Source organism: Lates calcarifer, linkage group LG7_1 (genome assembly GCF_001640805.2).
Source record: "Lates calcarifer isolate ASB-BC8 linkage group LG7_1, TLL_Latcal_v3, whole genome shotgun sequence".
In the NCBI taxonomy this organism is placed as follows: domain Eukaryota; kingdom Metazoa; phylum Chordata; class Actinopteri; family Centropomidae; genus Lates; species Lates calcarifer.
Window position 1 is genome coordinate 5,300,189 of NC_066839.1, and position 72,089 is coordinate 5,372,277.

The 72,089-nt window shown below is 41.9% G+C and overlaps 2 protein-coding genes across 2 annotated transcripts; both read right to left on the reverse strand.

The window, feature by feature from the left end:
- Positions 1–517: 517 nt before the first annotated feature.
- On the reverse strand, positions 518–13,093 carry tfap2b (transcription factor AP-2 beta). Its single transcript, XM_018685094.2, has 7 exons — positions 13,004–13,093; positions 10,343–10,801; positions 8,870–8,924; positions 7,612–7,831; positions 7,218–7,336; positions 5,969–6,110; positions 518–1,484 (listed from the first exon to the last, which is right to left on the reverse strand). Exons 1-7 carry the CDS (start codon positions 13,049–13,051, stop codon positions 1,193–1,195), a joined length of 1,335 nt encoding a protein of 444 aa, XP_018540610.1. The 5' UTR covers positions 13,052–13,093; the 3' UTR covers positions 518–1,192.
- Positions 13,094–21,863: 8,770 nt separating this feature from the next.
- On the reverse strand, positions 21,864–37,968 carry tfap2d (transcription factor AP-2 delta (activating enhancer binding protein 2 delta)). The gene is made up of 8 exons (XM_018685098.1): positions 37,758–37,968; positions 36,532–37,050; positions 33,308–33,368; positions 27,710–27,875; positions 26,287–26,405; positions 26,018–26,159; positions 24,712–24,825; positions 21,864–23,343 (listed from the first exon to the last, which is right to left on the reverse strand). Exons 1-8 carry the CDS (start codon positions 37,794–37,796, stop codon positions 23,130–23,132), a joined length of 1,374 nt encoding a protein of 457 aa, XP_018540614.1. The 5' UTR covers positions 37,797–37,968; the 3' UTR covers positions 21,864–23,129.
- Positions 37,969–72,089: the final 34,121 nt, after the last annotated feature.

A 72,089-nucleotide genomic window follows, 5' to 3' on the forward strand; every position in this document is an offset into this window, starting at 1 on the left:
GACCGGCAAAGAGGCCCGTGAATGCAACACGTACCATTGAATATCACAGTGAATGACAAGATCAGTGTTGGGATCAAACTAATTCTAATTTATCATTCAGAAAGTTGCATTTTCAACTATTTCACTCACAGCTTATCATTAATATTTCATGAAATAAGTAAAGGTAAATGCCCTCACATCATCTAATGAATGAATACTTTTTGAATAGATTAACCAGAAAGTGAGTTGGACCCCCCCCCCCCCCCCCTCCTCCTCCCCAAACTCTTCCAACTCTAGCTCGGACTCCATCCCTGGAGAAAAGGCGCAGGCTGCACACCTCGCATAATAAAACACATGGTTTATTATCAGTGTGATAGAAATGAAATCACTGGACAATTAGAAGCATGTCTACCCATCATCAGCACCATGACAACAGCTCTATAAGAACAGAAAAACACTGGATGAGTCCTGCCCCCCACCCGACCCCCAACAACCCATCCCTCCCGACCCCTTCCCCCACCCCACCCCAGCCGCCCCGTCCCAGCCCGCCGGCTCACAAAGGTCGAATCACAGATAAATAGGCCTACGCCAAAATAGCTGGTGCACCTATTTACACAACCATCCATTTTAAATTAATATAAATAAATATTTACACACATAAATTAACACCTTCCCTCCTCGTGCTCGTGTTAAATAACCAGACAAACCTGTTTCACAGATTCACAGAATACTCGTCACCCGAAATTTTCATACCCACAATGCTTTTTTTTTCCTGTGTGAAGACAAACACAAGCGCACGCACGCACGCACGTTCATTCACACACAAACAAACACACACACACATTGTTGTTTGCTGGCTGCTCACAGCGTCTCAGTCTCACAGGATGCAGGCAGGGGGAGCGAAATGGATGTAACACAGTAACCACCATGTCCTCGGGGGGAATGAAAAGAACGTAACACAGATGAAAAATCCCTCTGTGCTCTCTGACACTGGCCCACGGGTGTGTCTTCCTCTGCCTTTTTTTCTTCCTCTTCCTCCTCCTCCTCCTCCTCAGCCCTGTGTGTGGCAGGTCAGTCGCAGTGGTGTAAAGCTAGAAGTTAACGGTGTAACGCCTCTCTCTGTGTGAGTGTGTGGCCGCCTCCTGCTTCCCGGCTCTTTCTCCCTCTCTCTTTCCGTCGTCACTCCCCTCCCAACACACCTCCCCGCCCTGCTTCATTTCCGCTGCTTCTCCTCTTTGTCGCCGGCCTTGTTGCCGGCGTCCCCGTGCCGGTTGTTGGAAGGGTTGTTGAGAAACATCTTGTCGAGTCCTTTGAGAGCCTCGGTGAGGTAGTTCTGGAGGGCGGTGAGCGCGGCGCAGATGGCGGGCGACCCAAAGCCGTGCGTGATGAAGGAGAAGTGGGAGAGGCAGCTCTGGATGCCGGGCTCCAGGATGGGCGAGGGCCTCGAGTTGCCCAGGGGAGTCCTGTCCTGGGCCAGCAGGTCTGTGAACTCCTTACACAGCTGTCTGCAGGTGGGGAGAGAGAAGACACAAAGACGACGTCAGGAGGGAACTCTGAGTGAATGGCTGATTCAGTGTCATTAAATTTAATGACCACAGCCTTTATTCTGTGTTTCTTGGGAATGTTAATATTGGCAAGGCTGTCACTAAATGTAGACAACATATTAAAATCTCTCAGCTAAAACCAACAGTTCTCTTGGGGCCTCAAAACATCAGCTGCACATAATCTGGTTTGAGTTTCAGCAACAGTATATGAAATAAGATCTTTACCTCATCTTCTGTCAGGGGCCTATCAGTAATTTTTTGCCCCAAGCTAATACTGAAATACAGCCAGGGGACCTGCTAATGCAACACTGTGGGGAATTTAATCGACAGAGCTCATCGAGGAGATACTTCTAAGTTTAAAATCGCAGCAGACATCGGCTTTGTCAGCAAACCAGTACACAGTATAAAGTGTAAATGTACCCAAACCAGCCACTGCCTACATCTGTTACAGTGCCTCTGCAACTGTGTGTGTGTATGTGTGTGTGTAGGGGGGTGATAGTGAGGATATTTTGCAGCATGAGTTGCAGATGTTCTTGCACTGCTGACAGAAACTACTCTGAATTACAGAGAGAGTCTTATAGAGGAGGGAAACAGCAGCAGGGAGCTCTCTGGTGCTTTAACTGCATTAAGTGCAGAAAAAGAAGCACATTAACTTTAAGCTGTATTTTAGTGTGTCTCTTTTTTGGTTGTCAGTGATGTGGTTGCAGTAAATTATGTGGTGATATCTTCCAGTTAAAACCCCAGTAACACACAAATCACATCTCTACTGACCAAAGTCAGCAAAGGCCTGATTATCTGATGGCTCTAAAGATGATCTTGGCAGATTTTCCTGAGGTGTGAGGTGTGTTCAGAGGGATTTTACCCTCCCCGATCGATAAATATGAAACATGTTCTTAGAGGAAAGCTAAGCACGTACTCTGTGGATTGTCACGTGGAATGGAGCGTTAGCCAATCAGGAAGCACAAGAGACATCGTTGTTCGCCATGTTTGTTCACTCTAAAGTTGTGTTTGACGGTGTCAGATTTCGTGTTTTGCAAGTCCAGACTCTGGTTGTTGGTGGTGAATCTGTTAGTGTGTGGTGTGCTGTGACAGTCTATCCTCTGCACACAGTATAGAAAATCTGTTTTGATTTTAGTGTGTGCGAGGCTTCGATCCGTCCACTGCTCTCTGAGTGTAGCGCAGCACATGTAGAAATAATTGCAGTAATTTAGAGGATCAGGGGTGGTGCCACAAAGCTAAAGCAGCAATTCCTCCAGAATAGTATTTAAAAAAAAAAAAAAGAAAAAAAAAAAAAGACTTTAAATCAGCATTCAGACCATCAGTGAAACCCAGACTGATGAAATCCTTGCAGGTAGTTCAGCAGCTGCAGAAGGAAGCATGACCCCACCCACCTATTCACAGAGGAGGGAGGCGCTGGGAGCTTTGAGCTACAGCTCGCTGCATCAGTTCTGTGTTAATTAAGAGAAGATTTAAGCTGCTAAATGAGGACTCTCTGGTAAAATCTTGTAAAATCTTCCTCTGTCACGCGGTGAAAACTGCCTCTGCTCTAAACTGAGTGTCACATCAGTAGATTTCCAGGGTCACAGGAGTGGTTCCCTCCGTCTCCCTGCACTTATTTTATCCTACGCTTCGAGTGTTTATACAAGAATCTTGCACTATCATTACACAATAGGAGTTTAAGTCGAATGCATTAAATTTAGATGCAAAGAAATTCTAATTTCCCCTGATATTCCCGCATGACATAATGTATCCCAAAGGCAAAACACTCTCCCTCTTTTGTATCCCCTTTAAGTGATGCTCCTAAGGCCTTTTTTTGTGATGTAGCGTAGCAGTTTGTTTTGTTGTTGAACCCACTTTCCCTCAGCCTGCTTCTATCTACTTTTGTTTCATTTTGTGATTCCCTGTGTTTCCCAGAATGCCTTTGGAAAACAGAGAGAGAGAGAGAGCGCGAGCAGGAGTTGATGTAATCAGCTGCTACAGTAGGAGTTGTATACATGGAGCTGGATGCACCGTGAGAATTTTCCAATTGAGAGTATCGAGTATTTTGTTCCTTAGAAACGTGCCTTCTGATTGAACCCAGACAACAACTGCCTGTAAAGAATTTTATACCTTTTTTTGTTTGTTTTTTTAATTGTGAAAATTGCTGCAAAATTTACTTTAATTTACTTTCTTTCACTTTAACAGCTGATGTTTTTGTTATTATCTAAGGCATGTTTTTTCCTGCATGGCTATCAGACTGTTGTTTAAGCTTGATGAGTTCTCCATCAAACACCAAAATACACAAAGACGCTAATGCTAATAGCGCATTTTTCATTGCTGCACAAAACCCCTAGCTCGTGCTCGCTGTACAGTTCGAGGCCTTCACCATCAGGAACTAATTTTTAATTGTTAACGCGTGTGATTTGTGAGGAGAGGTCATTAAATGCTTCTTCATTCTTCACTACACGGCTTCACAGAGAAGAGCATCAGTGAGAGGAAATCACCTCTTCACCTTGTTCTCCTTGTTAAATTTCGGCAAATCATCCTCTGGTTTTAGGCCCACATTTTATATTCAAGAGACCCATCTCTCTCTCTTTCCCCCTCTCTCTCTCGGATTCATACTTGCACGCCCCATGCACACACTCACACACACACACATCCTAAGCGGCCTAAGGGCAGAGCTCCAGCAAATGAGTGACAGGCTGTGCAGGCCGAGCCCAGCTGGGGTTAGGGGAGTAGAGAGGAGAAGCCGCCACCCGGGGCTACACTCAAGGCTCTCGCTGTTGTTTTCTGGCGACTTGAAACACTTCACTGCTAAATAATGAATTTCTAACAGGCAGCACCGACACCCCCGTATTGGAACAGGTTTGAATCTGAGCATCAAACATCCACCACCAAACACACACATACAGCCTTACATACTGAGTATACCACACCAACACACACACAGAGTCAGACAGGCAGGCCAGCAGACAGCACTATTTATGCAAGCTAAAAATACAAGCTTCCTAAAGGGAGCTTCGTTAGGTGGTTTAGAGCTCTGCTCACAACAAAAACTCACATTCAGGGGAGTGAACGGACACAGATTAGGACCCTGTGTTAATTAGCAGAAGCCCTTCTTTTTGTTAATTGCAAAAAATGGCCAAAACCCTAAAGTGATTCTTCAATTTAATCCACATTTTTAAATCCACATCACTGCTGCTGCCCTGGTTTATCCCGCTCACTCGCTAAAGGTAATCACAAGGATCCCGGGATTCAATTCCACAGCTTTAACGGCCATAAAAAATGGATTAATATAAGTAACTTTTACGAGGAGAACCAGTAAAAATGGATCGCCTCTGAGACCAGAAGCAGAGGTCAGACACACTTGCAACCTCGGAGCTTGTTATTTTATAATGTCTGTGAGCTGTACAGGCAACATAAAAGTCTCCAGCGGCAAATAAGGTTCGTCTATACCTGAGCTAAAGGTTATCCTGCTTAGTTGTGTAGTTTGCATACAAAGTGATGGGATCACACTGCATCTGACACCTTGTTTTTATATATATGTGTGTGTGTTAAGAGTAAGTTTATGTCACAATCAGAAGGTGAAAATCAATGCTTTGCTTTGCTCTCGGCTTTAAAGCGGATTCCTGCTCGTTTCCTAAACGCTTCTGCTGAATTTAACTGCCCTAATTTTTCACCGTGGCAATTTTTCAATCAGCCGTTTTCATCACAGGTTAGATCCATACTGAGTTCAATGCCTTTCATTAGCAAAACCTCGCTCTTCCCTTTTCCAAATGTCACTATATACCATGCTCACCATGTGTGAGCACTGGTACTGTGTGTGATATAGAGTTAAAGCTGCAGAGTATATGTGAGGAGGCTTACACCCTCAGGGGAAAAGGAGGAAGGGGAGGTTTAAAGAGGGGGGGTCATAGAGGCCTCAGGAAAATGGGAGAGAGTTTAATTTCACGATAATTTCATTCAGCAGAAATATTCCTATTCAGAGAGGATGGGTGCCCTATTTTTCACCCCTGTATGTACAGTAAAGCAACTGAAAGCTTTATAAATGCTGGTAAAGTTTGAGCCCAAATACATGTTTATTTTAGATCTTTATTGCACTGAATTATGGGAAATTCTGCCGCATGAGACTATTCTAAGGTGGGAATATCTTAAGATTTATTTGATTTTTTTGTTGGACATTTGAACCCATTTCTGTCACTCTTCTATCTTGATGTGTTGACAGAGGCCTCTGACCTTTGTCCTCTTTATTTCCCACTATTCCTTCCTCTATTTGAATGCACCTAAATGTATTATTTTCAAACGAGTCAACAATATAATCACGTGCTTTAATCCCTTCACCAGTGGAATCTCCCTATATGCTTCACTGCAGACATGTGTGTTACATATTCCGTGACAGAAAAAAAAAACGCCCCATAAAAGACTATGAGGGAACAGAATCTAATCAAACGGTCCATCAAACTCACTTTGTCGCCAGCAGCATGTTTTTCCGCGTGTGCAGCTCGTTGGGGTCCGCGTGCTGCCGGTTGAGGTACTCGCTCACGGCTTTGGTGGGAAACTCCGTCTCGCAGATGTAACCGAAATCCCGGGCCAGGTGGACCGCCTCACCTGGAGGGGAGGGGAGGGGGGGACGGGGGGTAATAATAATCAATGTAAATATAATGTAATCAAACAGTGAGCTACAGGTAATGTAAGTATTTTATAGAGATTTATGCGAATTTCTATTTTAACTTTCACTTTTATCATGGGTCTGTGCTGCAGAAATTCTTAGATCCAACAAATTATTTATTTATTCATAATTATTAGTATTTATTCATGCTAATTTCCTGGTTGTCCTGTGCAGGATATATTTATTACAGACGACATATTATCTTTTTACGCACCAATTGCCTCTAGTAGTCCTCTCCTGACACAAAAACGATCGAAAATGTTCAAATAAAATCCAGCTTTTATTGTGAAAATTAACGATATAAGATAATTAGTTGGTTTGCATGATTATTAAAAAAGAGGGAGCTACTCTGTTTTGCGTTTTGAAGGAAAGAATGAACAGTAAAGTGTGAGGAACAGCCAATGAGGCAGGAAAAAACAGTAAATCCTGGATTTAGTCAAAAATATTTCAACTATATTTCCATGTTAGCTGGTTGCAGGACAGTGTTGCTTTAATTCAAACGAACAAGTGGTAAAATCAATCATGAACATCACACAGAAATGAGCTTCATGTGCAAAGTAATTTGTTGTAGCTAAAATGTTGGTGTCCAAACTGTCGCTTTTAATTACCTAAATTAATTTAACAGACCAAACCGCGCACTCAACATGCTCAACGCTGAATATTTATTTCCCTGGCGCTGCTGTCATCCAGGTTTTACAGCTACAGTGAGCCTGTAAGGTCATGACCTTTGCAGCCCCAGGTTTTGGCCGTGCGTAATTCTCGGTAATGTTGGAGCTGAAGCTCGTTTCTAAAAATTATTTTTATTTTTAGTGGCGCATTTTGACTCTGGGCGCCAGTTGCTTTTTCTTCTTCTTGCTTGCGCTGAATGTTATTATTGAGTTCACTGTGTTTGAGGCCGCTCACACTGGGCTTTGAGTTAGTTTTGGGCAGTGAGTAGAGAGGGATGATGTGTTTGCTTTACTTACAGACAATAAATAAAAGATATTAGAGGTTTCTGTGTCAGAGGAGAGGTGTATTTCCGCAGTTTCAAAGTAAAAATCAATCACCTTCTACGAGAGATGTTAATAATGTGACATTGGCAGCTTTGCGTCTTCCAGCAGGTAAATTCAGTCCAATCTTCTCCAGCTTTTCCCTCAGACATTTCCCACCGTTTTTGGACTTTGCTCTGCAGAAACAAAGGAAACAGTCGTGTAAAAACGCGTGATCAGACCACTGGATGTTCACCTTAACTGTGCACTGAAATATCAACAGACATTGACAATAATAACGTATCAGCTTGTGCTCCACTTTGTCTCCAGAGATTTTAATGTTAAGTAGAATCTTTGTGGAGGCTTTAATTAACAGATTCTACTGCTCACTGAATGAACCACAGGCTTCCTGAGACTTTTCTTTCCGCCATGACTCTGCGTCAAAAACCCTGCTCTGAGGCTTCAGTCGTACCTTCTCAACACGCCCCCCAACAAGGAGGCGTTGAGGCACTCGGGCGGGGACAGTCTCCTCTGCACCTCCCCTACGGTCACTTTGTACTTGGAGGTGGAGCTGAGCAGCGACAGGCGGCCCGGTACCGAGCAGAACACCTCGTTTATGTTGACGGTGACTCCACCGATCAGCCCGTCCTTGCCGAGCATCAGAGAGCCCACGTTTTTGGGCGGCATGGGAACTGAAAGAGGGAGGTTAGAGGCACGATGAGTGGACGTGTTACATAACTTTATTTTTTTAATAAAGGGAAAACATCCTGATATGACTCAAGTCTTAAATCTTTAAATCCGTCTCCTCTGTTAAACTTCAAGACCACGCGCTCTCAGAGAGCGTCCCTGGCCTAATGAGGCGCCCACGCGCCGGGCATTTGCTGTTATTTAATGTCGCGCGACATTCTCATTACAATATTATCGATTGTTGATTGGCTCGCGCTCCCAAATCGCATTAACCACCTCCCCGTCTTTTCTCCACGGCCGGTTTAACTCCCACCAGCAGCACTGGATGCTCCTTCATCCAGCGTGTTAATGCTCGCGCTAATGGCGTACTAAAAAAAAAAAAAAAAGAAGAAGAAGAATCAAGCAGCCAGCCAGCCTCGTGTATGCATGCGTAGGGGCCAGTGCGAGGGGGTTTTGATGGCTCCACGGGGGATAATACCGCAGATTAGCTCTAAACGAGCTCACGAGATCTCCGTGAGCGGTGCCATTTATTACATCAGCGGCTTAAATGCCCCGCGGGGAGCTCAGTCACTCAACATCCCGTAACTAAATCACCGCACATCATCAGAGCGGCAGCATGGCAGCCTGTCAGCGACACACTGCCTGCGAGTCAATATACCGGGATCGTTAACCCGCGACCTCACGCTCCTCCTCAACCCTGCATGGACCCAAAAACACAGCGTGGAGATGAGATACCTGCTCCAGCTGTGGCACAGATTTACTGTTGTTTTACTTATCATCATATTTCACAGCACACATTAAAACAAATAATATAACGGTAAACAGAGATAAGAAATATATATCTTCCCTTTAATAACATATGTCAACAATCTCAAAAAAATTTACGCATATTTTTCCCCCAGTTATTGTATTATTTGTCAATATATTTGATATTTGTGTTAAATCTTGTCATTTTTATCATATTGCTGCAGTGGAAGAACAATTGCTCACACAGAAATGCGTAAGTGTGTGTAAAAAGTGTGTGTGTGTGTGTGTGTGTGTACCTTTCTTAATTACTGATTGATCCAGGATGTTCGTCCCGTTGGTGTCTTCAATAGTCTGTCAAAACCGAGATAAATACAAATCATTATAGACCGCTTTATACACCGTCATCCATGTCCTGATACTGTATAATAAGCCAGTTAACGAGCACGTGGAGCTAATTTTTAGTGTTTGAGTTGAATTTAATCAACATTAAAAATCCTGCAGGACTCAGTTCAGATTCAAAAAGCAGAGAAAACAGGGAGTTGTTTGTCTCCACGCTGCAGTAAAATCTAGTTTATAATCCACTGGTTTAGTCATCATGACTTAGCTCGAAAAAAGCTATTCAGAAAAAAACTCATTCATCATCCTGCGAGATAAATTCCCTTTTAACTAGACCCGATGTCATCACTTGCTTCAAACCCGCATGAAAAGAAAAGAATAGAGAAAAAAATGAATAATTTGTTAAAACAAATTTATGTGGAGGTTAATAAATGCACGACACAAATACGGAAAGCCAAGAAATGAGAATCTGTTGTGGAGGTTAAATGGCAAACAACTCGTGATGGTTGTGCCCTGAGGGGGGGAAAACGAGGGGAAGATGAAATCCTACACAGCTCCACTATAAAGTCTATTTCACAAAGTCGTTGGTAGCTTGCTTTGTGTATTTGGCACCTTAACAGCTCACAAATAAAAATCTATATCAGCCTGTAAAACAAAAACGACAGCCTTCAAATCCTATAAATGCAGTGGCAACAACAGAGGGAGCATGGCTAATAATATTACTACGAATAATAATAATTTTGCACAAGTTTAAACAGGTTTCAAAACAAAAAAATGCAGTTTTTCCATTTATCAAAATTAATAAAGTATAGCAGCATCTTCTCCACACTTCCCTCCTTTAAATATTATATTAAGAATCATGTCCATCTTCAGCATCCCTCTCATCAGACATGTCTCAGGTCTCCTCCTGTAACACAGTTTGTTTCGCTGTGGGCCATTTGCGTTTCCAGGCTACAGCTGCTGTGCAGAGTCCAGCCCTGAGGGAGCTGCTCTGAGTTCACTGACCTTAACTCTGAAGGCACGGGAAACATGCGGAGACAATGAAGGAGACAGCTGTCTACAATTACCAGACCGCTGCTTCCACTGGAACACTGTTTATTTCTATTCATTTATTATTTTTCATTTTAAAAAGCAGCATCCAGACTGAGAAAAGGCTGCTGGACGGTACGTGTGTGGATTTTAGATCAAATTCAATCAGTATAAATGGTGATAATTGCATTTGAATAGATTTAATATCTGCTGTTAAGATAATATTCAGTAATGGTAGAAATGCAGTGGATTAATCGTTGTTTTGTCCGCTGCTCCCTGACTTTAAATCGCTCTGCAGATTTATTTCTCGTGTCAGAAATCCTTAAAATTACTTTAAAAAACAAAACAAAAATCACAATTGTGGCAGGAAAGTCTCACATTTAGCCCTGTGACCTTTGACTCACCTGAACATCCTCCATACCGTGCAGCCCGTGCAGCAGTCCGTCGCCCATACCGGGCTCCAGTCCCGGGTGAGCGGAGTGCAGCAGCACGTCGGGCCGCCGCACGCCGTAGTCCCGCCGCGGGTCCAGCCCGGACAGCTGAGGCAGCGAGGCCCGAGGCTGCGCCAGCAGAGCGGAGCTGTCCATCCGGTCCCCGGCGGCGTCCTGCCGCTGCCGCGCCCCCCATGCGCCCTGCTGGCTCTGGTGCAGGGAGTTCAGGGAGTACGGGTCGCTCACGTGGGAGTACGGGTCCTGGCTCTGGTAGTGAGCGAGCGGCTGGTACGGCGGCGGGAAGTACGGAGGCTGGAAGTCCGACGAGGGCGCGTGAGACAGCGGCGGCGCGCTGGAGTAGGGTCCCGCGTGCGATACCGAGCCCAGCTGGGACAGGCGCGAGCTGTGGCTCGAGACACCGTCATGCCGGTCCTTGAGGAGGGTGAAGAAGGAGAACAGAGAAGAATTAGATCCACATTCAGAGGAAGTGAAACCACATGGAGGCCCAGGATCATGATGCGTTTATTAGAGTATTGCCCCTGGTGCTGCAGCCAGAGAGTAGCCTAAATGGCATTGGATCTCCTGAACAAAAAGCACATAAGAGCCTGGAGGTAAAATGTTACAGTCTAATTTAAAATGTCTCACAACGAAAACCTCACAGCAATATCTACGGATTCAGCGTTTACGCAAAGGAGCAGTGAAACACACAGAGGGGAGAGAACTCACCGCAGTGGAGTAGGAGTGAACTAACATCTGTAAACCCTCTGTCGGTGTCACGAGCGGGCTCACGGTAAAACAGCAGGGCAGTGAAGACGTTGCCGGGCCGGGACAGCCAAACTCATTCCAGGTAAAAAGCAGCGCGTGTTGTTGTGTGCAGGCTCGGCCCTGGTCTCACAGCTCCATACAGAACCTTCCTTCGCCCGGAGCTGCCGCCGCTCTGACTGTGAGCACCGAGCTCCCGCCTCTACCCCCGGTATATGGTGTAATTGTTATTCATGACTGGGACTTACAGGAATATTAATGTGCGCGAGGCAAGGGACTGGCGACACATGGAGCGTGAAGCCTCTCGCGCAACCGTGAGTGACGTTTAAATTCCGTGGAGAGCCGAAGCGACGCGCGAACAGCAGGAGATAGAAAGAGGGTTTCTCTCTCTCTCTCATCGAGCGCAGGAGAAAAGCGAACAGCGGCGCTCAGAGCCGCGAGGAATCCCCCAGCACAAAAATAACCGCTGTGGGGGCCTTTTGTGGGCAGGGAAAGCGCACTGTCCCGCCTTTGGAGACAGTTTTGCGCAAACTATTTTTGCGCAAACGAGTGTTTGACGTTATAATAAACCAATATAAGGCGTTAGAAGGCGATATAAACAGCTGGGTTTGCTGTAAAGCTCAGTATCATGACACTAACAGCACCAGGGTGACGGGTTCGTTTCCCTCAACCTTTGAGCACGTGTAAGACAAAGTACAATTCACCCACTTTTACGCACAGACGCAAAACACCTGCACAAAGGTGAACTCATCGAACACACAGCATTTTCCTCCTCTCACTCAAACTAAACTCACTCCAGGAAAATAAAGGGCGGCTCCTGTTGTGTTGCAGCTGCCTTTTATTACTCAAAGCACACACTCGAGACACTACATGGGGGCGCGTGAGGGGGCTCGCGTGAATGGTGTCACGAGTCAAAAGAAGCGATTAAACTTTATATTGTAGACCAACACAAGCCTCCTCTTTGCCCTCTTGGATGACTTGTTTAACAACATCAGCAGCCTCTCCTCCCCTCGCGCCGTGGGAGAAAAGCCATGTGCGGCACGAGACAAGGGGCTTCCCACCGGGCTTGAGCCGAGGGGCCTCGCGAGCAGCCCTCTTTTTTCCTTTTCTTCTTCTTCATCTTCTTCGTGTTGCTTTGTGCTCGAGCCCATTCAGCGGCGAGCCGGCCGGAGCAGCCTTTTCGCCCCTCCGCGCGCGCGGCGGCATTTCTAACCCCCTCCCCTCTCTCTCCCTCTCCCATCGCTCGTTTCTAAAAAATTATTGTTCTGGGATCAAAGCCAAACGATTTACATACTTCTGACACATCACCCTGCTCTGACCCAGCGTTTCTCACAGTTATTTTCTATTTTGCTGCGATTTAAAATAAAAAATAAGACATTTATTTATTTTTAAATGCATATTTTTGTCTATTTTTGACGATTTTGGCAGAGATATTTTCAACTATAAATTTAAGTTGTTTGTTTATTAAAAACGCAGTGCCACATTTAAAAACATATCCAATTTAAAGAAATATTAAATACAGATTATTTGCACCTACTGTCAAATATTTTCCTGTTTTTTTAACCACCTGATTCAAACAGTGGATGCAGCTGCACCGTAGCCACAAACACACATAAAATAAGACAAAATCTCAGAGAAATTAGCCCACATGACCAGAAATTTCTATCTGAACGAATTTTTCATCCAGTGGAATGTCCTCTAATTCATATTCACAGCCAGCAACATCACAGAATAACAGGCCTAAAGCCTCCTGGAAAACACCTCACTGAACTTAACAATGTCCAACACTTCATTATTTCCTCTAAAAAAAAAAAAAGCAGGTGTAATAAAGTCTATTTCCCCAAGACACAAACAGCTGGACGACAACGTTACCTCATAAATATCTTCATACTTGACATTCTCAACTAGTTTCCACAGCATGGTCGCTTCTCCCGGTGTCGGTAAACCGAATGCAGCCAAGTGAGGAAGGGATGTCTCAACTCTCTCTCTCTCTCTCTCTCCCTCTCTCCCTCTCTCTCTCTCCGCCCTCTGTAAAGTCAGGCAGCAGGCTTTGTGAATGGGGAACCCCTGTGTAAAAACCTCCACTACTGTGGAAGATAGGGCGGGTTGACAGCAGCAGCAGCAGCAACAACAAAAAGAGAAGGAAAAAATTACAGGAAATACATGTTTTATTTATCTCATGTCTCTGCAGTTCACAAAATAAAAGCACAATCAGTTAACTAAAGGCTTAATATTGTACACAGCTGTGGTAGACGGTGAATCTGAAGGCACCACATCCATAGCTGCTGCTCTTACACTGCAATTTATTTAATTTTATTGGGTGGAGAGAGTGTTGCAGTAGCTCATAATAGATTTACATAAAGTGAAAAATGAATAAAATTATTAGTTGGACTGCAGGGAGCATGGATGAGGCATAAAATTGACGTCTACATACACACAGGCGACAAATTAAAGCAAAAACCAACATGAAAATCAATCTTTATAGCTTTCTGAGTCATTTTTGGTTCCTGTTTTCTTATATTTCATAATATCAGATCTGTGAGAAAGTCTGATGTATTGTAGATTATAAATATATTAAAATGTTGTCAATAAACTAAGCCAAAATAAATAAATAAAGGTACTGGTCCACTGGCAGCCTCCAGAAAAGTTTCATTCCTCCTTGGCATTGACTCTCCAGGTCCTTGGCCAAGTCTGCTGCCCTCTGTGGAAGCATCAGAGTTTTTCTACTCATCTGCTCAAATTTGTCCTTTAATTTGTCTCCTGTTTGTACATTTGTTTGCGTTTACTAAGCCTGTATAGACTGGGAACTTAAATTTGAATGACACAAATTAAAAAAAAGCAGCTACTACTACACAACTACTTTACAGGACACACTAACTTTTCCATATTTTGCTCTAATAGCAAAAGTTATAGAGCAGGCTGCACCATCCTGCAGGTGTAAGAGCAGCATGATGAATGGAGCTCGGGTTGAAAATAGAACCCGCTTCATAGCTGGAAGTTAGATTAGAGTGTAGTTTATTGATCTATTATCCTAATTAACAGTGGCGTGTAGGATTGTGGTGTTACATTTAGACCCACAAGCTGACTTTGGCAGTGACTTATGTGGAAACTGTTTGTTCTTCATACATCCAACCAGCACGGCTCCATACACTCACACTGACACAAGACAGAAAAATAGTAAGCACTGGAATAATTACACATGCATTATTCATAATTATGTTACCAGGTGTGTGTTATTACATGTGGCTTTATACGTGCAAGGTGGATGTAAACATGGCTGCACAATACATTATGAGATTGACTTTGAATTTGATGGCTCAGCATTAAAATATTTTATAGTCACAGTGCATCATATTGTAGTGAAGGGACACAGAGAAAACACTGCAGTATTTCAGCTTTATCAAGACATTTATATGTGATTACTTTTACTAACATAATGTAGTTTTGCTGTGGAGTCTCACAAAAGATTAGAAGGCAAAAATATTTGCGTTCTAATGACAATAAATCAAATGTTATATAAAAAACCTGTTATTAAGATAAAATCAAATGTTCAGGAAGTCATTTTTTAAACTTATCCTCAGGTAGAAATGACAGCTGTTACCCACTTCATCTCTTTGGTGCATAGAACATTTTCATTCCTTTAAAATAAACTACTTGCATTCAGCAGATACAGTGCCCACACTCACCTGGCACTTTATTAGGTACACCTGATCAACTGCTTGTTAATGCAAATATCTAATCAACCAATCATGTGGCGGCAGCTCAGTGCATTTTGTCATGTAGACATGTATAGATATTAACATGACACAGACTCAAATTCAGCCAGTTTTCAACAGTTCTTTCCCGACACTTTGTGATTTACGTCTCCTTTAAATGAAGCAGACGTATAAAACTAATGAACAGCTGCACATTTCATTCAGTTAGATTAGATGTTTATACCCTTGTACTTGTTTCCTCTTCACCATGTTTTATATTTTAACTGATTAGTGGAGAATTCACAGATTTGTGGACACAGAATCGTTTTATTTGTCAAGGTTAAATTTTAAAAATCTAATTAAAATCCTTAATAAACAGGAGAAATGTTTGCTAACTGTCACATATCCCTACTTACCACCACTCCTGACTTATTCTTGTTCAACTGTGTGTAAACTGCTCCCCCTAGTGTCTGAACACCACACATGCACCCATTAAAACTGAATCGAGGGAGACAAATCCTTTATACATAATGTGTTATTGCCCTGTAGTTTCCACCTTAGAAGGCCTCAGTGCAGCTGGTCAAGTCCCTTTCTTTCTAATGCTGTTTTTAAATGGAGAAAGGAGGATTTTTTTTAAAGATAAATCTACATGATATGGCTGTTAAAAGTTGACAGGAGCTGTTATTCAGGATGTGTTTTAAGGAGGAAGTAAATGCTGCCCTGAGTGGCTTCAGTTCATGACGTTTGGGTCTGGACTGACTCATATATGGTCTGTATATCTGCCTGCACACAGTCGTATCTCTGCGTATGCTCTCTCTGACGTGGCTGCCACGCTGCCAAGCCCCTTTGATGTTTGATGCAAAAAAAAACAAAAACCAAACTGCCACTGAGAATACCAGACATGAATGTTTAAAAAGCACGGCTGTTCCCATGTTCTCTGGAATGACCCCCTGCCAAAGATTCACCCATCCCTCTCTCTTTCTTCCTCACACACACACACATATATATATATATATACACAAACACACACACACATGGCAGGGCATATGACTGTCAGCAATGACAGATGTCCTGACAGTCTGGAAGTCTGCAGGCATGGTTGTGGTCGTTGTCCTGCAGGGGCTTTGACACACGATGTATCAGCATACATTACGCACATGTCACACTAACACTGCTCTATCTGCTCCCTGTCTTTTGTTCTCAGCCATCGATAAATGAGACACATTTGTCTTCATTTTTTGCTTTTCCCTGGGATTTCAGTCCGGAGGAGGCCAGGGACGGTTTTAACTCTGTCTGCTTCAGTTTTAGTCCTTTTGTATTCGATAATAATCAGTGTGATAAGACGTCCTTGTTGAGGGGAAATCAGCACAATAAGTGTGTTAAATAACTGGACTTAAGGTGGAAAAACAGCGGAGTAATCCTTTAATCATTTAGTTGCTTCCTTTACATGTAATTGTCCACAAGTGCTGACACAAAGCAAAGGAAACAGACTCACAGACACAATTATTGACATATAAAAACTCTCAAATTCTACTATTATTAATGCACTGGTACCAGTGAGACAGTGTGGGGTAGTATGATGAACTGTATTATAATAGCACTGATGAAATGGTTCAGCAAAACCGTGAAATCTTCTACAAAAATCAGAATTATTGTTGAATTTTGATTCCAAAAGACTGGAAAAGAGGGAACATCTGGTTATTTATGATTGTATATTTCCAGTATTTTATAGTGCATGTTTTGTCAGTGATTTATACAGTTTGTTGGCAGACAGGAAAATTACTCAAATTGCTCATTATTTCCAGACTTTTTTGTGGTATTACTGCAGCGTTCTGGACTTAAGCTCTTGGGCCTGGGCATACATTAGTAATTTAATTAATTTATTACTTCAACAAGTATTAAAACACCTCAAGATTCATTTTCCTTCTATATCTGTATCCAGACTTTCCTTTTCAAACCTAATCCTAGTCACATCATGGGGGGTTGTGATTGTGCTCACTCAGGCTGCAGTTCAGCTGCCGACCACTAGGTTGCACTAGAGCACCACAGAAACAGTGGGTGAAGGCTCCAACATGGAGACCTGAGTTCAGCTTTGATTTGGTAAACTGCAGGAAACTGTGTCTCAAACCTTTTAAATGTGAGAAATGGGACTTGAGCGTGCAATAAGAAAAATGTCAGCGGTATTTATTTGTAAGACCTGAATTATTCTAAGTCACAGGAGACGTCTTGATAGGTCAAACACGGGTGTAAATGACGCTTCAGTTTCTCGTCCTTTTATTGCACATGTAGGCTCACTGTCATGGTTTACTGGGACACAAGGATAAAAGAGTTGTTGTTAACGTTAGAGGCAACACCTGTGCTTTTATGAGGAATCCAAAAAGGCCTTTACAGGCTCAGGACTTCCTCTAATGCCACAGAAGCATCAGTGTTTCCATGTTGGCAGACTCACCAGTGGCTGTCCAGGTTTTGGAGGTTGTTGGGTACAGATAAAACCATGGATAACATCTTTTTAAACTGATAAAATGGCTGAATCCTAGTCTGAGTTAAAGGATGAATTCATGCTTCCATGTCAACCCAACTCCATTATGCTGCATTATTAAATAAACTGTAGCTTCCACATCCAGTTTCCTCTCAGGATCTGATTATAGAGATGGAAGCAGAGCAGGATGATCATCACTAATGAAGAACACGGTGCTCTTGTCTTTTGCAGTAGCTCCTGTGGTGTGTGTTTTTACGTACGTGTGTGAGTGTGTGGGGGTTGACAGGGACAGTCGGGAATGACGGGCTGAGGAGAAAAGGCCTTGAAGGTTCCTGGGACTGAACGGGGATCAGGACAGAGGAGGAAGAGGTTTTAGCAGAGAAGCCAGGGAGGAGGAGGAGGAGGAGGGGGAAGAAGAGGAGGAAGAGGAGGAGGAGGAGGAGGAGGGGGGTTATAGCTTCAGAGGAGAGAGACTGGAGAGATGGGGCTTAGAAGTTGGCAGAGTTTGGTATTCGTGACTGTGGGGCTCAGTCAGCAGGAGTTATAGTCCCACTGAGACCTCAGACTGTTTAATTCACTTCTATATAAATGGCAGTATTCATTGCATGCATTTCTGGTTTGAAGATGTTCATTTTTTTAGCGTGTGTTCTGCATGTTAACTCACTTCCATGTGCAAATATCTGCACTGCACTGAAAAAAGGGGGATTCATAGATATAATTGGATAATAAACAATATGGCGCTGAATGGGGAGAATAGTGAAATAGAAAATCAGCTCTGATGCAGAGCAGTTGCATTGTAATACGATCAATAGCCCGTGTGAATAATGCATCGTCCGCCCCATCACATTATGCGTTGCTGATGTCAAACTTGTGATTCATTCTTGTCCGTTTGTCAATTTACAGAAACTCCGGCAGAGGCGATGTATCGATTTAATTTTCCAGCTCATTTTGATCAAGCTGCTTATTATTCTAATGCGGGGTCAGCGGGGACGCCTTTTCGCCGGGATTACATGTTTATCACGCAAGTAATAAACAAAAGTGTGATTAAGTTACTCTCTGTGAGTGTATGTTTGCGTGTGTGTGTATCTCTGTGTGTGTTCGTGCTCATTTGTTGCTGCTCGTACCCTCCAGTGAGATGCAGCAACCATCAAAGAGCCAATTTAGAAAGCTGCTTCGCTTCATACACATCACTCTGTTCCAGCTTCACACACACACTGGTCGAGATGCATGAGTTTGATTATATATCAGGCTGATTCCTCCTTATATCAGCCGCTCATAGGAATGAACTTCTCTCCCTGCAGCTGACAGTATAAAGTCATCATAACACGTTCTTTTAAAAACAAAAGCAAAAAAAAAAGAAAAAAAAAAAAAAAAAAAAAAAGATCTGCTTACATCCGTATATTGGCATGAAGTCAGTTAACCATCCAAATCAAGCAGAAATGCTGCGTTCAAGTCATGTTGGACTTTCTATAACTGTGTAGACTCCATTTACAGAGGTGGAAAAAAGTTTTCAGACGCCCCCATTTGTGAAATATTGCATTAAGAATCAGTCTTAGGTCTTCAAGTGCAATTTCTTTTAGTACAGTCACAGCCAAAATACTAAACAAATCCTAAAAAAGCCATTAAAAACGTATGTATAAAAATACATAAGAAATTTTGGTACCAGTGATCCACTAATGAAGGTTGTGCGTTTTATTAAAAGACACATTGTTGCCGTGCTTCGTGTCTATATAAAGCCAGCACATTTGAAAGTTCTTCAGAGACAAAAATGGCTAAAACAAGAAACTTAACGCAGGAAACAGGCCTGAAGATACAGATTCTCAGCCAGGAAGTGCAGATGCAGTCCTTCAGCAGTTGGAAACACTCTGCAGAAATACAGACGAACCAACAGCTTGGAAGACAAACCAAGATCTGGGCGTCCAAGGGTTTCTTCAGCAGGAAATGACTGCATCCTGATCCGCATGTGCAGGAAAAAAAAGCCGAATGACATCACAGGAGCTTCAGCAGCGGTGGTCAAACCAAACTGGTGTCCAGTTTTCCACCTGCACTGTACGTGGCCGACTTTTAGATCATGGCTTAAGGTCCTACAAGGCTGTCAAGAAGCCCCTGATCCAGTGAGAGACAGAGAAGACAGCCAGGAACTGAAAGAAGATTCTGTGGTCAGATGAGTCCAGTTTCCAGCTTTATCCTCCTGATAATGTGAGGGTACACAGAAGGCCAGGCCAAGCTTTATCTCCAGCATGTACAGTAGCTACTGTCAAGCGTGGTGGAGGCACATTGAACTCTGCCAAGTACTGTGCCATTCTCAAAACCCACATGCTCCCTTCTGCACGTACACTGTTCCGTCAAGGTCAAAACTGGATGTTTCAACAAGATAATGCCCCTCGCCACAGATCCAGGGCCAGGAGAACTTGGCTGCAGGACCACTGTATCCAGGTCTTAGAGTGGCCAGCTCAATCCCTGGACATGAGCCCCATTCAAAATCTGTGGTGGATTATCAAAAGGTCTGTTTCAAAGCATAAACCAAAGAATTTAGAAGAATTAAAAGCAGTAATTCAAGAAGAATGGGACAAGATTACCCCTCAGCAGTGTGAAAGGCTCGTGGGGAACATACCAGCCAGGATTAGAGCTCTACTGCGTGCTAATAGCAGGACTACTAAATATTCATTTGATGATGTGAAGGTTCATTTAGTTTTTGTTCAGTTTTGAACACATTCTGTTACTTGTTGACTTTGATACCAACAATGTTGAGAACTGACATTGAAACTGTCAAGAATTAGTTTTGTTAGTTTTTCTTGTAAACAATAAACAAAAAAATATTATTTGTATTATTGTTTGTGGCTGTCTAACACAGCCACATCCTTTTGAAACACAAAAAAGATTTTCCCCCAAATAATTCATGACAATATTTGAGATTGTGTAAAATTTTAAGGGTGTCCGAAAACTTTTTTCCACTGCTGTAAATCAACTTCCTGGTGGTGAAAAGTGAAAATGTAAACACTGTCAGTCTCCTTGAAGAGACACATGCAGCAGATATATCCAGCAATCCACCATAACCAGCTACAACCCCCCGCCCTCTCTGAAGTTTGTTTGTGGCTAATCGTAAAAGACGATTTTGGATCAAACTGTTCTGATGAGTAAAAACCCTGGAGCAGTGAAAAGCTGTTCCTCTGTTTCCTCTGACAGAACCTGAACGTGGCAAAGAAACACAAACAAACAGATAGAGGGGAAAATTACGGAGTAAAGCAGAGCTGCAGCTAACAATTTTTATAACTGACTAATGACTGGATTATGTTTTGGATTAACTGTTTAGTCTGTAAAACATTTTCCAGAGCAGAGACTTTCAGAGCAGCATTGAAAAACCCACAAAGACTAAATTTACAGTGATTTAAAACAAAGAAAAGCAGCAAATCTTCACGATTTAAGAGGCTTGAGCTGGAGAAAATGTAGTATTTTTTCTTCGTAAATGACAATTATTAAAATGTTGATTCATTTTTAAATCAGATTATCATGTACTCAGCTAATTGTTTCAGCACCAAGTCAAAATATGATGCTAATTTCTCAATGGCAGTTCTGTAATGCACAGATTGTTAGACGTTTCCTTCTTTATTTCTTTATTGTGTTGTTTGAAACACAATTTTTCCAGTAAGATAAACTGTATTGCAGGTGTAGACAGACTGGTGTTGCTGCTGTGCAATAATGCATCACTGTAAAAAAGAAAGAAAAGCAAAACACCTGAGGGAAAACTGTAATTTACTATTTGTCATCATGCATTTTTTGGACGTTTTTGCAATGCATTATCAATGCTTTGGCTTTGTCCCAGCATCATAAAACATTGACTGCAGGTGTGTATATTTTTTGGAGAGGGGGGGTAACACCATCTGTCAAACACCAGACCGAACAATAATAACAGCAAGACTGGGAATATACTGGGATCCTGCACCTGTGTCACTTCCTTCCTTTACATCACTTTACCTCTGTTACTCCTCCACCTGAGGCTTCACTTTGCATTGATTGAGTCTGACAAACCGATGCAGGCGTCACTGCAAATGCATCCTGTGTGATGATGTATTTTTTGTGTGTTACAAGCAGTGGACGTGACCTCCTTTTTTTATTTTTTATTTTTTTTAAATGACTGGAATATGAAAGAGTAAACAGAACCTACAGAGCCCGGATGGAGATGCCAGCAGGCAGCTGCTCCTCTCTCTGTTTTATCATCTGATTCTCTTTTTCTTTTTCTTTTTTTTGAAATATAAATAAGCAGAAAACCTGACAGAAGTCGCTCAAACTGAAAGAAAACACATGTGCTCGCGCACACAAAGCAGGCTTTTGAACTTTTCTGTAGGTAGAGCCTTCTCTCACAACATTAGAGACCAACTCTGACTTTTTATAATTTGAACACTGAGAACTCATATGGATAATTCACACTTGCTGGCTTTGATCTATACTGCTTCCCTCTCTCTGCTCTGCTGCCTCCTTCTGTGTGTATGTGTTTATATATGGTGTGTGTGTGTGTGTGTGTGTGTGTGTGTGTGTGCAGCACAGTTTAAAGCCAGAGTAAATAGTAGAACACGTAGCAACTGTCTTTATTGAACACCGGCATTTTAGAAGGTAGGGATTTAACATATATATAGTTGAAAGCCTACAAGAAAAGTAATTTAAATATTTATATATATCTTTACAAATGTTCATGAGCGAGTCGGAGAGCTCGTGTCGGCTAAACTTGCGATCTGGGGAGTGTACAAAGATAGACATGCACAGGGAAGAGTTAACGACGGCAACCGCAAAGTCACCTTTTACAAAATGGCTGAGTTGGACCCTTCTCTCTCTCTCTCTCTCTCTCTCTCTCTCTCTCTCTCTCTCTCTCTCTCTCTCTCACACACACACACACCAAAGTGTATCCTACCCCAGGCAGTGGCGTTACATCAGTCTCACATCCAGAAACAGTCTCGTTTTCTCTGTCGTCCACATGGTAAACACACTGGTTGCTATGGCACTGATTGTAGAGCGTAGAAATAAAATAAAAAATAAAAAATCAGTGTGGTTCAAGTGCTCTCACAGGTGCAGGGGGTGGTGTGTGTGTGTGTGTGTGTGTGTGTGTGTTGTCTGTTAAATCTGTTAAAAATGTTTGGAAAGTGAAATTATTTCAGCTGAATTGACCGAGAATTAAAGCAAAATTGTGCGTTTTGTGGTTGATATCTGTGATTTCTCTTCATAATTTAACACAAAACAGATAAAATGAAACTTCATGGGATTAAAAAAAAGTGTTTCAGTTTGTTTTTTCTGCAGAAAATCTGCACCTGAATTTGCTGGATTGGGATCAAATTGCCCCCCGCCCCCAAAAACCCTTAATTAATTTGTGTGTGTGTGTGTGTGTGTGTTGTTGTTGTTGTGTTGTGTTGTGTTGGCAGTTAACCACCCCTGTCCTGGAAAACTCTGACGTCAGTGTGTCCATGTTTCACTTCCTGTTTTCAAAATGAATAAATAAACAAATAAAAGTCTTGGATGAGTCACAGCCGTCTCCATGGCGAGGCTCCTCCTTGTCATAACACACACCACACACACACACACACACACACTTTAACAGAGGATGTGTTTTTTCACTCCCACACCAGGATGTCTTATTTGGGACAGTTCAGGTTAGTGTTACATTTCAACAGAAGATAAATAAATAACAATAAATATGAATTGTCCCAATGAAGACACAGTGGTGTGTGAGAATTAACAAATCCTCTCTGAGTGCACACACACACACACACACACACATATGGACACACACTCCTAAATGCAGCGCTCCAAGGCACAGGGACCGGGTGGGTGGGGGCTACTCAGTCTTTTCTGTTTTCCCGTCTTTGCTCTGGGGCTCGGCTGTTTTCCGGAGCTGCGTCTTTTCCGAGCTGTTGATCTGTTGGTCGGTGGGTCCGCTCGTTTTCCCGCTCGAGTTTTTGTCCAGGTAGTTGAGCATCTCGCTCAGGACCGTCTGGAAGGTGCTGAGAGCCGCGCAGACCGCCGGCGTGCCGAACCCGTGAGTGATCAGACTGTCAGGGGGAAAAACAGAGACTGTGATGAAACTAAAAAAACCTTTTTGTGTCATTCAGGTGCAAATAAGAGTCAGTGGTTACACTGCAGGCTTCCCTTTCTTTTCTCAATCTGCACACTGCAGAGAAACCCTCGTCCCTGCATTATGGAGCTTCTAATCCTCCTAAAAGAGTTTCTTTAGTTGGACTAACCCCCGTCAGAGAAGAGTTTTAGTGTCCTGTGATGGGCTAAATGCTGTTTCCACAATAATTCCTGAATACTACAGCTGTTGTAGCAAATTCTAGGCCTGAAAATAGTCACTTTTGAATCGATTACACACAGATCAGGGCTAAAATAATCACTCGATTGATCGATTAGATCAAATAAAAGTATTTTTTTTTCATGCAAATATGCCAAATATCCTCCTTTCTACCTCCTCAGTTGTGAAAATTTGCTGCTTTTCCTTGTCTAATAGAATAGTAAGCTGAATATTTTTAGGTTTTGAACTGTTGTTCAGGGGAAACAAGACATTTAAAGACGTTATCATGTGAGTTAGGGAACATTTTAAACAATTTTTTGATTTTTTTCTGCACTAAACAAGTAGTCTAGGAAATAATCATCAATGAAAATAATGTTTAGTTGCAGCCCTGATACAGATATTACACTACATTGCAGCTTTAAAACACACAGTAGCTTCAAAATCCAGCACTGGTATTTATAGTGATCAGTCATAATTAACCATGTTTCTTTATGTATTATAAGATAAAATTGACCTCCCAGTCAAACTGAAGCACACACACGAGTAAGAATGTGAAGCTAAATGAGGTAAAAATGAAGTTAAATGGCCATAAAAAAGGTTTTAAGAATTAGTTTTACAGTACGACTCTGGTTGTGTTTGCTCTATAAGATCCTCAGGCAGGTCCTTGCAGAGCTAAAAGCCCGATCACCTCTCAAACCAGACTCTCAGACTGCCAGGAGGACTCTGTTGTTCAGTCTGTCATATCTGTGTTTATGCGACTGAGCTCACATCTTGTTTCTCTGCCTGGCACTCTACAGGACATTTCCCTTTGGAGGGTTTGTTAAAACTCTGTATATTCTGCAAAGGATGATGCCATAGATGTGACATTTCTGCTAACAAGCCGCCGTTCCTTCCTCCTCCTCCTCCTCCTCCTCCTCCTCCTCCTCCTCCTCTGTCGCTTGTGCCAAACAACAAACTGCACAGCTGCATCTTTTTTCAAAAATGGCAAAGAGGTCAGAGCCAAAACAGAGAGCAGCAAGAAAACTGAAACCCGCTCTGTAGTTTTTTAATCATAGAGAGTGACTCCATATTGGAATGAGTGTTATTGTCATACATACATAGTGTGTGTGTGTGTGTCTGTATGTGTTACCTGAAGTGTGTGAGGTGTCTCTGGATGTCCAAGTCCAGGATGGGGGTCGGTCTGGAGGAGCCCAGAGGAGAGCGATCTTGGCTCAATAAGTCCTGGAACTCCTTACAGATTTGCCTGACAGACAGAAGGAGGGGAGGGACTGAGGGTTTACCATCTGTCTCCAACACAACCGTCACAATTTCTCTTTTTTTCCTCCCCTTGTACCCATCCTCATCATTTTGAATCAACCCACACATAAATTTCATTTCCTCTCGGCAAGTGGGACAAGTTCACAACAAAAAAACCTAAAGTTGGTTTTGTCCAGGCCGTATTTTCGCATGTTGACGTCATTGTTGGGACGACTTTATCGGAAAAAAATCAGCTTAGTTGGTGGAAGAGTGGGAGCTGTTTCCCTTCAGCACATTCAGTACTCAGTGTGCAACACTGCTTGTAGAAATATAACTCTTACTGTTAAATATATACAAGCCCTGTAGCGTGGAATATCTTAAAATTCAAACATAATGTAGGCTATACTGTATGCATGAAGACTGTGTTTGTGCATGTGATTATGAGTGAGAGTGTTTTTTATAATTCTGTACGAAGGTTAAATTTCTACACAATAAATTTTCCCATCTAGACCCCTTCTTCTGACATGGACTCATCCTGTTCCCCCAGTCACTACACGTCACATTAACGCACATCTTTCTGGACTATTCCCCCCACATATTACAATCTACACTTTATATTTATGTTCCTTGCAAAACAGTTCTTGCTTTTTACTTGTACTTTTTATCTTACTTACTTTAATATCACTGTTTTGGCACCGATACACCGAGAAATGTGTAAACATTATGTAGCAATAAAGATTATTCTGATTCTGATTCTAATGTTCCTCCTGTTCTCCAAACTGCTCTTTAACCTTTGACCTCTCAAAGAGCAACACAACCACTTTTCTAGAAGTTTAACATGTTGGTCCAAGCACTTTTTAATCAAAGGATGGATAAAGGAATTCATTTCTGGCTCTAAACCGACTGTCAAAGGTAAATAAGGTGTAAAGTCAAAGCAAAATTGGTGGAAAATTGGCTGTTTTACATCTGGAAATGATCAGGATTTTCACCTAAGTTATAGACTTAAATCTAGACCTCGTGACCTGATGGATCAATCATTGCCAAAACAGGAAAACAGTGACATCAGGAGAATTTCAGAATAAAACATACTGTATCTTGCCGATGAGATACAAAAACAGTTTAAGCTGGAAACCGTTTCAGCCTCTTTGCTGTTTTATTTATTTATGTGTGTGTGTGTGTGTGTGTGTTTGTATTCTCACTTTGTAGCCAGAACCATTTTCTTGCGTGCGCTGGTTTCTTTTGGCTCACTGTGCTGCCTCGCCAAATGCTCCCCCACCGCCTTGCTGGGAAACTCTGTCTCACAGGTGTAGCCAAAGTCCCTCGCCAGGTGGAGCGCCTCACCTGAAAACACAGACACAGAGGAGGGGAAAGAGTCTGATGAAACAGACGCTAAAAGGATTAAATATAAAGATACTGGCATGTGAAACTGTGACTAGAGGATCCCTGGAAGACGTCTTTTTGGACTCACCTTCCACCAGGGAGGTGAGCAGTGTGACGTTGGCAGCTTTCCTCCGTCCTGCCGGCAGGTTGAGGCCTAGACGGTCTAATTTCTCCCTAAGACACCGGCCTCCATTCTTAGACTTCGCTCTGTGGGGAAAAGGAAATATGTTTCCATCACATACCCCACACCATCAAACAATAAAACACTGAATATCTTCATCACATATCATTTTCTCACAGAAACTTGAGCCAAAGTACAAAGTACTCTACAGAGAAATGTGTTTAATTAAGTCTTAAAGTAACGATGGAAGAATATAGATCTTGCTTAGCATTAATCATAAAATCAAAGGGTATAAAATTAAAACACGTCAACTCATTATGTATTAAATATGCTTCCTTCATGGTCACTAGTTCCCACGAGTTTCTGCTTTTATTGTTTGAGACATTTACGTCTTTCTATACCCAAAGTGAGGAGTTCTATTTTGGAAAACAGGAGGAACAGTCCCTGTGATGTCTCGTTTTCTCAAAACATACATGCCAACTTCCTATCACACGAAACTTTAAAGATCCTTTTGGGATATTTTGGTTGAAATTACTAAAAAAAAGAGGAAAAACTCAGGATTAAATTCTGTATATTTACTGTTACACTCGGTGAAAAATAAGTGATTGTGGCTCTCACACTTTGGCAAATGACACAGCTGAGGTCTCCTTTTACAAACACTTCTGTGACGTCCATGTGATTTATTTTACTCCAGACGAGGATCTCTATTTGTGCATTTTTTTAAATTCTGCTTTGTTGATGCCTCATCTTGTTGGACCAGCCACTCTCTCTCCTTCCCCCCTTTCCTTTCTCTCCACCTCATCAATAATACAGCGCTGGCAACTCTTGCTTTCCTCTGGTTCCCTCTGATCCTGGCATGCTTTGGCCTGGGTCTCGCCTCCCTCTGGCTCCCTGGGCATGGCGGCGGCACGTGCAGCCCCGGCCCCCTCGTTCGCCTACAATAGTCTTTGTGAGCGCTAGTGTATATCCTCTTGTTTCATCTGAGGGCTACAAAGACTCAGGCGGTGCTCTCCGATGCCCACCAGCCAGATTTACGCTTAAAAAAAATAAAAACCTCTGTGTGTTTTCATTTTTTAAATCCTCCTCTGTCACACTGGTCTCCTTACTTCAGCATTATTTTGGCACGTACAATGATTTCTACCTTTCTCAGTCTTTTAATGACAGATTTTTTGTCTACAAGTTGTTGATTTTAGAGGTTATAGTTTGTGCAATTATTCTGTTTTGCATTATTATACACTGCCAGGTCGTCTTGCTATTTTCCCCACCACTTTCCTATCACACCAAAAGAGGAGATTTAGAGGAGATTTAGCATCTTTTTACACATCTTGAATTATTTTCTTGGGTGTATAGTTATATCTCTGCCCTCCTCTGTGTGTGTGTTTGCACTGACCTGCGCAGTATGCCGCCCAGTAAGGAGGCGTTGAGGCACTCTGGCGGGGACAGTCTTCTTTTCACCTCGGCGATGGTGACTTTGTACTTGGAGGTGGAGCTGAGCAGCGACAGTCGGCCTGGTACCGAGCAGAACAGATCTGTAGGGTTCACCACACATGTCCCCCCTGCACACAAACAACAACAACACGTGTTATAGCAAGGCCCAGCATGGATAAACAGTAGCATGAGTAGCACTTCTGGTGTGTTAAGGGAAAAGTTTGTTCTCTCATCGTCAGCTGAAGTACTGGTTGAGGTTGCACTGCAACAGCTTCATATCAGCCAGTTACACCAGAATCTGGAGCTTTAAACTCATTCAAATGGCAAAAAAAGTCGCTTTCAAGTTATTGCAAATGGCTACTGCTGCGTAATAAAAGCATCAGGTGTCCACACGTGTCTTATAGATCTGTAACTGGTCGAGGCTGATAGCTGCCTAGTGCTCATGGGGGGAATTTAAAGGGTCTCTCTCTGTTAATATATTTTAAAGTATGTAAAATACCTAGAGATAACTTCTCTTGTGATTCAGCGCTATGTAAATAAAACTGACTTAAATACAATAACTACTTCTTGTGGCTTTGAGGGGGTCTGACATGGAGCTGTGAGAGATAACTGACTGAGTGTTTCACCTCCACAGCAGTGAGGACATAATGGACTCAACGTATTTCTCTGATGATGCTGTGTGAATAACAATTTTCAACAAGTTAAACCAACATGAAGCTGAAAAGAAACAGCACAGCAGTGGGGCTAAATGGTAATTCACTACCTAAAGAACTCTGGACAACCTATAGTGCTACTTTAGCTTGGTAAATTCTTTTTATAAATTAATAGTGAAAGTTTTTATTTATGTGTTGGTGCCCGTGTAGCATCATGTGTACATCAGTGTAGCGCTGCAGGGATTAAAAATAGGTCAAAATGTTATTCCACAGAAATCTTTGGTACATTTTACTGTGTTGATAGTTTTTATTTTGACCAACTTCTGTGTTATTTTTAGAGATCTTCTATATAGACACATGCTTGAATATTTCAGGGTTTTTATAAATATTTATCAGCATTTTTTCAATAACACCTCTCAGCTTATTTAGGAGCATGGATTTAAAAGTATAGTTTTAAAAAACAAACAATAAACCAATAAGATCCAGGTGGTTAGTTAAACATGCAAACACAACGACATAACCCAAACTTCTGTCAGTGCACAAACTCACTGCCTGTACTCTCACCTTCACATACAATATACAGCCATAAACAGCAGTATAGTTATAGTATCAGCAAAACAAGGATTTTTCTTAAGTACTACTACTAATAATAATAATATAAACATAATAATAGACAGGAAGCAAAGTGTGCTGTGTGAAAATATAATCCCAGGTCCTCCTCTGTAAAGAAAACAAAGTGTAAAAGTGAAAGCAGTGAAAAGTATCACTGGGTCTTTAGTTTCCCTCATTTCACAGTGAAATGAAGTGATGAGAGGCTGCAGTGTTTTTCATTACAGGAGCTCTTTACTCTCAGTGTAGGAACTTTAAGGCCTGTAGTAAATGTTTCCATTCAGAAAAGTAAAACGTCAAAGTAGTTCACGAAACTTGTGCTTTTGTAGAAAATTAGCTAGTTTGTTTTTTACATCGGTAAAACTTCCACTTGGCTCAGGACATGTGTGCAGACACTGAGACTATTTTGTACCTTTAGTTCTTTACGGTGGCTTTATCTGTGGACAAACTTTGCATGAGGTCAGATAATAGCAGAATAAAAATCAACGATGCGTCTGCTGAGCAACAGGACGTCTCTTAATATAATAATATGTCAGCACAGAAAGGCTGGAGTATCTATTCACTGTGTGTTACTAAAGCTTTTCTACATGTGTTATAAAAAATAATCTGAATTTCATATGAACTTTTGTCACACATATTACCTTCATCCACATTTCTGTTTACACTGCCCCAAAATTTACCTGTCAAACTTAATACAAACTGATCATTGTTGCTGCCCTATAAAAACCAGGTATCTCCAAAGATGTCACCTTCTTATAACAGCCCCGTTTCCACTCTGCAACTTTGCATTTTTCAGATAAAACTCTGTTTTTAAATGATTCGTTCATCTTCAGAAGAAGGAGAATTTTCTTACTCCATCATCTTAATGAGCCAGTTTATCTGAAAAATTCAAAATCAACATCAGTGGAGATGTGAGGTTTTAATTGAGCAGCGGCCTCTTGCTTTTATCACCCTTTTCTTCATTGTTAAGCTGTAAACAAAATCTATGTTTAAACATTATTTTAGTTGTTATAGTGCTCCATTCTCAGCCCATAAACATACATATGATCAAGTCTCATTGATCCTCACAGGCATGATCAATGTTTTTCCTCTCAGCACTTCATCAGACTCCTTTTCACTAGTTAAATATTACATTTCATGTGTTTTTTTAATATGTACATATATTTATATTTCTGCTATTTCAGCTCAATATTTGTGTGTATGTACGAGCTGTCTGCTTTAATCCCAGGAGGGAAAAACAAAACCTTCCCTTTAATCACCTTCCACCAACCACCGAGTTGATTTCATTGTGTACTTGAGGGTTTCTGAATGTGTGAATAAGTGATTGCGGTTGTGATAGTGAAGGCTCTCTCACATTATTAATTGCATCTGAATCAGTCTCGCTTGATCCTCCTGGAATATATCGACTTGCTCTGAGTAGGCCTGTTATTATTAAACTTTCACTCGAAATAACGTCTCAAGCAGCTGAAACGCAAGGTTTCTGTCTGATGTACTGTAGGCTATATTCTATTATTCATCTGCCTCATTATCAAATCTAACAGCAGGGTGTGTCGCTTTTGTTATTAGGCCGCGCATGGATATGATGGAATGAGTGGAAGAAAGGAGGGGGATGCCATTTAGGCCGAGGAGAACACCGCTGCAGGCGAGAGATTGCCTCGTCTTTTCGCGGCATTGTGGGCAAATTTGGCCACCAACTAAGCCTTCCGCGTGAGGAAATGTAATCTATATTTTTAAAACAAAGCAGATATGGCGTCATTTATCCGCGCCGCAGGAAGCCAGTTAAACCTGTAGCTTCAAAAACATGTCATCCGCTGTTCAGCACCGTGGACAGCGGCTCGCACCTTTCATTTCAGAACGATGGACAGCGGCTCGTGCCCACAGCACACCTGTGACATCATAAACAAAAGCCTGTTGTAGTCCAGCGGGCAGCACTTTCATACAAGGCAGTATGGGACTTGTATTTCAGTCAGGCTGTCAAAAAATGGACGATTTCAGGTCGAGGGAATCGATTGATACGATTGGTTAAGCACCTGTGTATGTGCGTGTGTGGTGTGCGCGCGCGTGTGTGGTGTGCGCGTGTTAAGTCCGGCTCGTCTGTGTCTACATGTGACACAAACCGGGCAGACCTGTCTGTCAGGCTCACGCGCTCTGACAGGGGCGCGCGTCTCTGAAAGCCGCGGGTTCACATCATATTAATTCCCCTAAAAATGTTTTGATTCAAAGTAGTTTGTATTTTATGTTGCCAAGGGCAATCGAAAAGAGCTATTGCCGGTAGTGCAGTCAGTGGAGCGCGCGGGCCCAGAGGCGATAACGGTATTTAAGCAACGGAGAGTAGCCTCGGGCTGCGGCGCGAGCGGCGGGCGGGATCACACGCGGAATCAAGCGCCTTTTACGAGTTTGCCACGAAAATTAAAGAAAAAGAGACACGGGCCAAATGTCATTCTCCTCATATTTTAACAACAATGTTTATAGCTCAAAAAAAAAAAAAAAAAAAAAAAAGGCCCGCCGTCTTGACAGAAAAGAGGGAGGCGCGTGCACGGGCTGTGGTGGCGGGGGCGCGCGTCTGACAGATCGGCTTGATCTGTGAGGCTGCTGTTAGAGCTGAACTGGAAAAGGGATAGCAGGGTGATTAAAAACACAGACGACTCCTCCTAAGTAGGATCCGCGTTTCTTGAGTGATTTTCTTTTGAAAAAGGTTATGTGAATATTCATGCCGCCAAAGCCGCAGTCAGAAAGAACAACATTAATATGATCTCGGCTGAATCCGGGGCCCCGCTCGGCATTAGCATATCAAAGCGTCCGCCCGAGGCGAGAGAAGCTATCGATACGGGAGCGGGAGGTAAAGCAAAGATTATTGGTTGTGATGGTTGCAGCGGCTGAGCTCAGGGCCAAATATGGCGCACCATTAACCGAAAGTGATAGCGAAGGGATTCCCGCGTCAATCCGAGAGAAAAGCCCCAACACCTAGGCAGAGCTGATGAAAAATTAAACCCGAGACACAGCCTTCCTCTCTGAGTGGAAAACTACACATAGCCCCCCCCCTCACTAAAAGAAAAAAAGAAAAACACAGGAGCAGGCTTTTGATGGAGATCCACAGCGCGTTTTAAAAACCCACTCGTGAGGAAATTGGTCTGGTCTGTAGACCCGAGTCCACATCCACATCCCTCACCTGAGGAGTCGACCTAAGCCGACTCACTCTGCTGTCTCTGACCAAAACATACAAACAACAATAATACTGCACTAAAAAAAAACATAATGTACCCTGTGATTTAGTTTACATACAGCCCAAAAATAAATCCAGAAACTAAAATGAAAATAACATGAAATAGAATTTGCCTAGAAGCGATTAAATGCCTGATAAATACCGAGAAAAGCTAAACGAAAATTATATTTTCACCGCCATTTTTAATTTTAAGCAATTCTTTTATATATAAACCTTTTACAGAATAACGCTATGATAATTTTGCTTTATAGTCGAACTAAAGTAAATGTATTTTGACAATATAAACCTATGATTTAATGAGGATGTAACATTTTTTTTTACATTATCAGTTATTTTACAGTCTTAATTTGTTGTATTCTACATGCTACTAAAAATATAGCATTAATATTTGGACTATACAGTTAAATAATACCTCTGTTTTCCTATACAATTTAATCACAGAATAGATATAAGATCATCAGCAGAGTTATAATAATTTTATGATCTCAAAATAAACATGAATATTACATTAAAGTAGTCTGTTTATCTTATGACAACAAAGACAAGCCGTCAGTCTTCCACTGTTAAAATGTCGCCCACAGGTTTGACTTCAAACAGGAAGTGTGTGTTGTCATGTAGACTGTTGTGTGACACAGTTCAAATGTATGTCACGTGCACTATATCGTGTCTATAGGCGATTAAATCAGCGCCAAATTAGTTTATGACGCTGCTGACACTTTGTTTAATTTTCCTCAATAAAATCCAAACACTTAGTGTGACTGGGTAAAAAAAGAAAACCTGTAGGTGTGTGAGTGACAGTCCATTTCATAGTGGAAACGGGGAGCACCGTCTCCGCGCTTGTTCAACAGTGTGTTAGTGTTTAAATAGGCGAGAAAACGGGGCCGCTCCCGCTGTAACATGTTGACAGGAGACAAGAGAGGAGTGTTCCGCCTGTTTGTCTGCCTGCTCGCTGTCTTGTCGTGTTCACGGCCTCCGGTATACTCTACTATAACAGTATAGAGAACAGACCTGGGGAGGGAGGGTTGGGGTGGTGGTGGTTGTGTGTGTGTGTGTGGGGGGGGGGGGGGGGACTTACCTCTCCGGATGACGCCCCCTTGGCCGTTCAGCACGAGCCCACACTGCGCTTCCACGGAGCCCTGCGGAGACACGCACTCATTAGGACGAGCAGGGAGGTGAAATCACTTCACCCAGATTTTTTACACTGCTGGAGCACATTTACCCAGCTGTCAGGCTTCAGATGCAGCAGAAAAATAATAATATTTGCCTCGGTTTTTTTTCCTTTTGTGCTTCATGTGGAGGAGCTGTGATCAATGAATGGAGGTGTTCGACTTTAGAAGCACATACAGGAATCTAACCTACACATTAATGAAACTAGAACCTTCAGTGATGGGGTTATACCCGCATAAATAGATCCGCGTGTTTGTTGAATTGTAGTGATAATAACAGAACTGTTGCTGATCTAAAACGCCCTATATGTTCATTCACAACACAACATCATAAAGGTCCATAAACCCCCCTGCAAACTGAGACAAATCTGTGGTTTCCGGCCTGAAACGCACCAAATTATCATAAGTTTAATTCACCAAGTGATATTGTTTGATTTAAATGTTTTTCAGAAACAGTAAGAGATTTAAAAAAATCTGTATTTCAGATGAAAATATGACAGAAAAGTCTGAAAGTCTATGTGTTTCCCCCCCATCAATCATCTCATGACCCCTAAGATTTATCCTGTGAGCCCTTTGGGAGGGTCTCGACCCCCAGTTTGGACACCACTGCCTCTATAGATCCTTTAGGTTTCTGTGCAGCTCTGTAAACTTTATAAGTGACCGTGTATTTTTCTAAAGCACCTATAGAGTCCAAACATTGGCTCTAGCTGTTGCTCTCTCGCTCGCCCTTTGAACAGTTTTCTAGTGGTGGAAGCCTTTTTGTTAGAAAGTGTACATCACTTAGCAGCTTTGAGTAAGGGAAAAAAAAAACGGAGGGCACAGCAGAATAAAGGATGCAACTCACGGCTCAGCCAGAAACGAGCTTAATTTGAAAGGCTTCAGGCGATAAAGCGAGGACAAGCACAAACTCACCCAGACTCAGAAATGAGCACGAGTGTCCAGAATTTGTTGCAGCCACCAACCTGTTGGGGATGGTGGTGCGTTCACTTACTCTGTACACAGAGGCACGCTATAGGCTATATGGGAACATATATGAAGGCTGTATGGAAACCTGTTAGCGCCGCCATTTTGGTCCAGATCAGACTCGCGTGCTATCAACAATGTCATCAAGAAAGGAGAACACGCGCTTTTTATTCAGAAAACACTTAATCCCCCGTGCGAGCCTCGAGGCCTGGTCCACGCAGAGAAAAACCTCCACCCCTCCCTGATTAAAATAAACTGGAAAAAAGGAGCTTGTCGTAGCTCTTTCTTAACCAGCTCCTGCTCTGTTTCTTTTCTTTCTTACTCCGAAGCTAAAGTGATTATAAAATCAATATACAAAACGCAGAGGTCTTGCATGAATTAGCTTAGTGACGGGAGAAAGGTGTGGCAGCTGCTTTTGTTCGCCATGAAAATCTCTTTAACGCGCTCAAAGATGCGACCGGGCTGCACGAGACCATAGGCGCATCTGTTCCCCAGTTCATGCATCCGCCTCGTGCAAGCTCAGGTTCACGAGCCGTTTCTTTCTTTCTTTCTTTCTTTTTTTTGCTCAATAGAGGGTCAAACCTGCGCTGGTTTTATGTCCCGACAGCTTAAGATAAATCTAATATTTGCCATAAAAACCATCAGCTAGGAGCCTATATGTTTAGAAAATAGATTAAAATAAAATAAAAATAGCGCATTCATTTTAGTTTAGTAGAATACATTTCATATTATTATTATCGCTGAATTCAAATAATAAAATTATTCAGTTTCAAATGGTATCATAAAAAATCAGTAAGGACGTAAAGAACAATAAAAATAATTTTAGAAAAATGCATGGTCATTTTTAATTACCTAAACTCCATGTTGAGGACAAATCAGTGTTTTTATTTTAATATATATTAATATCTTTAAACCAATCTGCCACACCCTTTAAATAAAATAAAAATAAAATAATTAGAAGAAAATTGAATCCGGTTATAAAATAATTAGAAAACATCTATTTAATCTGTTTATCGTCATTAAAATAATCGGCTATGACAGTTTTGTTATTGTTGCTATTTAAACACAGTGAAAACATTAAAATACAGTCGTTGTTTTCTGGTTTAATGACATTAAAAATGTCGATAAAAGCGAACTTGAGTGGAGTTGGTAAATAGTTAACGTGTCTGAAATTATGTGTCGCTGTGTTAAATTGTGTTTTAACACAGAGACGTGTTTTAACCAGCTCAGATGTCGCTGCATAAGTAACAAAGTTGATTGACGTTAAGTCGGTAATTGGATAAACTACGGTGCTTTATGGCGCTGGAGCCGGGCATTGTGCCCTGAACCCCGATCCGTTAATCCGCCCTTTACCGGAGAATAGAGCAACCAGCGGCTTTTCTTTGCCTCAACAGACAGCCGGACACACACACTCATATATATACACACACACACATGCTCAAGCACCGTGCGAATCCGTTTTCATCTCGACCATTTCTTTACATCGCAAAAGAATTATGTAAAATATGGGTCACGTGTGTTCATGGAAAAAAATAAAGGGCGGATTTCACAATAGGATTGTATAGACTGCCAGTCAATTAACCTTTAGAAACGGGGCCCTGGCTTTCAGAGAGCACGGTGCCTGTGTGGACTTGACATTTACTCAGCCTGTTGTTGTACAGTCACGTTTGGTTTGGCAACAAAAATGTATCTCAACACGGAATCCGAATATTATTATTATTGTTATTGTTGTTTACTCCCGGTGCAGGAGGCGTGCAGCAGCAGCAGCAGCAGCCATGATGGTGATGTGCTGGGGATAAACCTACAGGGTCAAATGTAACACAGGCTCGTCAGTGTCAGAGACAACAGACAGATGAAGCAGACAGGCACAGACAGACATCTGGCGCTGTCTTTCTGTTCAATATTTTTTTTTGGAATTGCTGTTGTGTGGCTGTTACAATAGATACAGAGGAGGGGGGGTTGTTCAATAGTAGGCCAGTGGGGCAGGGGTACTGGGGCACTGGGCCTGGTGGCTGTTACCCTGTCATATCTTATGTCTGATCTGATCTTAGTGTTAATAAACCAGAGAGGAGAACCCGGAAACAGAGAGGGGGGAGGGCAGTATCTGGATCTCAGGCCTTAAGGGGAGACTGTGTTAGAGGGGGAGATGGGTGACGGAGGCCGCCGGTACCTGCAGGTCGTCTGCCGCGGGCGGAGGGAGGCCCAGGCCGGCGGCGGGCAGCAGCCTCTGGTCCGGGTGGTGCATGCCGACGCCGTAGGCCTGGGAGCCGTGTGACGTCATCAGCGACAGGTCATGGCGCCGGTAAGCGTCGAGGCAGCCGAGCTCGCGCCGCTGCTGCTCGTCCAGGCACGAGGACTTGAGGGCCGAGCGCGCGTTGTGCAGGTTGATGAAGTCGGCGGGCTCCCCGTGGTGGATCTGCTGGTAGTACTGGCCCGAGTGCAGCGAGTTCAGCCCGTAGGCCTCCGGGGCCACGGCCGGGTGGGAGTGCTGGAACTCGTAGTGGAAGGACTGGTGGTGCAGGGGCGTGTACTGGTGGTTGGCCGAGAAGTAGGGCGAGGCGAACTCCGTCCCCGCCGGCGCCGGGTAGGTGAGCGGGGAGGAGGAGGAGTAGGCGACCGAGGAGTTGGCCACGGACTCCAGGCAGCCGAGCTGCATGAGCCGGTAGCTGTTTGATCCGTCGTGACGTATCTACAAGATAATAAAGAGACGGTGAAATATATGAGCCGTGTCATTTAGCATCAGCCGGTGTCTCCTCTCTCTGCCTCCCAAACACACTCAAAAACACAACTCACACACTCAAAGCGGGTTTTTTTCTCTCTCCACACTTTAAACCACCTGAAGGAGATGTCATTTCCACACGCCCGGGAGGGGAACGAACGGCACGGCAACAGGAGCCATCGGTATTTTTTTTTCCTCCCCTCTCCCTTTGGCATGCCTGTCACTCTCCTCGCAGCGCTTTTTAAAAGGGCGTGCTGTTATATATTATTATTATTACCGAGCTGCTGGCAAATTTACTGTCCCAGCTCTCTCTCGCTGCACACTGGATGGGAGGTAAGCAGAGTGAGAGGAGAAGCACAGCGGAGACTGTTCCGCCCTGAAATGTTCTAATCACACTGTTACCGGCTTCACACACGAGCCTCATTTGCTTCAAATAAAAAGCCCCGTTTTTACCGGCAGCTCCACCGAGATGCTCGACTCATTTCTCCCTCCATGCTTATTCTATTTTTTTAAATCCATGCGATACAGTAGACACTCCACTCAGAGACTTCTTGAGAGCGGATGCAACCTCGAAATGCCTCCGTAACTCAGTTTTAACCCGGAGAATATTTCTCCTACTCACACACCTTCTGTAATTTCACAAATTAAAGGATGCACAGTGAAATAAATTCGCCTACCTCTGCGTCGTGGACAAGTCCGGGGAAGGTCGCTGACATTGTGCTTTCTCCAAAGTAACCCGTGTTTTTTTTCCCTCTCTCTCACTCTCTCTCTCTCTCCTCTCTGGCCCGGTCGAATAATAATAATAAAAATGCGTTAAAATCCTCAAAAAGCGAGAGAAATGGAAAAGTCCCCCCTCGCGCGCTCTCGGTATAACGGCAGAAAGCTGGCGGAACGCGAGCGTCTCCCCTCTGCACGGACGGGGCTGGCTCACGGATTTTGTACTTGCAGGGTATTTCTCGGCTGATGTCGTAGGTCCCTTGGTAATATAGAAGTTTTGAAAATTAAGCATCAGCACTGAGGAATGGGAGGACAATAGACGGAGCGGAGCATCCCAGGAGACACGGAATAAATATTGTATCTTCGCCTTAATAAGGAACCAAGTGCTTCTTTCAACATTTTCTACGCTTTTTGTGGACATTTTCCTTTTTGACCCGTTTGTATTTTCACCAGGTCTCCTGCTCGGTTTCGTCGTGTTATTATTTTCTTTCTTTATTCACATCGGCTTGAGTCGTTTTCTTTTTTTCTTTTTCTTTTATTTTTTTTTTTACAAAAAAATGTGCGGATTTTCAACGGAAATGTAAGTTTTGCTTTGAAATATTCTCCAGCTAATTTCGATAATTATCAACGGAATTAAAAAGAGAAAATACTGGATTTTCTTTTGTTTCTACAGCACGAGCTTGTTGATGAAGTTTAGTTTTATCTTGCATTTTGGAAACGGGATGATTTCGATGCTTTCTGCATGCATCACATGTCTTTAGGGTGAATTTTCTTTATTATTGTTTTAGGCTGTTTTAAATGTAAACACACGGATTTCACCATGAAACAATCACGTGTGTTTTAACACACATTCATTCGATGTTATCACAGCGAGATCGATCACTTATCATCTTTATTTATTAAAATCGCTTAATTTAAAATATTTCTCAGTAATTGTATTTATTCTGACTTTAAATATTTTGCGTTTTTATCTGCAAATGTGCTAAATTAAATCGACAATTCTGCTCTTATTTAGATTTTTTTTTCGTTTATTGCTGTTTTTTACTCCTGCATGGAAAACAGCGTTTGATGAACCTTATTTCATTTTTCTTTCTTTTTACGGGGGGAGGAGGGGGGGTCAGTGTGAGTGTTGTCTTTGTGAAAAACCGACAGAAGCACGAGATCTTTTTTCTTTTCGAATCAGCTTTGTATGTGCACGTGAGCATGTTTGAATGGAGGAAATGCTGATGCATTGTGTGTAGCTTTTATTATTATTATTATTTTGACTGGCATATGATTCTGGGACTTTTTTCGGTCAGTCGGTCAGTCTTGTGACCCCTCTCTCTTCCTCCCTCCCTCCTCTTCTCCCTCTCTCTCTCTCTCTTTCTCTTTCTGTCTTTCTCCTCGTGCTGTAACTCACCTGAGCACGCGCCCTCGGGGTGGTCCTGCCCAGCTGAACGGAGCCGTAGAGGAAGATGGTAGAGGAGGTGTTTTTTTTGTTGTTGTTTACATTTATTGGAGCATTTATTGTTATTGCTGCAGGAAAAAATAGACAGTAAAAGCAGGAGATTCGCCTGTTTTACCAGCAGCAGGTTAATTCTTTTTAACGTGTGGAAATAGTAACAGGTGTAAAAGACCCACACAGTGAGCTTGAGTCAGAAATACACAATAAGAATAATATAAATATGCTGAAACACACAGCAGCCTTCCCTCCCATTTGCTGCCTTGCCCTTAGGCCACCCGGGAAGCAACAGAAATAAAGACAGAAACATAAAAAAAAGAAAAAGAAGAAGAAGCAGAAGCCAGAGCTCGTGGTCACAGCCTGAAGAGCAGCAAAAAGGAGAGAATAAAGGAGAGAGAGGGGGGAGGAGAGGAAGCTGAAGGAGGAGAGGAGAGTTACCCCACTGTCTGTCAGATTTCCTGCCATTCAAAAACAAACCAGCCAACAGAGAGAGAGACAGAGAGAGAGAGAGAGAGAGAGAGAGAGAGCTCTAACCCAGAGCAGAGAGATAAGCCTTAATCAGTCTTGTTTTGGATGTGAGTTTTTTTTTTCTTCTCCTGCTCAGCTGTAACTGTAACCAAAGCGACTCTATGATATTATTAAAGTGCAGACTGTGACCGTGCTGACGCCGGGACGCCGGGATTGACTCTGCACTTTAATTAAGCAACTATTTCCCCTCCCATCTGTTACTGCATGCGTCTCTTCCTCTGCCCTCATCGGTTACAATAATAATAATAGTAATTACAGACTTGTAAATAATCCATTTGATTGTTTTATTAGGAGACATTTTTGCTCTTTTATTAGTATTTTCTTGATTTTTCCTTCACGTGGCTCCATTTCTCCAACTGAATTACATTTTCTTCTCCATCACATTAAAAAAGAAGCTTAAATATTCGACAAGTTTTCCCTCTTTCTTCCTGATCAAGACTATTTAGCCTTTAAATGGGAAAAAATAAGAACAAGTCCTCATAAGAAACACAAACGGCCCAGGTGGAATGGGGGGGCTTGAATATATAGCCTCCTTTTTAAAAAGTTCTCAAGGCCTTTTATATTTTAATTAACCGTTACCGATTGTTTTTGCCTCGAGGCTCGACGTGAAACCTCCGCACGGCGAGACCGGTGAAGGCCGGCTGTCGCACGCCAGGTATTAAAAAAAAAAAAAAAAAAGAGAGAGAGAGAGAGAGAGTGAGGGTGGAGGGAGGAAAGGAGGAGGGATGAATGGGGAAGGCAACCGGGCAAAAAAAGGAGAGAGAGGGAGAGAGAGCTTTGGTGTCAATTAAAGTAGCCGATCTTAAATGCGATCATGTGATTTTTCTGATTTTTAGACGGAAAATATCAAGAAAAACTGAGGAGAAGTACACCTGGAGGGTGCACGGGTGTAGGTCTGATTTACACAGTGTTTTTAAAGGTGGGAGGGGAGGGGGGCTTGATCAACTTCAGGGCAGGAAATCACGCTGACATATGGGCCTACAGTGGAGGAGCAGCAGCTTTACCTGTTTCCTCTCACATCAGCGTCAGACTGGATCAAAGCAGTGATATTTACCTGGGAATATACATGTTTGAGAGACAGGCAGACTCTCACCTGGACGTCAGGCGTGAAAATAGGAAACCTTGCTTCATAATTTGGTTTTAAATCCCTTTAAAGTCTTTTAAGTGACAACCAACTTAAAGGTTTCCTCCTTAACTATGCACAGAGCAGTGTCCTAACACATCTGTGAGCGCATTGAGTCAGGTTTAGTTTATTTATGTCAGGAGGTTATTGAATACTGTTGCCTGTGTATATATGTATGCAGGGAGAGTGCAGCCACCGTCGCCGCCAAACCCGAGGCACCAGTTGCACGGTAGACGGTCCTAATAGGGCTTAATGTCGACGAGTGGCCCCGCTCTTACCGGGGGCTGGGAGCGCCGCACCAGATGCGCGCTGATCTCCGGACAGGAGCCAGTCCATCTGCCGCCTGACGAGGCAGGGAAAGGCCCCGAAAAAACCCCGCACGGTACAGCCCAGAGGCGAGAATTTAGATCAGCCCCGAGGTTTCTGGATGGAGCTGCTGCTCCTGCAGAGAGCAGGGGGCCCTGTTGTCATATTTCTAGAGCAAGTGTCAGGAAATAAGGCAGCGTGGAGAGGCAGGAGATAAAGATCTGATCTCATAGACACTTGTGATAACTTATTGACACTGACTAATAATTGACCTTATTATTGTAGTAGGGTCAAATTTCAAGCGGTTTTTGCATAATATATTTGGAGGAAACGTGTAAACAATCATGCAGGAAGCAGAGTTAAATTAGTAACATCTCTACTAACTTTTTGACTAAATATTATGTCATCAGACCCATTTTACTACCAGAAAGTGATGATTTTTTAGCAGAAAAAATCTTCTGATAATCAGGTTTTGCCACTTTTCAACAGCACATAACATTAGATTAAAGGATTTTATTCTGCAGCTCAGGGTTTAGTCTTAAAAACGAACCCTAAATACACCAGTTGCCCCTAAAATACAAAGCTGATATTGTAAGAAAAGAACTACATTTCCTATCAAGAGGGAAGCTGATCGGTTTAAATGGTTTATTACTGAGCCACAACTTATTCATATCAGATTAAAATATAGCCTGCAGTCATTTAGCCTATTGCTACCAGTGTTAACAGTAATCCCCTTATAGGCTTTAAGGCTGCTATAAGTATATTGTGTCAGAGTGTAACACTTATAGCGAGTGATGATGCGTTCAGTGGTGGTGGGGATCCATACATTTATTTCCTCCTTTTGCAAACCTTAAGAAGAGTTTGTTTACAAACTAATGTGAGTCTCCAGTTGGAGCAGTTAGATGAAAAACCACAGCTTTAAAAAAAATCACAGCGCTGTCTGCTCGTCTATGCGCACATGTGTTGGCCTTGTTTATGAGTCTGCTTTGGTTTTAATCAGCTCCGGTCAGACACCGGCCTCATATGGCCAAGAGCGTCCGTTAACTCGGTCCTTTAGCCTTATAGCTGTGTGTGTGTGTGTGTGTGTGTGAGTGAGTAGACCACCACCTTTCCAGCCCCAAACTAACGACTGGCATAATGAAGGGCAACCATAACAAACGGCCCAGAAAGATGTTTGTCCTCCGTCGACAGCAAAAGCAATTAAGAAAATAGTGTCTGACCTACATAAAGGATGCGCCTCGGAAAGGAAGCACAGGTTAATATGCTAATATGGATCTGCTAATTGTGGGGATTTACTTCGTCGGTTTGCGGAGGGGGAGGGAGGGGAGGAGGTGGAGGAGGAGGAGGAGGAGGAGGAGGGGGCCGGGGCGTCACTGCCTTGTTTAAGCCTTCAAGATTTGCAGCAAATTAATTTCTCCCCATGCAGTGCGTGAGGTGAGGAGAGCAGAGGAGGCAGGAAACAGGTGGTCGCTGTTAAATGAACAGTCAGGGAGAAACAAATAAAAAAAAGTCCAGACTGACTGAAAAATAAAACACGCATTTTTTGGGGGGAATAATTGTATATTTTCCCTCCTTTTATCCAAGTTTCCTGAGATTTACTTTTGTTCTCGGGGGTTAAAACAAATACACATCTACATCCTGTCAAGTGCATACACCATATTAATTATTATCGCCCCGGGGTGACACCCCTCCCCTCCACCACCACCTCTTCACCCCACCCACACAGCCACAGAGCCGCAGGACATCGAGGCTACTTCAAGGACTCCAGGAAACACTTAAAAAAGAGTCCCCAAATATAGAAAAAATTGGGCGCTACCTGTCATATACAAGGCAGCCGTCGGGTCGGGTATCACTCCCGGTTTTTGTTGCCCAATTAGCGCCTTTAATTGTTGTCCCCTGTTGCTGTAATTACTCCTGAAGTCAGTGCAGAAGTTCAGTCCGGGGCAGACACGTGTCAGCTGCTGCGAAAACAGTAAAGAAAAGGCCAATCTGCTGCCAACGGACAGACACTCACCAACATATTGGATATATATATAATCCTCGGTAAACAACAAGCCCTCTGGGTTTGGAGATCACGGCCTTTTTGTCTCTTCTTGTGATTGGAAAAAAAATAAAACTCTTTTCTTTTGATTTCTGGATTTAAAAACAACCAAAATTCTCATTGATATATATTTTCTTTCAACACACTTGCAGAGGAGACTCATAAAGTAAAATAAAACCTATAAGCCATAAAGTGATCATCGATTAAAACGTCGTCTGTCCATGCTTTTTTTCCTCTCGTCTATTCAAGCCATCAATTAATGGTCTCCTACGGTGAATAATTAACAATATTTTTAATAGACGATCGCAGGCATCACTCGGCCATAACCGAAGCTATAAAATTGATCCCTAAAACTTAACTTCAGCAGCTGTTGGATCAGTAAGCCTGGTGTGTGTGAGTTTTGTGTGTATGTGTGTGTGCACGCTTCGATCGATGTTCATTAACTTCTCTTTTCAAGAGTTTCTGAAATGCTCCTGAAGATCACACGAAAGCTAAAAGTCTTTTGACTATTTCCCATCCAGTATTTTTTTTTGTAATGCACAGATGGGAGGAAAGAGCAATGTGTACTTTCAGATTTTCATCATCTCCTCTTCCTCCTCCTCCTGCTCTTCCTCTTCTTCCTCCGTGTGTGTGTGTGTGTGTGTGTGTGTGTTTCGAAATTACATTTCTTTTAAGATCTCGCAGCTTTTCAATCCAGCTCTCTACATTAGATGCAACAGGCAGTAAAAAGCAGACTCTTATGATTTTTAAATTATTCAATTATCTCACTGGGTTTTTGTTTTGGCTGTTTGTTTGGATGGATGATTCATCTTCAGTTGTGTGTCTGTGGGATTTCACATTTATCTAAATAAATGCCAGTGTGTGTGAGTGAGAGAAAAATAGAATAATAATGGTAAATTACATGTGTGATTACTTTAGATATGGCTCCAGGCTCTATAATGGAGGCTTTTTATTGTGTGGTGAGTTCAATGCCAAGAGTCAAGTGGGACTTTGACCCTTTGACTTTATTCTCGCTGCAGACACTTTCAACTGATGTCAAACTTTGGACTGAATGCTGGCAGAGATGTTCAGTATTTAAATACATAAGGGAAAAGTTAACAAACTACCACAGTGGTTGAATTTGGCAGTGGAAGCAGCTACATGCTAGTTAGTGAATAGCCTTTTCTGCAGCTCAGTTTATTAGGTACACCTGCTGTAGCTAAAACTAATGCTGACAGTCCTCCCTTCATGCAGGTTTATAATGTTCAGTTTTTGGTTGATGCTGTTCTGAAGAAGTGTTGATTCAACTTTATTATGATGATTATTTTTAGCTAGGAGTACTTAAGTGTATATGTATCAAGAACGTTGCTAAGAAATCATTCTCTAAGGCCAACGTTTCCACCTTAAAATGACGGGATGTTTGTCACTGATTGTTTATGTTCACTCTCTGTGACCAGTTTTTTTTGTCTCTGTTTTATTTAAATGATTATTTAAGAGCTAGAACAGTCAAACTGGTCAAGTAATACACAAAGTAAAAGCAAAGACTAGGGGAAAACATGAAAATATTGTAACATGTTATGTTTTTTTCTACTTACTTCTTACTGTAATGATGCAAACTGATGTGAGTAAGTAAAGTAAGTAAAGTGTATTTATGTAGCACCCTTCAAGAAGTAGTAGTATTCACGGTATAAAATAAAGTAATAGATACAACAATTAAAACAACACGAATGGCTAAAACTGGGTGTTAAGCTTCCTCTTAAAGGAATCAACAGTGTCCACAGATCTTAAGTCCAATTAGAGCAACTTTGGAGCCACAACCTCAAAAGCACAAGAGCCTATGGTCGCACTATAACTCCATAAACATTACAACAATATCAGATCAAACTACTGCAGTTAAATCAGCTTTGCACATATATAACAACCCTTTCCATTTATTTATTTGTATCTGTTCTGTCTCCTCTCAGCTCTACAGGCTCCTTCCTGTCTCTCCTTCACCAACTTCTGTTTCAGGTCTTGTTCAATTCTTGGTGAACTCCAGCTTTTTCTTTCTTTACTCTTTCCTTCTCAGCTCAGTTATGTGTGTGAACAGCTGACACACGTGCTGACTGTTAGACCAGTCGACACATGTTGCTGTTGGTACATCTTTACCACATACTGCGCTGCTCAAACCAACATAAGATCAGTCATTTCTGCAAACTGGGCAGGAGAAGATCAGCAAAGAATGAAACAACTTTTCAGAGTTTTATCACAGCCAGTTTTGGGAACAAAGATCTCCCTCTGAACTGATATTAAAACGCATTTTAATCATATGTAATAACCCTGTGTGTGATATCAAAACACAGTCATTTAAAGGGTTGTTTTGTTGTTGTTTTCATGCATGAAAAGAGTTTCCCTTCTTTGCTGTTCTTGTCCCAGCCAGCAGAGTGCGCCGCTTTGGCAGTGCAGCCTGAGGGAAGATTAACCTGCAGGTCTCAGAAAAAAAGAGAGGACACACACACACACACACACACACACACACACACTGATTCACACCCTCTCTCACTTTCAAAGCTGGAAAGTATACACATGCAAAGGGAGGGAGGGTGACGCAGGTTCAGTGACTTTGATCGTGTAATTCCTGTGTAATCTCTGTAATCTTTTAAAGCAGAGCTGTTTGAATGTATGTTGTATGTGTGTGCGAGTGTGCGTGAGTGACGAAGTGCATAATGTACATCGGATTAACAAGATGAAGTAAAGGCTGCTAAAAGAAAATCTTTAAGAATCAAACGATCCGGCCGGTTAACTCTTCTACAGATTTTCAGTCCAGTACAGTCACAGACACAGACTGGAGTTTGAAGTGTGAAGCTGTAAAAACAAACCAAAAAAAACCATAGACAGAGCTGGATTGACTCTCATTCAGTTGTTTGTATACTGTTTCCATTGTGTGGATGTTGAGTGTCACTGGGCAGTTTGACAGATATTGTTGACAACACGAGCAGAGACAGAAACATGAATTTCAGAGAAGATGCTGCAACTCAGCACACTTTGACCTTTTGACCTATTTTTTTTTACCTGTGTTTTTAATGAAGAATGTAAGTCACTAATGTTTCTTCTATTGTTACATAACAGCAAATCAAAAAGTGTATATATATATATAGAGAGAGAGAATAAATTCAAAATAAATCCATGAGAACTTTAACTTTGAGCTTTGTGTGTCGTCTTTCTTTCTGTTTCTTTCCCTCTTTCATCTGCTCTGTAGTAGCAAGCTTTCCATCTGTATAATGTCTGATTATATTGTTGTTGTCATGCTTTAGTAATGTATTGTTACCCTGTGGGAAAAGAAAGACATTATCTCTCAAAAGCCTATTAAACTATAGTGTTTTAAGATTAAAAACTAATCCTATGAAAGTTGAAGCGAAGCCACCAGACTGAAACCTCTGGTACTCAGCCAACAGATGCATCCTTTGCTGCAGTGGACATTAAACTACCTCTCAGAAAGAAGAGAGTTTACAGCAACAATGGGACTTGAGCTGATATTTCCGAGTGTCATTTATGAGTCTCAAACACTCAAACAGTGGCTGTAAAATGTTTGTAGTTTTGTCCTTCATGAGGCACATCAGCAACTGTGGTCAACTTGAATCACACTCAGATTTCATGATAGATGATGTGTTTTTGTAGGCCAACCCAGACGTTAGCATCACCCTGGTTTCCTTGACAAAAAGCCAATGGGTTTTTTTCATTAGGTTTTGGATTATTGCCAAAAATACACTCTGTGGCCTACAAAGGTTTATGGTACTTAAATGTTTTGTTCATTAGATAATCTTCACAGATCAACACATCATTTAGCCACTTGTTAGCAACCGTCTTAAACACTTTTTTTCCATCACGTATTTGATGTTGTGGAATAAAACGTGAAAATGTCTTGAGCTTGTCTTAAAACCACAGACCTTATTTCAGGCATTTAACCCAAAAACCTATTGATTTTGGGGCGAGGGAAGTGGGAGTGCTAACATGCTAACTTATTTACAGGTATTAGGACTCAGTCCTGCATCACTCTATTCTACATGTAGTGAACCAAGATGAGCAGAAGGTCAAGGGAAATGTTCCTGACTTGTTTTGGTTATGGTGATCACTTAGCTCTCTTTCCTTATTCTCAATATTTTCTGAACACACACATTTTTCACAGAATATGGCTAAAAGCACAACTTTGCATCTGTTTCCTCATTACATTGCCAGCCCCCTGCTCTTCCATTGGTCTGGGGAACTTGCTGTCTGGTGTTTTGATTAGAGAAGAAGGAGTAAATTAGTAAAACACAACAGGAGTTATGACTCGCAAATGAAGCAAAGACAGGGTTAGTCTGGTTTGCAAATGAGCGAGGTCGACTAAAGAGCAGTCCTAACCAATGGAGGAGCTCTAATGTCAGCAGTCATATATTTAGCTGTATTCTGGCCAAACAATATGACTGTGACAAGGTGACAATGACAGCTGGACACAGCAAGAGGGAGGTTTGAGAAGTTTCTATTTATATTTCCATCCATATGTCTCCATTTCAGTCCAGAAAACTGACAAGCTGCACTGTTGTTTTCTGTGAAAAACAAACCTTCAAACCTTTTATAGTCATTATATAGGAGGCAAATGTTTGATATTTTAAGTTATTGCTATCCCAAAACCACCGGTCCACTACCAAGGCGTCCTCAAAAACATGTATTTTAAAGGAATAGTTTGACATTTGGAAAACATGCTTTTTGTTTTCTTGCGGAGAATTAAATGAGAAGACACTACTCTTGTGTTTATATGAAGCTACAGCTTAGCCGCTAGCTAGCTTAGCTTAGCACAAACATTGGAAACAGAGAGAAACATCTAGCCTGTCTCTGTCTCTAGCAGTTTCCCCCCATTTCCATTCCATTTCTGCTAAGCTAATAGGCTACTACCTCTAGCTACATATTTACTGTACAGGCATGAGAATGGGATTCTGCTAACTCTCAGTGAGAATTAATTTCAAAAAATGTCAAAAACTATTCCTTTAAACTGTGTCTGAGGATACACATCAAGACTCAGTGGGTGTCAAGCTGTGGTCTGTGCACTCCAAGGAGTCCTGTTTCATTTTTACTAGTTTCATATCCTATTGTGTAGCGTTGTGATCAATGCAATAACAAAATCATCTTCACCAGAAATGTATGTTTAGAGGTCTAATGTGAAAAATAAAAAGAAATTGGACCTTTTTTTTTAACATAACCAAGGATTTCCATTTTGTCCCTCACAGGCCACCATTAGCTATATTGATTTCCCACCCACTGTCAAACTCAACCGCCTCACACTGCTGTCTTTTCAGCCTCTAATGCTTTTGTTTATCCTCAAATGCAACAGAGACCGATCCAAAACAGAAAAAAAATGCAGATAAAACAATACCCAAACCGAGCAGCGAGGACTGAGAGAGAGAGAGAGAGAGATGCTGTAAAAAGTTGAAAGCAGAGTTGGTCAATTATAACAGACTCCTCTGGCTTTGAGCCTTTGGTCGGCCATAAGCTCGTACGCTGTTTTCTTAAGTCATCTGCTGCCAGAGAAATCCTGTTTACTGTGTAACAACCAGCGTGGATGTCAACCGCAGTGTACACGCATGCACCTGAGATCACAGACCTGCTGCTCTGTGGCAAGACAAACACCCACATTAGTCACTCGCACACTGCAATAACACAGGAAACACACCACAACAACACTGATATGAGCATATAAAGGGGGGTGGAATGTGTGTGTCTGTCTGTGTGTGTGTGTGTGTGTGTGTGTGTGTGTGGTTACTTGACTGCTCCTGTATAATTACCAGGGAAGTCTCCTGATGTGGAACCTTTGCTGTTCTCACAATGAACCCATTTACCGCTGCAAACCATCAAACACCTGCCAAACAACACACACACACACACACACACACATATACACACTCTCAGAGGCTGGTGGTTTACATATACCAGCACACACACAACAGGCCTGGAGAAACGTATACACACACATACACACAAACCATTTCAAACGAATGCAGAGAAATAAACAGAGACGAGAGCACACAACCCCTTCATCCCTTTGGGAATTTTACTATTCCGCACTTCTCTGCTTCTCTCATCCCTCTCTCTCTCTCTCTCTCTCTCTTTCACACACACACTCTCTTGCTCACTCTCTTCTCTCTTTTTCTCTCTCTTCGTCTCTTCCTCTGCTCCTTTGTCTCCCTGATTATGCAGTCGATCCCAGGGTGTGCTACTCACTGAGATCATCCACCTGTCAATCTGAAGCACACACACACACACACACACACACACTTTTTCTTTTTTTATTTTTTTTGCACACACCATTCCACCAGTGATATTGATACAGAGGAAATATTAATGACTTCACTCACCTGCAATACACTGTTGTATCTTGCACTTCCAACACCGGGCCATGCAATTCATCAAGACACAGTTCTGGAAACTTCCACTCAAAAAAAAAAAAAAAAGGAAAAGGGAAAAAAAAGAAAAGAGAGATGTGGTGAAATAACACTGAATGCTTTGTCCCTGAACACACACACACACACACACACACAGACATGTCGAAAAGTGTCACATCAAGTGGTGAAAATGCAAGATGGCGTATAATTTTAGCACTTCTTTAACACGTCATGTTTTTTTGTGAGCGATGAGATATGTATATTGTTTTATTACAATTTTGGATGGTGCAATCACAAATCATCTGTCGTTATGGGTTTGTTTTCAGGGGTAAATATTGCAGACTTTGCATGCAAAGACCTCCTGAAGCAGTCGGGATGGATAGGGATATGGATGAACGTTAAGGTATAAATATATCATGGAGGCATCTACTTAGTCATAGCTTTTGAATGTATGTTGGGATTATCACATGCATATTTAAATGTATTGTTTATTGTTGCGTGTTCGAGCTTATGTGTCAGAGCTACAGCCTGCCCCACATATGAACTCCTGTGCATCCTCACACCAGGAGGATCAGTCGATTTGTTTAACTAACAAGGAAGATAGAGCAGCAGGTTCTTGTTCTTCACTCAGAAAGTTTTCTTTGTATCCAGTCTTTTATTCATGTGTTGTTGTTACTGAAGATTTCGAAGCAGAGTTAAAGCGATATATGTTTAAGATAGATGACACTGGATCGAATAGATAGACAAAGCTGTAAACTGTCAATGAATTCTGTGAAAAGACCAAAATCAGCAATACTTTTATGCTGATTTTAGTCTGTCCTCCTTGTCTTTGGTTCTACTAAGCCCACCGGTTCTTACTGACAACATACATTTTTAAGAACAGGTCCTGAATTTAGTATTTCATTTTTGAAAAGAGGTAAGAAATTATCTTAAGGTCCAATTATACCAACAATTAAAACAGTGATCAATAACTTTGCTTGAAAATCTTGCATAAAGCTTTGCAAAACCCATCTTAGCAGTGCTGACATTTGAGGGAACTGACCCGAGAATCCAAAATGGTGAAAGCTAACAAAGCCTATTAGCTGTGTATCATCCACACCACATAACCTCCTCTGTGAGAGTATAACCTGCTCCATGAAAGAAACAGCAGCTACTTTTACAAACTTGTTTTTAATTTTAGGCTACTGTGTGAACCTACTGACCTGTTAGCAACCGAGCTAACAAGCTTGCTAATCCTTCAATAACTCTTAATTGAATCAAAATGATGTTTGATTCTGAGAACAACATGTCCGGGAGGAGGAAACAACCCAGTGCAGAGAAAATAGAAAAATTTTTTACTGGGTAGTGTTAGCATGTTCCTGCAGCCTGCTAGCATGTTATCAGTTAGCTCGTCAGCTGTAGCAGTTAACCACCAAGTCCTGTGAGTAGATCCTACATCACCAAACCTCTAGAACTACATATTCTGCAATGATGTGCAGAAATTTGCTGTGCTACTTTCTTGCGTTACTGCTAAACACTGTAGTTACAGCAAACATTATTCAAACAGGAGTAAATCGTGAGGTGTGGCTGCTATTTCCAGCTGCAAATTTACTGAATATTTAGGGCAGCAGGACGCTGTATGTGGGATCAACTCAAGACTACAGCACCTATATGTTCAGGGTGATAAAAGGAACATGTCACATGTGCAACTGTGTGGCTCATAGATTAGATTTAATAGTTTGTCTGTGGAGCTCTATGACACAAATGAATAAGCTACAATACATCAGGTTTTGGCTGTGCAGACAACACTAGGATCAGTTATTTGTTGGCTTTGGTCATTTTCCAGGGTAATGAAGCTGCTAGCAGCTTCTCAACCCAGTCTGAGGCAGGAAGTAGCAAAGACGTTTTCCTTCTACACCTCCACACTGGCAATATTTTCTTTAACTAAGGTTAAGAGGAAACCTTCGTTAAATGAAGAGGATGACATTGACTGAGAAAGCAGGCATGTCCTTCACCTTCCTCAGTCTTTGTTTCAGAGTACACACTGCATGCTAGATAGCTAGATAGATGGATAGGATGAGATAGATAGATAGATAGATAGATAGATAGATAGATAGATAGATAGATAGATGAGATAGATGGATAGATAGGATAGATGATAGATAGTATAATCTTGTCTCAGTAGCTCATTTCATTTCTCTGCCTCACTCCATCACTCTCTCTGAGATCCTGGGCCTTAGCCTCATGTGCTCTGATGGTAGAGGTTACCATGGTAACGGAGTGGTCTTGTGGCCCTGGGTGTACGCACACACACACACACACACTAACACACACCAACACTTTCACTTCCCCTCTCCCTCGATCTCTCTCCATCTCTTCATGCATACATATTTGGAGCTACAGGTGCCCCCAAAAGTATCATCCTTCCTGATTTTGATTGACACACTCGAGGGGCGACGGATCACAATTAGTGATGCGGCAAATTTCCCACAATGCCCTGCAGCCACTGGGCACCCACTGCGCCTGCAGCCAGCTCATCAATATTCATGAGCCCATCTGATGAATATGCAAATGTGAGGGGGAAAAAAAAAGCTGTGGTGTCCAGGTGAACAACCGCAGCTCGCCAATCAGAGGCCGCCGTACGCACCCGCCGTCCAGGGGTGGGAGACGTGGAGGCGTTTAATTAATGCATAAAATCTTGAGCATAAACACTCTAAATTAAGACTATCACTAACATCACATATTATACCAAACCCCAGGTTTAACTTGGTGGATTTAAACTAACCTTGTCTAATCTAATCTAGATCATGGATGATAGTTCCAACTTTAAACCTAATCCTAATCTCTTAAATGTATATATGAAAAACAAACTTAATAACGTGTTTAACTAATATAATGTATAATTGTGCCACAAAACATGTATAGATTAATGATAATTAATCAACAAACACAATAAACCTGACAACATACAGTCATCTTTGAATAAATTTCCTTTAAAATCACATCTGCTCTTTTATTCCCAGCTGTTGAACGGAGTGATAAACCAGTGGCGCCAATATATCAGCTGATATTAGCCTATCACAGCTATATTAGACAATCATAAGAAACTTCAGACATTAAAAGAATAAAATCTGCTCATATGTTGTTATTGTATTTCATAAAGTCTCCAGTAATGATATCAATGTCGCTCTCAAAAATGCAGTATCGATAAGTCAAATTGACCCTTGTCTGTTTGAGTTTCTCACTGCATAACTTGCAGTTGTCACCTGTGTCATGACAGTTATATTAGTATCTGTATGAAGAAAATCTCAGTATTGATATCTGAGTGAAATGTGTTGCACAGACAGGCCTTATTCTGAGGCACAGTGGATTCAGTGTTGGTGATTATCTTGATGTAGAATTTCAACCATCAGACAGTGTTTGTTGTTTGACTAAAACTGTGAAAATAACAGCAGCAGAGACTTGATTTTAAGTCCTCAGGGGTTGTTTGCAGAGTCAAGAAATCAACCTCACTCTAATGAACTGAGGTGACAAGAATGACATCTGTGGGCGTAATATATTTTCTACTTTACACAAAGTTGGCTTCAGGCTCTAGTTGGTTGAAACCAACCGTCCTTAATTGTTGGAGGTTGAGTTTAAAGATATTTATGGGTAAATGTAGTCTACTAACCCTGCAACAGGAGCTGTCTTGTTATTACACTATTATATGAAAGTGTTTTCGGTGTTTTGAGTGGTTCAAACATATAATTGCACACACACACACACACACAAAAACACACTTATGAAGCCACACCGGGAGCCGCTCCGCTGCAGATCTGGGAGAAAAACCAAAGCGGACAGATCAGAGCGGAGATATAATCAACTCTGAGTTCTGAGGAAAAAGCATTTCGCTCCTTCCTTCCAGTCCTCCTTTACCTCCTCTCATCTCCATACCATCTTTCACCACCACCTCCTCCTCTTTCATCCACCCCACCCCACCCCTCTCCAGTGTGGAGCTCAGTGTGGCGGCCGCAAACAGACCCAGTTCAGGGTCTGAGCAGACAAACCAGCAGCCCGCTGTTTGCTCAGGACCCACAACACAAACTCTCAGATGGGGCTCACGTTGAGGCGGCGCTCCGGTGCAGAGTTCAGCTAAAACCAGAAGGTTTATTGCTAGGTGTGTGTGTTAGTGTGTGTGTGTGTAGGTGTTATTGAGAAGCATGGCTTTCCCCAGAGAGATCCTCCATTAATTGTGAAGTGAAGGAGCCTGAGGGCGACACCAGGGACCTCCATTAAACACAGACAGGCAACTGACAACCTCTCTCTCTCTCTCCCTTTCTCCCCACTTTCTTTTTCCTCTCACCCCTCATCCCCCTCCCTCATTTATCCTCTAAAATTCAAATTCACATTCAAATTTAAACAAGGTTCATTGCCATGAAAGGAGCAACCTAATGTTGGCAAAGCAATAACAACACACAAAAGAAAAATAGCTTTGTTGATTCTGGGAGGCTGCAAACAAGGAATGCATCACCTAAATGTAGCATGCATGCATAAAATATCAGATTTTTTTTTTTTTGCAAATTTCAAGCCGCAATTACCCTTGTTGCAATTACAACAGCTTTTGTTGTGCAGGAATCTTCTGTTTTTGTCTGATTCCATCAGTTGAGGTTGACTAATTTCCTCTGCCACACACACACACACACACCACACACACACACACACCACACTACCTCAGACAGCTACAACTCCAGATGCCCCAATTATACTTTTAAAACATCTCACTAGTCTTTAACTGGCTTTTCATTGCTCATATTTGGTTTGTTCCACACCGAGGCTGACAAGTCTGCAGTCAGTGGAGATAAACTTTGTCTCTTCAGAAGGAAGTTGAAACTTACTAATGGTGCTGGTTCTGTCCTCGGAGCCTGCCCCTGCTATGGGTGCTTTTTGTAGCTGGGCTGTAAGTCCCTTATGAACTTATTTCCAGAGCAGGGTAATTATTGCAGGTACAACGCCTCAGGACGAGTACCTGATTCCCAACAGGATCTGTCTGGACTCCTGAATGAGCCCATATTGAGATCTTCTCCAAACTGCCAGTCAGCGGCGAGATCCCCTCCACCACAGGAAGCTCTGTTTTCTTGTCCCCCTGGTGAATCTGCAGCTTCTAAAAGTTACGATTACTGTTCTGGATATAAAAATACTTTAAAAATGGCCGCCAATTATCCATCATTGTTCTCATTTTTATCCCCCTTTCTTTTTTCCCCCTTCTGTGTGTGTGTGTGTGTGTGTGTGCATGCATGCATGTGTGTGTGTGTGTGTGAGAGAGAGAGAGAGAGAGAGAGAGAGAGAGAGAGAGAGCAGTGAGGGTCACCAGCCACTAGAGGGAGCACCAGTAGTGTGGAAAAAGCTCACAAATGTCAGTCCTCACTCACCCCCACCATGACTTTGACCATCACACACACTCCACACACACATAGAGTACAGTATATGTACATACTGCTGTAGGCAAATACCATTGAACCTAATGGAGTCCACCTTAACTCTGATTATCAATGAATCTGCCGAGGCGAAGCACTGATGTGCATTTTATGCACGTGCACAAACACACAAGTGCACATGCACTCTCTCTCACACACACACACGCTCACACTCACTCATACACTCGCGCATATACACATACGCTATAGCAGATGTTAAGGATTAGTGTGTGTCTATGGGTGTGTGTGTGCGTAGCCTCAGGCACTGTTCAACAATGCATTATTCCTGAGTGCACCAGTTAAGAGGGGCACTCCGTCTCCATGGCAACCGCCCCGGCTCTGATGTAAACATGGGGGTAGTTGAACGTCAGCCCCAATAAAGTGGAAGATTTGCCCCCCCCCCCACCCCCCCACCAGATTACAGACAATAAAAGACAATAACACACCAAAGTGTAAAAATGTCACAGTATCTTTCAAAGAGGTGCAGAGATCGGCTGTGTGAGGGCATCGTGGGTAAAACGAAGGTCAATGGATAGTTTTTTCTATGTTTTTCTTTTTTTGGGGGGGGGGTATTGCTGTATTGATCACATCATGAATAAATCTTTCCCCTCATTTTCATCTACATCCAAGCTCTGTGAACGTAGACTCCTCAAAAATCAAGCTGCGAGCAATTTCAGTGAAATGCAGGTCATGTTAAAGATAAAAAAACACTCCCTCTCTATTTAATATAAACCTGGTGAACAGAGAAGTTTGTTTATGTCACCCTGGAAATCTTAATCTCTAATCCCAGATGTAAAAACCCCAACAAAGCCACTTATTTCCTGGTTAACATCTGAGGGAACCCGGCTTTGTTATACAATATAGACGGCTGCCAACTTTTGGCAGCCCGCGGAGAGAATGGTGGATTTCTGGAGAGATTAGTATAATCACTGAAGTCCCACCGGGGCTAAATATAGGTCGAGCAGAAGCAGAGGATCTAAGCTAAGAGAGGAGTAGGTGCTGGTGGCCATGGGCAACATTTTGAGGCAACGTTGCGGGGCAACTGTGACCAACAGTGTGTTTTTCATTATGCTTCTGTTCCTTGGAGCCCAGTGTTCAGCAGTAATCGTACTGAATCTGCCCCATTTTCACCCATCTGAGGGGAATACAGTCTGTGGCTGTTACTCTGAAGCTCCACACATTTTGCACAGACAGTCTTTATTGACACATTGCATTTATTGCAAGGAACAAGTTATGTTGTTATTTAGTTTTGTGCAAACCCTTACCCTAACATATCCTACCAAGAGCCGACTGACTGATTAGTCTTCTTTCAACAAACACAGGAAATACTTCTGATAAAGATTCAATTCAAGCTCACGTATATGTTTTGACTGGCTCATGCTTTTATTCTTAAATCCATTTTCCTTCCCTAACCTAACCCTGACTCTAATAACTGCTCTTAAATCACAGAGAGCTAGATGAAAACCGTCACCTGCATCCATCAGTTGAAGCAGTTGAGCTCGTGAACGACTCAGTTTGTCACCAGTGCTTCACTTCCTGGAGATTTGTTTTGCAAGAAAAATGATAATAATGTGCTGTCTTAAAAAATAACACCATGTGTTTATGCAGAGGAAAACTGTCAAGACATATTTTCTGCAGGCAAAATGGGACAAGGTATCTCATAATATTTGTCTACTGGAGTAACACTACATCACATCTTCTACATTTATACATGTATACAGTAAAGTCATACATCATTGTATAATTTTGACAGAGGCTATACATAATTTATATCCAACGGTGCCTCTTTTAATACTGAACCATACTGTATCTCACACCGTTTTGCCATGTATTGTATCATACTGTAAGATATTAAGTATAACCCTCCTGTGAAGCTTATGTTCTTTTATTTTGTGTTTTCCCGATTTTACTGTTGCTTTTCTGCAACGACCTGAAACACAAAAACAATCAGTTAATTATCTCATAGCCCTGTGATGTGTCACAGTGATGTGATGTTTTCACTCATAGCTAATAACTGGAGTTTTGAAATTCCCTGAAAGTGTTAATGAGAGTGATTTGCCGTCTTTCTATTTGTGTTCGATCTGAGATGTTGTATCAATCTGTCCAGTGTGTGTCGAGATAGGCTCGAGGTTCCTGCACAGGATCAGTGAGTAAAGGCAGTGGATGATGTGATAGAAAGATAAGAACAGTGTGACACCTCCTAGCCAAAATCAAAAGTGTATATGCTGCATCCCTGTACATGTGTGCATATCTGCTGGGGTTTATTACTGCTTCTGGTGAGTTATTAGCAAGGCAGTGTCATCAGGTTTTACCCACCACTGATCGTAGCAGAGGATAAATCTTAGAACAGGCTTGTGACAATGTGAAATAAGGTCATGTCTTCTTGCAGCACCGCGTTAAAGTGTTTTATATGTGTTTTAGTTCAACCAAAGAAACATGTTAATGTCTCTGAAGAAAGATAACTGGCTTGTATTTCAAAAGAAAAGAGCAAAGATTGTGAAAAGCTCTAAAAAAAATAGATGTAATGTGTCCCAAAGATGTGTTTATCCAGGTAATTAACCTTGTGAGTCCTCAGATTTCAGTGTCATAGGGAAGTGCTTTGTTTAAATAGATACTATACTATAGATACTCGAACTCGGGGGGTAAAAAAACCCTCCACAGACACACTGCGTGATATTTATATATATTTATAATAATACGTGGAAATACTGTCATTCATTTCGCTCCTTCATCAACACTTCATGATGCCGAGTTTCTGCGGTTCCCCGGGAAACAAACAGACGAGTGTAGAGTCAAACCAGCCAAAGCCAGCATGTCATGTCCACCACCTCATCCAGGCAGAACCATTATTGTCTGGGAGCCACACAAGCAGAAAAGCAGGGGCGACGGGGGTTATAATGCTCATGAGTGTGTTTATAAGTGTGTGTGTGTGTGTGGATCCTAAACTCTGTCTCCATTGGAATGGGTTCTAGTATGTGTGTGGTGTGTGTCTGACAGCTCAGATGAGGACTGGCTGCAGGCAGCTGCTTTGCTCGAGGCCACATTCAGTTCCGTCGCGCTGCATTAGTCCCCAACCAACCTGTCACCCCTAGCAAGAGAGTGATAGTACGCAACACACACACATACACACACACACACACTACTGCTAAACACATTTACACACACTCATCACTGGCTTCCCATGTGTTTATAAGTGCAAAGTGCCACATAACACATTGACACATGCAAAGCAAACGCAATGCAAACATAATGCTCACTTTATTTAGCGTTTATCTGTGCTAGAGTGGCGGCTTCTCGTCCACGCTAACACAAAGTTATTAGTCAGTTAGAGGGAAAGTATTAATCAGAGTGACTATAGCTAAAGTGCAGTGTGTGTGTGAGAGAATGTGTGTATTTGTGTGTGTGTGTGCAGTCCGTCGGTGCTGATATGCTAGTGAGGGGGACTAACCGGAGTTGAGTGGAGTCTTTTGTAGCGCAGGCGAGGCCCTCAGGCACAGCCCCAGACCTAGAGACCCCCCCCTCACCACCACCACCACTACCACTACCACTGCTACCACCACCACCACCACCACCCACACACACATCTCACACACACACAGACAAGCACACACCCCACATGCATATGCCCTCGGCCGTCGTGCTGTAGATCTGATGTGACAACTACAGTGGGGCAGACTTTCCCACCATCACCCAGCGTTTTCAACGGGATGTGACCGCGAGTGTGTGTGTGTGTGTGTGTGTGTGTGTGTGTGTGCAGTGGTGGGGTGGGGTTTAGTAGAGGGGTGTCATAATGAGGCTTGGTTTGGTGGGACAGATGTTGGGATTCGGAGGGCATCGGTAGAGACAAGGAAGTGATGGTTCATTAGTATGAGAATCTCTCTCTCTCTCTCTCTCCTCTCCTCTCTCTCTCTCTCTCTTTCAGCCTGTCTCCTTCCCTGTGTTGTTCTGTCTCTATCACTGCCTTTCTCTCCCTCTCTCTCTCTCTCTTTCTCTGGTATGATTTCCTGTGCCCGGAGCCACTGACAGAGGCAATTCTTCCCCTCTCTGCTGCAATGGTGCATCTCTGATTAACTTTTAATGACTTCACTATAACAGCCCGACACACAATCACACACACACACACACACACACATACACACACATAGATGGAGGCCAACACTGGCTGGAGATGCAGGCTGGCGATGAGATGAATCGACCGAGAAGTTTGCACTTTGCTTCAGCCGTGCTAATAGCCTGTAATGGAAGTGATACATCGGAGCAATCAGATAGGATGGAGCGTTACAGCCTGGTGAAATGTCAGGGAACTTTTTTTTTCCTCTTGCCCTCAGCTGAGTGGGTGGTGGTTGGGCAACAGTGCTCTAGGAGTTGTCTCGACATAACTGCTGTGATCATGGATGAGAACTTAATCTGTAATAGATTTTTTAACCCTCATTTTATTACTCATTCCTTGTAGCGCTGACCTAAATTTCTGTTTTATTTTAGCAGAGCTGTAGACTTTAAACATTAGATGTAGACTTGAGTCAGGCATAAACAGGTTCATCATCAATTTTACATGTCAGAGCGAATTTAATTGTCACAAAGAGTGCTATGCATTATGTTAAAACAGTTGTACAATGTCTTTTATGGCATGGGAGGAGCTTTATCAAGTGTTTGGGCTCAGGTTCGGGGCCTACAAATGATAAACAGAAATCCTGTGTTATAAGGCTGACATGGACTTGGACTCAGATTACTTAAGACTTTTCTTGAGACTTACTCCGACTCGAACTTGTCTTGAATGACTTGTGACTTTACTAAAGATTCATCCTGACAAAGTTGAGACTTGCAAGAGACTTCTTGAGACTTCTCAAATGACCCAAGACTACTAGACTTATTCTGACAGACTTTGGTCTGGACTTGGACTTGTGTTAAAGTACTTCAGACTCAGGACTTACTTTGACAGACTTGTGACTTTTTTGGAGAAAATGCGAGACCTGACTTAGATCTGTCTCAAATTAATCTAAACTTTGATGTACTCGAGTCTTTACTTGGACTTTTCTCAAATGACTCAAGACTTTAACTCAGATGTGTCTCAAATAGTTTGAGACTTGACTTGGACTTGTCTCAAATGACTTGGACTTAGTACTTACTTTGACAGACTTGAGTCTTTACTTGGAATTGTTTCAAATGACTTGGACTGCATCAAAATGATTTCACAACTTGATTTATAATGAACATTTTGGACTTGAGGCAAACTTGTCTGAAATTTAATCATCTTGAACCTTGAACCTTGACTTGAAACTTACTTTGACAGTCTCAAATCTTGACTTGGACTTGCCCCAAAAAACAGGAAATGTCAGTGAAAGAGACAAATGCCGACTTAAAGGTTGGGAGGAAATTTTGAGAGCAAGCAGAGTGAGAAGCGAGGATGAAATCAGTCAGTGGGAACAGGAGGCGCTGCTACATCACCACAAAACCTGCCAAGTGCCTCAGCACACTATCAAAATGGATGTTGAAGACTCACCACCTGTGGTAGGAAGACTGACCCACTTCCTACCCGACGGTTTAGAGAGACTCTTAGTTTGAAGTGGTATAACTGTATTTGTGGAGGAAAACAGATGCAGGATTAAAACATCAAGTAGTTTTGATTTAATAGAATGATTGACTACATGTATCTTACGGTATGTGTTAGCTTGTTTTATGGGGATTATGGAGCAGCAATGACTCCTAGAAACTGCAGTTTAACACTTATTTGTTTTGCCACTTATGCTTTTGAGGTATGAGTAATTTCTACCAGGATTACGTGCTACGTTCTTGCACAGCGAAAGGTCGTACGGAGGTGTACAAAGTGCAAGACTTTGACGAGAGGAGATTGCATGTAATTTGGTTTCAACAATAAAAACACTTTGTCCAGGTTAAGTTTGGGAAAATCAAAGTTTGGTTAAACATTAATAAGGTAACTTCACTTTTTTAATCTTTCCCTAACCTGAACCAAGTCATTTTAGTTGCAGAAGCATATCCATAAAATGCTGAGTCATGCTTATGTCTATGAGTGGACGTTGAATTGCCAGATCAGAAATTGTTGTATAGCAAGTAAAGTATGTCGTCAGTGAGTATCAGCCTTGTGTGACTTACCAGATATGCAAATTAACAGCATTTCCTCATAATGTCAGTGAAAAATCTGACCCAGGTGACATTACATTTTCTTCACTGACGTATTTGCAGATTAGTTGTACACGGTATAAACGTAATTTCTAGGATGCGGTGTTGTTATGGCCTGTGGTGGACGGCAGTGTTGATGAGAAGGAGGAGAAATGAGCCATGTTGTAGTGGGGATGTGAGAATGCCTGGAGCTGGGAACCAGTATAAACCCCATTAACTCTACAACCTCTTACCTATTTAGAGGTGATTGCAAATGGATGGCTTCTTGAAGCAGATGTATGGCACTGCCTCTAAAATCATTGGCTTTAAAATGTGTCAGATATTTCACCATGTCAGGAAAAACTGCCTGGGAAATCACAGTGAAGGGATTATAAGTTATTAAAGTCACATTGTGTGGACATTAATAATGATATTAGGTAATAATTCATGACGATGGACTTGAAAATATAAAGTGAAACAACACAAATTCTGTTTTTTTAATTTAGAAATGAAGATCAAGAGAAATCTTTGTCCAAAATATAAACAGGTAATTCACTATACGAAGACAGCCTTGCTTATCCATCAACATTATATGGATCTACTTTGTATCTGCTCTGGTTTGTTTTTGTTTTTTTTAGACATTCACATACAGAGAATCCACGTCTGTGAGAAGCTTTTTCATTCAGTGTGTTTTCTCCTTCAGGCAGAACATAAAAATAATGTAATCATAAATCCGACATAAAAGAATAAAACAATACAAATAAAACCAATACAGCAATATTGCATCGGACTGCTATTATAATAATAAAGTGCCCTTATGAAGTTTCTGTCTCCTTCTCTGTGCGTATTTATATATATATATATATATATATACACACCTGCTGAATAGGCAGGCGAGTGTTGTCGGCGTATTGATGAGTTCAGCCATTTTGTTTTTTCTCCGGGCAAAACTCTCTCTTTCATGTTTCTGATCAGAAAGAAGGAAAACAGTTATGAATTAAACATGCAGGCGTAATACCTCTGCCAAATCCATACCTTACTGCACGACTGTCAGTGTGTGTGTTTGTCTGTGTGTGTGTGTGCTGATAGTTTCCAACAATGCTTTTTGAAGTTTGCTCGTTTATGATTCCCCCGCTCTGCCTCATCTAGATACTCTTTAGGCCGCTCTGTCTGCTTTAATATCGCCAGTCTTATTTTCTACCACTCACCAGCAAACCAACGCTAACAGGTTGTGTAAATATACTTGTTTCATGTAACAGGTTGTTTTTAACTCAGGCCTGCCTAAAACATACTAAGACTTGTTTTTTTTTGATTTTGTCATGTATTGTGTCAGAAATCTCTTGAACCATTAATCACTTGTTTGATGAGTTTTTCATGCTTTGTCAACTTTGATAAATTTTGGGATAAGAATGTGTGACTTACTGGCTTTTCAGACCTTTTAACTACATATCATGGTCTTCTTCAGTGAATGGAACTGGTTCAGGTGATTGTACCTCCTCGGTCTTTCTCCACACATCCACAGATTACTGGTTGATGATTTCGTGCCTGGTTCTGGTCTGTAGCTGATGAGTCTTCCTCTTGTTTCTTTTTATTTTAAAATGATAGGCTGCTTCATTTTGGTCCATAGTTTTTGGATTTCACTGCCATGCAACTCCACTGATAAACTCTAATGTGCAGACTTAGAAGCTTAAAAAAACCTTTTACAGTGATGGAAAGCACCGAGGCAATACACGAAACAAATCAAAACTCTGTTTGCACAGCAATAATACATTTAATTAGAGAAAAATACTGACTTCAGGAAGAGATCTTGGCTCTTATTTAGCAGATGGATGATGATAGAAGCTGCAAAAAACTACAGGTGTCACCCCAAGTTTCATTTAGAGCTGCTTTTACGTGTTTTAACAGTTTGCTCAGTCTTAACGTTCTGATGTTCTATCAGTGCTTGGAAAGACTGTGGTTGCAGGTTTTTTAAGCATCACTGTTAGATGGTGTTGATGATTCAGTCTTCCACATGAAAGAAGACGATGCAGTGATACTTGCCCATCCATCAACCCAACATCAGCGTCCACCCTTACTTTAGTCTTTACTACTTATACAGTAACAGATCCTCTGCTCCCAACTACAAGCAGGCCAGTGGGTATCTGTAGGTCAGAAGAAGAGGACGACATCAACATCAACCTCAAACAGTTCCACATTTCCACCATAAACTGGAACAGAACAACATATAGATAAAGAGAGAATAGAAAGGTCAGATCAGGTATTCATAGTACGACCTTCAGCCATGTCAAGACCTACAACCTCAGGATGATAATCGTACTCAATCCTGAGTGAATGCAGATGATCACATATACAGTGAGGCACCCCTACTTACCGCAGTGGCAATGAACGTCGACTCTGGATGTGAATCATGCGCCACAGAATCATCCAGTATGAATGTAAATCCTGTAGATACCGAGCTGACACGCTCATTTTTCTCCACACACTATGGATCTTCATCATTTTTAAAAGAACGTTTCATTGAATACGGTCTCCAGTGTGGAGAGTCATATTGCACACACTGCTTTTCTTCCACTTGTCAGATAAGTCAATCCCTCCTCTTTCTATTTCCCTCCATCGTCTCTCCTCTAATGAGGATGATCATCTGTCACTTTTGCGCACATGTCTGCCTCTTCCAAGGCCACCCCTTCTCACAGGGAATACTAAGTATGAGTGTGTTTCTGTGTGTGTGAGGTTACACTGATATTGCAGGTTACAGAAAACCTGCAGTGAAACAAGCCTCACCCTGCTGCTAGCCCATCACATTTTATTAATCTGGCTTTTCATGAAGATGTTTGACAGCTGATTCAGAGGATCCTTTTCTTATTCTTTGTGGAAAAATTAATGTTTGGAGAGTTTTAAAGTTTTGAAAATACAAACTTTTTTTTGGCTTCAAATACTAAAAACGTTGCATTCAGGAGCTCTGTAGCTTAAGGTAATTGTATAATTGCCATCAGCCTTTCAGAGCACATGCATAACTTCATTTCTGTGTATGTGTTTCATCCATACTCCTGTGTTGTGTGTGTGTGTGTGGTTGAGTGCTATGCTGTGTTGCATCACCCCCGTGGTGGAGATGGAAGGCGACATGGCGGGCTGCTCTCTGTCAGAGGAAGGCGAGTGTTAATATTTAACCGAGGAAGGCTCTATTTAGAGCCCGCCGCCTCTCCTTCTCCCTGGTGGACAGCACAATGCCGATGCCGCCCCGGCGCCGTTATGGAGGAAAGCTGTAGGAGGCAGCCGCACGTCACTAAGTCTCCCTGACAGAATCAGTTTGCAGATGAGCTTTAAAACGCGTCGTGCTGTTTTCCAGGCCTGCGTGTTTATGTGTGTGTGTGTGTCCTGACAATCTCTAATTTAAGAGTTTCTCCTCAGAGAAGATGGCATCCCAGCATGCTTTGCACCTGAACTCACAGGCCCATTGTAGAGGGGCATTCAGGTACAGCAGCGCTCCCCAAAAGTGCAAAACCCCACAGATTCAAACACTTCTTTTATCCACACGGTTGTTGTTTCAACCTGAATCAACCTCAAGTCTCTTGTTCTGCTCCAGCGACATCTTGCTTTTCTTCTTAGACAGACGCACTGTCTCTGGATCACAGGTCAAATGAGTGGTGTGTCTGGTTTCTCCTTAGAGTTCCCTCTGATGAAAGTCCTTCTTATCACAAACACACCAAATATGTAAAATGCATCAGCTCCTGTGAGGATATTTCAAGGACAGAAACTGAGGCCTTTTGCACCTGGTCTCAGACACATTCTGCACATTCAATGTGTAGGGATACACATCCAGTGATCTCTGATGCATGAGTCAAGCCATTGATCGTCTGCTGACGTATACTGAGCTGAGACCACATTATGGTTTTGAAGCCACAGTGATTTTTTTCTCCATTAAACCACACCACAACCTTTCCCTAACCTTGACCAAGTGCTGTAAGTGCAGCCATAAATGATGCTGTAGTGAACCCTGCATGATGAACAATGATGCCAAAGGGGACCTGAGCAAGTGTCCATACATGAGGAGTTGTGAGAAAGTCTAGTTCATGCCTATATTTAGAGGAAGACGTTGCATACAGCAGCAAAAGATATAATCAGCAATACTCGTGTAGCAACCAGCTTTACAAGTCAGACAAAAAGCAAAAAAACATACAGTAATAACATGCAAAATGACTTGAAACTGCCGTGTTATGCATTTGCCATTTGGTTTTACCAGGTTGTTATTTGATTCCCTGTTTGTAGCTTGTAAAGATTGTAACACAGTTGCCTTCAGATACAGCTCCTTCTTTATGGCGATGCTCTGGTTCTTCAGGGGTTTGACTTTTTATTCTCATTCAGAGTTAATTTAATGACTTTTACTGCATACATTTTCTTGTCTATGCACAAATATAACAGAATAATTTTCCTCATTTGGAACTGATCCCTCCTTATTTGGTCTTCTTTTCTGTGCTGGCTAATCTCATACAAATCCCTCTGATGGATTAATGAACTGCACCTTTTTAGCTTCCCTTAACTAAGCAAAATGTACCCAGAAGACAGTCCCAGTCTCTGGTTGTGTTATTTGCTGCATCTGTTGTAAATCAGACAATAATTTCTTTGGAGAAAACAAATGTAATGAGTTTTTATGAAGTGGATATAAGCTGCATTTCTGATGTGTTGTCAGCTGCTGACAGATGAATATAACCACTGTACACTGGCTGCTGGCTTCAGCGTGTCCACGTCTTTGCTGCTGGACTGAAACCTGTTTTCCCCAAAAATATCAGGAAATATTCGTCAATCAATCGAGAGGCATGTGCTGCAAATCCTCAGCTGAAGTTGAAAAATGAAAATCACCAGATTTGGCGTTTAGGAAGTTTTCACCTGACAAGACCAGACCAACATGTTTTCCAGTTAAAACTCTTCTTGGTTTTGTTCTTTTCTTATGATCACTGGCAACTTTTCCTTCGGGGGTAAATTAAGGTCTACGCTGCTCTACTCCGAATTATTCATTTTAACTTCAGCTCGTTTCTAGTTGTTGAAACACTCGGAGTAAACATAAGTTTTAAAGAGAATTTATTTTTTGGAGCTGTTTTTTGATTCAGAGGAAAAATCAAATCTGCTCATTACTCAACATCATGTAGATACATTAATAACACTCAGTATAATGTATTAAAATATTCTCATTAATATAAACTGTGTTACTAATGGGGGGCTGATGCTTATCACTAATTATAGAATGTATTTGAAGTGTAAAAATGAACTAACAGAGGCAGTAAACTTCCAGGAAAAACTGAGGATGAGTCCTTTAAATCCTGGATCAGTGTTTCTGGAGGAATGTTCTGCAAACTGTGGAATGCTGGGACGTTGAGTGTTGAGGGTCGGAAGTGGCCTCTCTTAACCTTTAACCTCAGAGTGAGACCTTTTGTCAAGTGCTCAACAAAAGCCTCCTGTCCAGCTCCAGTGTTTGCCCCCCTCCCCCTTTTTTTTTTGTTCAGAGAGTGTGTGCATATGGATGTTAGGTGTGAGCGTGTCTGTGCAGTTATTTTTTTTTTTGTATCTCAAAGTGTCCTTGAGCAACTCTCCTCAGACTCATTACCTGCCCACTTTACAGGAGATTCTCTCTGGTGTGTCCCTGTCTGAAATTAAAACCAGTAATAGGCAAATTCTACTCAAACAGAAAAGATGAGAAGGTGAGAAATTGAACAGTAACGCCTCGGGTAACACTTTATCTTTTGGATCTGGAATTTCCTAATAATTTTATAACAATTCCTTGAAAGTTTCCAGGAAATAAAGATGTTATTTGGCACCAATTATACGGAAAATATGACTTTATTTCTACATGAATTTAATTGAGCGAACTGCTTCTTTTAAACCCAAGAAAATATGTGTTCATCGTTCATTTTTTGTTGTTGGAAACTTTATTCTTCATATATGTTGAACTGTAGGTTTGCCTTAAGACAGACTGCATGATTGCATCTTAGCAATTAATTGGTATTAATTAACTGTATGTAGTAATTGAACAAAGCCTCTATTTTACCTGCAAACAACTACATTGCATTTAATTTCTCTTTTTCAGCATATATACTAGTTGTAGTCACTAAGTAATTTACACCAGTACAATACACATTGTATAATTACTGGTAATGCCATTCATTACTTAACGCAGGCCCCAAGGAACTGATAGAAGGCTTTTATTGTGAAACAAATGAAGGAAGTTTTCCATAGAAAATTCACAGAGGAAAATAACAGAGAAACTACACATTAAACTATGTGATCGCAACATCCCTGATTTGACTCCACCGTGGGAGATTTCATTTTAAAGAATACAATACATACACACTGTAGATATAAATAAAGGGTCCAGCTGCTGTTTGAGAATTCATGGTATACAGAATAAATCACCTGTTCCTACTGAATCCATCTGAAAGAGCCTTGACCTTGATTTCCCCCGCACTGAGCCTCGTGTATATTTTTGTAGACACTTATCTTAAAACCTCTGTGCATTCTTTAATTTCTCCAGTGTTAATATAACTTACACATTATGTCTGTTAATGTTTATAATGTTATAATCTCAATCTGACTTGTGATGTAGTGAACTGTCTGTCAGTTACTGAGAGAGAAGAGATCCGAATAACAAATTAAGAATAAACCCTGCTGAACTTCTGTAATATTCAAGGCTATCTCTGGCAAATTTAATTAGCAGATACAAATAAAGCATTTCAAATGTGTGTGTGCATGAGAGTGTATGCGTGTGCGTGATCTGATGGGATCAATAGTCGTTTGGGAGGCCCAGTTGGCAGCTGCTGAGAGCAGAAACAGGTGCAGACATGGCTGCTTGAAGTACAAGGCGACTGAAATGAGATGAAACCACTTGACCCCCAGAAGAACCAATTAATTACACAAAATCTCCTGCAACAGTGAAACTCCTCTAACAGCTCGACTTTTGGCAGAGTCAAGCCACGGATGCCTGGATCCTGCTCAGCCCCGCCCCCTCCTCCAAAATAAGTTTCCACATATCTGTTTGAATAAAGAGAAGGACGATAAAGTTCACCGAGAAAAAACAGAAGAGTTGAAATGTTCGCTGCCTGGCAATTAGCTGCATTTTCCAATGACGCATGAAATGTTGCACAAACACAGAGAGAGAGAGGGAGAGCGGAGAGAGAGAGGTAGAGAGGGGATGTGTGTGTGTGAGAGAGAGAGAGAGCTGGAGATTGACAGTTACTGGGAGGATTTTCAACAGGCCTCTTCCTGAGAGTATTGTAGAGCAGCAGCTGAGATGTTAGGCATGCTAATGCTACAGCTAATTATGCAACCGTGTGAAACTGGCCAGCAACACACAAACACACACACACACAGCAGCACCACAGAGACAAACACACACAGGCCAAACCAAATACAAGCAGTAAATTTCCATCTCTACATCAGCACCATCCAAACCCAAACATGTGTCGTATATAAAGTCATAGAGATCGTAAGATATATCAGGTGATTAGGTATTCATAGCTATGATAATAGTCAGTAGGATGTTTCACAAATTAGTTTCTAGATTTTGGTAAATTTTGGGAATGAATCTGGTGCAGATCCGGATCCAAAAGCACCACCATGTGGCCATGTACAAAGCACTGTCTCTTTAACTTCTCAACTATTTCAAAGTAGAGTTCCTTCTTTTACTGTTGTTGATTCCAGTGTCTCTTACCCTCTTTTCCACCAACATGGTACGGGCTACGTTTTGATTCACACAGCTAATTTTTAAGCCCAGAAAGTTGGTTCCCTGCTGGAGCCAAAAAATAGCACTGTGCATTTACCGGAAACACGCAATCGCCTAAATATCCACCAACTGCTTTGCTCACTCGACTTAAAAATTAACGTCTCGCTCTCTTGTTTGTGCTCCTTGTTTCACACGACAGGTAAATGATGTCGCTGTCAGCACAGACGACGCGTCCTTCCTCCTCGGCCGCCATGTTCTCAAGTTTGAAAATACGTAGGTGGTTCCTTCCCTTCCGCTACGTAGCCAAGATGGCGACTACTGAAGGTGAGAAGGATTCATTATTCCACCTTCAACTTTTTGACCAGCTGTGTGTTTGTTTTATGAACTCAAAATAGCAAGTGTAAATATGGAAGTAAACCAGTATCTCTACATGAATTGGTTCCAAGTTAATATTTGCGTTTCTTTCCACATCCTCATGTGTTGTTGTTTTTCATAATATGAAGAGAATTATTATAATGGAGACATTTTGTATCCTATTGTCCCTGTAATATTTAAAATCCAGCGTAAAGAAAGGATATTTTGGAGGAATTTCAGTCAGGCAAATGTGAGATAAAATGATGTTACATACATATGAGCATTGCTTTCACCCTCCAAAAGCCATCCAAACCCTTGAGTGTGTCAATCAGCAGTTGGTGTATTCAGTGAGGTGGAGGGGGTGGAGGAGGATGTTTGAGGTGTATAGGTATCAGGTGGCCGTCTCTTCTGAAGCACCAGGCTAAAATTTTGAACACTGCTCTAATTGAGTGCCCCTCCCTTGGCCAGCGTGGTCCTGGTGTCCCCCCTCTTGGGGCCCAAGGGGGGGCAGTGTGGCCGTCTGGGGGGGCCTGACCCCAAAACCCTGCCTGAGGCACTGACTGCCACCAGCCTGAACCCTCCCTAACCCCCCAACTACCTCGCTCCCCGCTCCGGCTTTCTGTCTCTGATGCTGTGCCCCTCTCTGTCCAATTGGCTCTGAGCTACAGACTTCTTTTGTCTGTCCTCATTAGAATACTGATCCTGCACACACACACACACACACACATGTTCATACACACATTCAGTTTTCACTAATTGCAGTATCATTATCTGTCCATCGCCAGATGGTAAACAAAGGAATCTCAACACTAAACACTAGGAAAATTTGAATAATTTCACACATGTGCTTTTTACTTTTCTAAAGTAAAAACTGTAATTTGTGTGTGTTAGTGCACAATTTGTCAGGTTTTATCCATATTTATTTATTTATGTTTATTTTACAGTAGGTTTTTAATAACAACCTGTCAAATCAAGCTGATAATTTATTTATGTGCCCAAAATCACCCATTTAAACAGCTTTACAACCTGTATAGCCCATGACTATCCTTCAGATAAGGAACCTGCTACTACTCACACATATACAGTGTGTTTACATCTTAAGGAACCTGTTTGCTGTTGTTTTTCTATTATAACCTGATTACTGAAACGTTAAAGCTTCAATAATTTGGATACTGAGTCAACAGAAACCCAGTTAGCACAGCTGAATTTCTGTTGTATTCATGTATAACCTCAAAATAAGTTCATAACCCATTCAAATTTACAATGTAATAAATCATATGAGAAAGTATAACATACAGTATTTGCTTTGTTTTACACTCGTCTGTGCAGTCGTAGCTTTTGAGGTATGTCAGCTGCTATGTGTTTCTTTACAAATCTACCATGTGTACAGTGAATTCTCAGTTTAGTCCCTTGTGTCACTTCACGCCATTTCGGTCAGGGTGAGGGTTGATGGAGGGTTTAGGGGTCAGTCAGTACAGAAATGACAAACCAAAAGACAAAACATACAGAGTGATAAACAGGAATGATTTGATATTTGTGGATCACGGCCACAACCATCACTCCAGCTATCACTGTAGTGTTTGTCGGGTCTTTGGCCACCAACCCTGAAAAGACTGTCCACATATCCTCCAAGGACAAAGACAAATTAACACAGGATCATTTTGGATGTTCCTCCTTTAAAAACCAGTGGTTCCTGTTGCGTCCCTTTGTTTTTTACAGCGTGCTCTGATCACGTATTCTGTATCTCAGTAGTATTTTTATTCCTTCTCTCTGTCTCCCTGCTGTGGGGAATCCAGGTGATCCTCAGGAAAAGAGAATAACTAACACAGACACATGCATTCTTTGACTGCTGCTGCTTATTGTCTGGTTCCTCTACATTTGTCACCAAGTATCGTCACGATTACTGTAACATCCATCTCTCTGCTTGATCAGGACTCCTCCAGAATATCAGTCACATTCACAATTTCCTATCACAATTCAGGAAGACGGATTCAAGCTGTATATTTTATAAATATTACACATTAAACCTACTTTTAATGTCTTCCAGCTGTGCTTCCTGCATCACATGACTGTTTTGGTCCAGTAATGATCGACCAGTCATAGAAATTAGGCCAGTTTAATTAGCTCAAGATGAATATTAACAGAGGTTGCAGACGCGGTTACCCCCTCCCTCCCTCAAAAACAGAGCAATAAAAATCAATGTCTGAACTGAACTGTGGATTTGAGGAATCATTACACCCGTACTACTCATATAAAGTCATTTAGGTTGTTTACCCAGAACTGTGTATAGACGTTTAGCTTGAATAACAATAATGCCACTGAAGTTGAAGGTTTTTTTTTTTTTCTAAAAAGTGAAATATTCTCAAAATATTTCTACAAAACATGTTTGTTTTTTCAGAATGAATGAAATTAAAATACGTAAATTAATATCAGATCTTGTTCTATGGCTCTAAAATAAGTATGTGGCTCAGGCTTTGCAGACCGTGACAGGTGCTATACATACAGAGACTGTTTCAAACACAGTCATGTACATACAGTATGTATGATTTAGCAGCACAGGGAGAGCATGATCCATAATGATGCAATCAGAGCTTTTCATGACCCACGTGTTAAATATGTGATTGCAGTATGTGCAGGCAGCGTTGCCTCTTTCAGACACAAGCAGAGAGAAATCAGAGACAACACTGTGCAATCGAGTCGGTCCCTTCAAACCTCTCTCCGCCATCCACAACCGGCTGTCCATCATTTTGACTGGCAGCTCAGAGGAGGGCTCTGACGGGCAGATGAGAGTAAGAAGCCGATCTCTGCCTCAGAGGCAACAGCAGCAGTCCTGTGTTCTCCTGCCCACCTCACACCTTCTCCTCC

Excerpts from the sequence above, each read along its gene's own strand:
- tfap2b (XM_018685094.2), bottom strand. The coding sequence starts at position 13,051 with ATGCTGTGGAAACTAGTTGAGAATGTCAAGTATGAAGATATTTATGAG. Across the intron at positions 10,802-13,003 it reads AGTATGAAGATATTTATGAG|GACCGGCATGACGGTGTCTC; the intron begins GTAACGTTGTCG and ends ACCCTCCTCAAG. Across the intron at positions 8,925-10,342 it reads ACGGTATGGAGGATGTTCAG|ACTATTGAAGACACCAACGG; the intron begins GTGAGTCAAAGG and ends CGGTTTTGACAG.
- tfap2d (XM_018685098.1), bottom strand. The coding sequence starts at position 37,796 with ATGTCAGCGACCTTCCCCGGACTTGTCCACGACGCAGAG. Across the intron at positions 27,876-33,307 it reads AGGGGGCGTCATCCGGAGAG|GGGGGACATGTGTGGTGAAC; the intron begins GTAAGTCCCCCC and ends GTTTGTGTGCAG. Across the intron at positions 23,344-24,711 it reads AGACACCTCACACACTTCAG|TCTGATCACTCACGGGTTCG; the intron begins GTAACACATACA and ends TCCCCCTGACAG.